At 39.9% G+C, this 72,089-nt stretch overlaps 1 protein-coding gene across 3 annotated transcripts; it reads left to right on the top strand.

The window, feature by feature from the left end:
* Positions 1-56,441: 56,441 nt before the first annotated feature.
* On the top strand, positions 56,442-69,376 carry TDRD15 (tudor domain containing 15). 3 transcript variants are annotated; one of them, XM_081942296.1, is made up of 4 exons: positions 56,442-56,807; positions 58,196-58,245; positions 59,915-64,437; positions 67,658-69,376. In XM_081942296.1, exon 3 carries the CDS (start codon positions 59,995-59,997, stop codon positions 64,411-64,413), a length of 4,419 nt encoding a protein of 1,472 aa, XP_081798422.1. In that variant the 5' UTR covers positions 56,442-56,807; positions 58,196-58,245; positions 59,915-59,994; the 3' UTR covers positions 64,414-64,437; positions 67,658-69,376. The 3 variants fall into 3 exon arrangements, with proteins under 3 accessions (XP_081798422.1, XP_081798421.1, XP_081798423.1); XM_081942295.1 differs by having other exon boundaries at positions 58,196-64,437; XM_081942297.1 differs by lacking the exon at positions 67,658-69,376 and having other exon boundaries at positions 58,196-60,240; positions 63,575-63,741.
* The last annotated feature ends 2,713 nt before the right edge of the window (positions 69,377-72,089 follow it).

The following is a 72,089-nucleotide window of genomic DNA, read 5'->3' as shown; positions in this document are numbered from 1 at the left end:
ATAGGTGGGTTCCTCCCAGTTCAGCCTGGATCGGGTGAACTAGTAGTAGCGGTGGTGGGAGCCTCCGCCCACTGCCTGGACGCTTCTGCACGTGCACAGAAGTATTGCGAGCGCGCCTGAACTGGTAGTAAAAAAAATTGGCAACCCACCACTGGTGCAGATCACTGAGTCTATAACTTTGTTCAGAATTGTACCAAACCATTGGAACTGGGATGGGGGTTCAACATTAGCACCTTGCCTTGTGGGAACAAAAGTGAGGTATTGGGGGAACAAGTAAAGTAAACTGCCCCACCATTAACATGGTTCCAACATTTTACCGGCTCAAAATGGTTCACCTGAAATTGAAGATCTTAATAAAATCGAGCATATCATATAATCAAAACAATTTCTAACCTAGCATAATAGGCAACGCCAAAGCAAAATCTAAGCCTACATTAACTACAAGAAGACATTGTATTGTATCATTTTAGTGCTGGGGAGAGTTAGTTTGACATCCACCCTAAACTTTGGAAACTTACAGCATGATTTTGGTCTGTTTGTTCATAGGCCAACATACTTCACTTGCATGGCTGCTGTGGGGAAAAATGGGAGAAAAATTGCTGCCTTGACTTCCTGGGTGAATAGTGAGACATAAATTTAATCAATAAACAAGCAATAAAATGACTCCGAGAAAGTTACCGGTGCTCAAAATTTTTGATCATTGCACATTATCAACATGATCAACATTCAGGCATTGAGTGTGCATGCGTGCGCACAGTGCACGCGCACATGTTGGACGCCTGACCCTGTCGCAGCATACCGGTTCCCACTACCGATCTGAACTACTAATGGCACAAGCAAATTGGCAGTAGATAAGAGTCACAGGAATCTTAGGTGGGTTGGACTTAGATCTCTTGTGGGTGTGAAGAGACTCATGACTCTCGGGCTCAGCTGGTGATCTCCTACATCTATCCTACATCATATCCTATCCTGTCCTACATCATGTGGTCTTCCCCATTAAGCCCACAATCTTCAGCTCACTCAAAGATTAAGTGTTATTTTCTTTGCTAGATTCGAAAATACAGACTGGCCAACAATTCTAATGCAGGTTAGAGAAGTTATCCAGCATATTTTCCTATCAGTTTTTCGATACTACTTATTATGTTAATGATGCTACCACCATCTTGCCTTTTTAAAAATTTCCCCATACAGATTCTTCTGCTTTACGTGCCAGTTAAATATGTTTACTACATGGAGAACGTTCTGTAAAATATAAAAAGGACAATTATAGGTAACACAAATATAAATAACACAAATTATTTTTATTAAAGATTTGCCTGCTAGTAGCACTTACCTACTATCAGAAAAGAGAAAATGATTCATGTAAAATGTGCGCAGGGCTAAATGCCTACTAAGTTTTCTGTCTGGATACTAACTATGGATTGTCAACGTAATCTCCTACGCAATAATTATCTTTAAAGCAGTCTTAATATAGATCATTCCTTCAATAAAAGAACAGTAAATTAAACTATTGTAATCATATCTTGAGATTGCACGTCTTTATATCTGATGGAATCTTTAGGCTATAATAATGACTAATAAAATTAAAATGACATGGCTGCTACCTTGTGCTATCCAGCAAAGATAGCAGGTCATGCTATCAGCACTTCATATTTTTGCCCATCTTTTCTGCCCAGTCCTTGAACTTACACTGATACTAATCTTAAGAAATGTTTTTCTGAAGATTTGAGTTTAGTTTGTCCATATTTAACTTTTCTGCTGAAAAATAATTAATGTTATCAGTAAATTAGAATAGATAATTGAGGTTCAACTTCGTTAATTTGAGCCAAAAAGCCCAACAGTAAACTATGAAGTATTTGAGTGGCATTACATTCTGTCTCTCCCTCTCCCTCTTTCTCCCTCCCTCCTTCATTCTCTGTCAGCGTTTCATATATCATCCAGAATTAAATCAGAGTCCAAGGCATAGCTTTCCTCAAAGTTCCAATTTAATAAGAGAGACATGTTGGTACATCTGTAGAAACCTGAATCTGAAAGTTTCCGGGGTTTCCCACCCAGTTGAAAGTTCATGTTCTTTCTCCCACACCCACAAGTCCATCACACGGCCCAATCTTTCAGTGCCACGCTGGCAATTCCACCCATCCACTTCCGGTCAGGTGCAGAGGTTCAGAGACAAAGAATGACCTGGGGCTTCTAGAAAGGAATGTTTATTTTGACAACAACATTCTACTCCTTACTATTCCCCCTCCCAATTCCCCACTAATGAAACAGCATAGTAAAATAAGAGAGAGTGTGGCAGGCCAAAGATCCTGAAAGGAATATGACTGGAGGCCTGACACTCTCCCACTTCCTCTCCCCCTCCCTCTCCCTCTCTCTTATGCACACACATATAGATCAGAACTGGAATCCATGAAAAATATGACCTGACTCTGCTTCAGACAAAACTATACTGCAGGATGAAAAGGCAGGGAACATTAGTGCAAGAATTCTTTAATGATGTGACAAAGTTTTAAAGAGTTAGCTCTAGCTTGGCCTTAACATTTTAAACAATGCATCCGAGGATACAATTACTGTAGAAGGATCCCACTTTCCATCTCACAACTAGTTGCTAAGTCCTCATTAACAAGGCTTCTTCCAAAGGACTTACTGAGTCCTTTCAAGTACATATGACCTCCATCTAGAAAAATGCCCGTTTATCACTCACAACCATTTTGTATCAGATAATGAAAAGATACTTCCCATAAAATTAAAATCCTGCTCCTTTAGAGATATATAAGAAGCAAAGAATAGAAAGGACAAAGTCAAACAATTTAAATAACATTTACGTGCAAACAAATAATGAAAAAACAAAACCTTGGGTGAAGTTATAATCAGCCTCATAAACTGCAGCCTTTCATGAACTTATAATATGAATGTCAAGCAAAAAAGAAAAGAAAAAGAAAAAAAAGAATAAATTTCTGAGTCAGCAAAGATATTTCTATCTTGTATCTGAAAGGCATAGGATCCCAATTATTGTTCAGTTGATTTTATTTTAGCGTATTTATCCAAGAGAAAAGTGAGACCAAAAGAGACTCTGAACTGAAGACCATCTCCTTCCTCTTTAATCAAAAAAGAATAAGTAGTCAGTTCAGTTTTCATGTGGCAAGGAATTCTAATTTGACCCCCTTATTTTAAAGTTTACATTAAAACAGTGGAACAAATTTCTTCATAAAAATGTATAGGATTATAATCTCACCACACCTGGCTCTGAAGAGATAAAGTATTTATCTATTTTCAAAGTAAATTTTGAACCACTACCTTAAGCTGTGGTGGGCTGTTGGGGGTTCGCATGAGTTTGTGTGATCCTCTAGCTAGGAATCTGTCAAGTTTGGCGAACCCCCAAATGCCACCCCTGGCTGGCCATGCCCACCCCTCCCCTCCCACCCCTCCCAGGAGTCTCCACATGGCCCGTTCATCATGGCAGGTAAGTGGAGGGCCCAAATGGAGACTCGGGGAGGGGGTAAACAGGCCTACCAGAGGTTCCGGAAGTTGGGAAACTGGCCTGTTCAGTTGGGAAATTGGCCTTGGGAAACTGGCCTGTTTGGAGGGCCTGTTCGGAGGGCCTCTGGGGGAAGCAGTTTTCACCCTCCCAGAGGGCCGAGGAAAACCTCAAGAGCCTGGGGAGGGTGAAACCCCTCCCCTCGCTGTGGTGCAGGACTAGGCCATGCCCACCCTGGCCATGCCCATCCAGCAACGGGGCAGCGAATCCTTTGCGGCAATTTTTGAAGCCCACCCCAACAATAGCATAAAGACACTGTGATGTACAAGAATATTAAACTATAACTATTTGATATATGAGTGACAAATACTTACTGTATATTTTCTAAAATAAACTACATATTTGGTATGCTTTAAAAATAATTTACTTGCATTGTACTATTAGTAAAATCATTTACTAATTTTGCACGATAGTGACAGTTTTAGGTTGTCCTTTATGAACCAGAATATATATAAATGTAGATTAACTTTGGTCTCTCTGCCCAACCCATCTCAAGCGTTTTTATTTAGAAAAAAATAGGCGTTTATGTATGTTTGCCTAAGTTATATATAAAAACAAAATAAATTCAGGATAAATAAAATAAAATAATAAATTAATAGATGTCTTTTTATGGAATTATGTATAATTGCATATTTGATATTGTTGAAATCTATATAAATAAAAATGTAATGTTTGTTTGTTCAAAATCTCAAATCTCTGAAAGTTCTTCACCAATTGCTTTGAAATTTTGACACAACGTTGCATTTGACTACGCACATGTTTTTATATATGTATATTATATATATGTCACTCCTGTGACAGGTAAAACATGTTTTTTTGTAAAAACATGCTTTTTTGAAAACCAGCGCCATCTGCTGGACGTAAAAGCAACACACGCTATACCATAGCGTTCATTTCTTGAGTATAGTATATTCGGAACAGTTCGGACTCTCTCCAGCTTCGTCCCGACGGTCCCTTTATATGTGTGGCTGGGCTGCGGCTGCACCCTTTCCCCTTTCCGCCCCTCTGATGACAACCTTTGCCATTTCCACTAAGGGGAGTCGAAGCCTTTTGGCCTCTACCTCCCCTCTCTCTCCTCCCCTCCCACCAGGCCTTTGCTGTCTGCGGCAGGGCGGTGCCTGCCCCATCCCTCAGCCGCCGCCTCCCACCCTTAAACTGGCCTCCCCCCGCCCAGCCCAGTGGAGCTCAGTGGAGCTCCAGAGGAGGTGGAGGCGGAGCATCTCCTCAGCCCGGCTGGCTGCGCGCGCTCTCCACCCCCTCACAGGAGCTAGCTATGGCCTCATCAAGGCGGCGGTGTCAGCCTGAGGCGCAGCGGGGCTGGGGCGGCCTCTGGGTGCCCCGTGAGGCGGCGACTGCAGCGGCGATGGCATCTCTGGATGGGGCCACAGCCAGTGGGGGCTACGTCATCAGGGGTGGCTCCTTCCTCCTCCTTCTCAGGGGACGCCGGCCACCTCCTCTCGCCGCCACTGCTGAGGGAAGCTGGGTTGGGGGCGGCAGCCTCCTCCTCCTCCTCTCCTCCTCAGCTCAGTCAGGCTGGGACCTGAGGGAGCATCCTCCGTGGTGGCTCTTACAGGGGCCACCGTGGCTCATTTCCATGCAGGGGCCGCCTCTGCCGGGGGACTTGCACTTTCTCTTTTCTTTCTTTTCCATTTAACCAGACTCGGCCACAGCAATGCATGGCCAGGTACAGCTAGTTAAGAATAAATAACATTAAATAGTATAAGCACTAGGTATTTTTTTTTTAAAAAAACTACTGATAGATATTGAAAAAGATGCCATATAAAACGAGTATATTTTATATTGAGAATTATGATATGTTGAATTTAAATGTTATCTATTAAGATGAAAAAACATGCTGTAATATCTTTTAAAGATGTGTATTATTCATTAATTGATTTATTATAATTAATGAAAAAAATCTAGGTTTGATGTTCAAATCTTAAGGGTAATTAAAAATATCCTATTTGTGAAGGAATAAAATTTCATTTGACAGGCTGTATAGATTTCAAGTTAGGAATACATGGTTAATATTCACAACTAGATCATTTAAATCAAACCCATAATTGTGGCTTGTTAGAATTCATCATTCTTCTTCAAGTTGTTCACCTAGTATTTATCTTCTTGTAAATTTGAACATACAGCACTTTTCCCATGAATTATTCAAATGGTTAAAGATTGAAAAGATAAATGAAAATGAATGAGAAAGCAGTAGTACCTGAGACCTTGTTCAAAAGTTTCCTTTATATAGCTGAAGAAGTATTGCTGGTTATTTAATCAGGGCAAAGATTTTGTAATCAGTCTCTATAATGGAGTGATTAGAATGTCCTCTAAATAAGAGTATTTATCTATGAAGCATTAGATAAATGTATTTTGTATTTTAATATGTTCATTGTAGCAAACATTAAAATACAAAGCCTGACCATTTATTTACTACGCCATTCAATATTATCTCTCCTGATTTATCACTGTTCTCCAGATTCATAAAGAAAGGAAAATCTTTTGCCATCACTTACTTTCTGTTTATTTCAAAGAAAGTGCTTTCCAATTGCAAATCAAAGTTCTACCTGTGAAGGAACGAATAACATTCACCTGGTCTGCATTTTTAAACAATTTGACCATATTCACACTTTCCAATCAAATTGACAAATTGAAAGAGTTATTCTTCCAAATGCATCCTGCTTAACATTTTACAATACAGTAATTTCCCGTGAAGAAAAAATATATATACAGTATTTTTTGGAGTATAAGACACACCTTTTTCCCTCCAAAAACAGGGTGAAAATCTGGGTGCGTCTTATACACTGAATACAGCATTTTTGGCCTCCCAAAATCCCACCCCCTTTGCAAAAATGGCCTTGGATATCCTTTACGAGGCTTCCAGAGTGCTCCTGAGGCCGAGGAGGGCAAAAATGAGCGAAAAACAGCACGGTTTTTGCTCATTTTTGCTCCCCCCAGCCCCCAGGAGCACTCTACAAGCCTCCTAAAGGCTATGCATGCCTTTTTTTTTTTTGACAAAAAACGAGCTCATTTTTGCTAATAATGGGCCATTTTTGGAAGGTCTATAGAGTGCAAAAACTTTTTTTTTTAATTTTCCTCTTCAAAATCTTGGTGTGTATTATACTCCGGTGTGTCTTACACTCCAAAAAATACAGTATATTTGCATTCAGGAATGTATTTTGGAGAACATAGTGAAGAAATATACATCTTTTTTAAAAAAAAATGAAGAGGCAAGCAGAGGTTATGTTTGAACATTGAGTTAATGCCTTCTAGAACTAAGCTGAGTCATCTGTCCTTATCCTTGAGCTATGATGCCTTCCCCAAACAAACATTAAAACTATGTGATTATTGCAGGTGGAGGACACAGAGAAAGTTTATTTTTTCCCTGTCTTTTAAAAAAATATTGTGACAATGCTTTTCTATATATCCAGTGGTGTCCAACTCTAGTGCCCATCTCTGTTTCCTAGCCGAGAGTGCCAGCTTTGTCCAAAGATGCTTCCATAGCCATGTGGTCAGCATAACTATATGTCGAGGACCACAGAATGCTGTTACATTCCCACCGAAGTGGTACCTATTTATCTATTATGAGCCCTGGTAGTGCAGTGGTTAGAATGCAGTACTGCAGGCTACTTCTGCTGCCTGCCTGCTGCCTGCAATTTGACAGTTCGAATCTCACCAGGCTTACGGTTAACTCAACCTTCCATCCTTCTGAGGTAGGTAAAATGAGGACCCAGATTGTTGGGGGGAAATATGCTGCTTCTGTAAACCACTTAGAGAGGCTATAAAGCACTGTAAAATGGTATATAAGTCTATGTGCTATTGCTATTCACATTACTATGCTTTCGAACTGCTAGGTTGGCAGGAGCTGGGGTAAGTAACAGGAACTCACCCTGTTGTGCAGCTCTTGGATCTTGAACCCAGACTGTCAGCTGACAAGCTCAGCATCTTTAACCACTGAGCTATTCTGTCTTTGTAGGAATGTCCTACAAATGATCCTTGAGGCCAATTGTCTTATTAATCATTAATTCCAAATACCACACCACTTTTGGAAACTAAGGGCAGAGTTGTAAAGTAAGTTGTGCTAGTTATCATTTCAGAGGACAGGAAATAATCCCTTTTATAAAGAAGAGAAGAAGCTGTGACAAGACCATAATAATCAATGGAATCTAAATGGTTTGAAGTCACATACATAGGGGCAATTTCTGATTACTTAAAATACCAGCCTGACTTTGTTTACCATTGCTCCAACAAACAAAATGTTTTGGCATTTTTAAAAACCAAATGGAAGAGTTTATTTAATGGACAGCTTCAACCACAGCAGGATCACTGTTGCACAAGAAAACACAAGTTTAGTATTTACCCCAAACTGGATCTCCCACTGGCTGTGCTCCCTCCAATATGTTAAGTTCCTTTTTGAGCCAGGGCAGAGCGGGGTCCAAACTTAATAAATCCTCAATTCACCTCATGTATCATTGTGACATAAATGAACAACTCATAGTGTCAGAAATGGGGTTGAATTCCCTGTGAAGAAAGGATGGCATGAGCAAACAAGAAAAAAAAAACCCCACCCTATTGGCTGTACATTTAGCAGAATCTGTTTGCATTGATATTTCTATGCATTTTTATATAAATGCTTCCTAATGTATGTATTTGTACAAAAGCCATTTTTAATGGGCATATTATTTCAAGCAACCTTTCTTTAGGAAGACAATTTTTTGGATATGTTTTTCTAGTATTCATATCCTTAGATGTAAAGTATTTCTAGTATTCATATCCACGATGTAAAAAAGATGTGGAGACTCTAGAAAGAGTGCAGAGAAGAGCAACAAAGATGATTAGGGGACTGGAGACTAAAACATATGAAGAACGGTTGCAGGAACTGGGTATGTTTAGCTTAAGAGAAAGAAGGACTAGGGGAGACATGATAGCATTGTTCCAATATCTCAGAGGTTGCCACAAAGAAGAGGGAGTCAAACTATTCTCCAAAGCACCTGAGGGTAGAACAAGAAGCAATGGGTGAAAACTAATCAAGGAGAGAAGCAACTTAGAACTGAGGAGAAATTTCCTGACAGTGAGAACAATTAATCAGTGGAACAGCTTGCCTCCAGAAGTTGTGAATGCCCCAACACTGGAAGTCTTTAAGAAGATGTTGGATAGCTATTTGTCTGAAACGGTATAGGGTTTCCTGCCTAGGCAGGGGGTTGGACTAGAAGACCTCCAAGGTCCCTTCCAACTCTACTATTGTATTGTATTGTATCTTAGGTGAATAATTCCCTAATATGGATATATTTGAAGTGCATTGCTTTAATTGTGGGCATGTTGTAGGCTCTGTATATTTGACATAGTAAACAATTGCTGTAGTGATAAAAAAAGAAAAAAACCCATGGAATTCAACTTCTTGTTGGATCCTAATTATTGTTAGGAATTATATTTCTGTGTGAAGAGCTGGTGGGAACAGATGAATCAAAAACAAGGAGAAAGACTCCTGAAAAATATTCTAATTGACAGCTACGGTACATGGTTTGTTGAAGATATAAGCAATATAAATATGCTGGTTCAGTTTTGTTTGCTGTTCTTTTCAATAATATTTATTTGTTCGCATCCTGCCTTTATTATTTTTACAAATAACTCAAGGCTGTGAACATATCCAACACACCTTCCTCCTCCTATTTTTCTCACATCAACAATCCTATGAGGTACGATGGGTTGAGAAAAAGTGACTTGATCTAAGGTCACCCAGCTGTCTTTCATGGCTAAGGCAGGACTGGAACTCACAGTCCCTTGATTTCTAGCTTGGTGCCAAAAGCTGCGTTTTCACCCCGCTGAAGCCTTGCTGCCTGAATGGGAAGCCGTCCTCGCTGTCCCTTTCATTGCTTTCCCATTCAGGCAGCTGCGTTTTCACCCCGCTGAAGCCTTGCTGCCTGAATGGGAAGCCGTCCTCGCTGTCCCTTTCGTTGCTTTCCCATTCAGGCAGCTGCGATTTCACCCCGCTGAAGCCTTGCTGCCTGAATGGGAAGCCGTCCTCGCTGTCCCTTTCGTTGCTTTCCCATTCAGGCAGCTGCGATTTCACCCCGCTGAAGCCTTGCTGCCTGAATGGGAAGCCGTCCTCGCTGTCCCTTTCGTTGCTTTCCTATTCAGGCAGCTGCGTTTTCACCCCGCTGAAGCCTTGCTGCCTGAATGGGAAGCCGTCCTCGCTGTCCCTTTCGTTGCTTTCCCATTCAGGCAGCTGCGTTTTCACCTCGCTGAAGCCTTGCTGCCTGAATGGGAAAGCAAGAAAGGGGCTGCGTTTTCACCTCGCTGAAGCCTTGCTGCCTGAATGGGAAAGCAAGAAAGGGGCTGCGTTTTCACCTCGCTGAAGCCTTGCTGCTGAATGGGAAAGCAAGAAAGGGGCTGCGTTTTCACCTCGCTGAAGCCTTGCTGCCTGAATGGGAAGCCGTCCTCGCTGTCCCTTTCGTTGCTTTCCCATTCAGGCAGCTGCGTTTTCACCCCGCTGAAGCCTTGCTGCCTGAATGGGAAGCCGTCCTCGCTGTCCCTTTCATTGCTTTCCCATTCAGGCAGCTGCGATTTCACCCCGCTGAAGCCTTGCTGCCTGAATGGGAAGCCGTCCTCGCTGTCCCTTTCGTTGCTTTCCTATTCAGGCAGCTGCGTTTTCACCCCGCTGAAGCCTTGCTGCCTGAATGGGAAGCCGTCCACGCTGTCCCTTTTGTTGCTTTCCCATTCAGGCAGCTGCGTTTTCACCTCGCTGAAGCCTTGCTGCCTGAATGGGAAAGCAAGAAAGGGGCTGCGTTTTCACCTCGCTGAAGCCTTGCTGCTGAATGGGAAAGCAAGAAAGGGGCTGCGTTTTCACCCCGCTGAAGCCTTGCTGCTGAATGGGAAAGCAAGAAAGGGGCTGCGTTTTCACCTCGCTGAAGCCTTGCTGCCTGAATGGGAAAGCAAGAAAGGGGCAGCGAGGACGGCTTCCCATTCAGGCAGCAAGGCTTCAGCGCGGTGAAAGTGCAGCCCCTTTCGTTGCTTTCCCATTCAGGCGGCTGCTCTGTCACCCCGCTCAAGCCTTGCCGCTGGGCCCCGCGGAGCTGCTTTTCCTCAAGCGCAGCCGCCTGAATGGGAAAGCAACGAAAGGGGCAGCGAGGTCGTTCTCCAGTCGCTTTCATGGCTTCGTCATCCGGGAGCGTCAACAACATTTCTGCCTCCGCAGCTCCCGGGCGCGGCTGACGGATGTATGTAATATTATAATATTATAATACCGACTGAAACTCAACCCTTCCAAGACGGAGTGGCTGTGGCTTCCGGCGCCCCGGTTCAACCAGGCGTTTCCATCTCTGGCCATTGGGGGCGTGCAACTAGCCCCTATGGAACAGGTGCGCAATTTGGGCGTCCTCCTGGATGCCCGGCTGTCCATGGATGACCATGTAACAGCCGTGGCAAGGGGGGCGTTCCATCAGGTTCGCCTGATGCGCCAATTGCGCCCCTTATTGGACCGGGATGCCCTACGCACAGTCACCCATGCGCTGGTGACGTCTCGCCTGGACTACTGCAATGCTCTCTACATGGGGCTTCCTTTGAGATGCACTCGGAGACTACAGTTGGTCCAGAACGCGGCCGCGCGGGTGATCATGGGGAGGACTAGATTCTCCCCTGTAACACCTCTCCTGCGCGAGCTGCACTGGCTTCCTGTGGTCTTCCGAGTGCGTTTCAAGGTCTTGATTATGATCTTTAAAGCGCTCCATGGCACAGGGCCTAGTTACATGCAGGATCGCATCCTGCCCCACACATCCCTACGACCAATCCGCTCTCACAGAGAGGGACTTCTCCGGGTGCCGACCGCCAAACAGTGTCGGGGGGCGACACCCAGGAGCAGAGCCTTCTCTGTGATGGGCCCAGCCCTGTGGAATGACCTCCCCCGGGACATCAGGATGACTTCCGATCTCCGCTCCTTCCGTGTACAACTGAAAACCCACCTCTTCCAACTATCTGGCCTGGCTCAACCGTAATTTCCTCGTACTCCTCCTGACTGTCTGTTTTTTAACATTTTGAATTGGATTGTACATGGGGTATTGTAATTAGGGTATTTTAATGGTTTTTAACTGTCTATGTATTGTATCTGTTAACCTCCTCCGAACATGTGTGTCTTTGTACTTATGTTTGTCGTGGATTTATGTAAATGTTATATGTTTTTTACTCCATTGTACGCCGCCCCGAGTCCTTTTCGGAAAGGGAGCGGCTAATAAATTTAAATTATTATTATTATTATTATATATATATATAGTATATAATATTATATACTATTATTTCATGAAGAGAGGTGAGGCTCTGCCTCCCCTGCCTCCCCTGCCTCCCCTGCCTCCCCTGCCTCCCCTGCCTCCCCTGACCGCACGTCCCTGGTAAAACGCCATTTTCAAGAAAAAGAAACCGATGGATGAGCGATTTCTCCAGTGAAAAAAACAATACGATTGTCTATAGATATTCAGCCATCATTCATTATAATGGCCCCCATTTCCTGTAAATAACAAAGAAAGCAACCAGTGGAAGCCATTTTAAATTTCCAATTAGAAATTTATCTTGGGCCAAGCCTTCTTGGAAAACTAAATAGATTAGTTGTTTGATTTTTCCAATTCAAAAGAATTTTTCACCACTGTCAACATAAAAGGACCGCTTTTAAAATGGGCAGATCTAGAAAAAATATCTTGTCAATCAGTGTACTTCAACAACCAGTATTAAGAGTGCATTTATGGACACTCTGTTGTATGTTTTTCTTTCTTCCTTTTGCCTGGAAATATTTCAAAATTGACTATATCATTAAAATAAGATAAGGGAAATCCAGGGCTCAGTCATCATCCCCCCGTCCTCGCTGTCTTCGCTGTCCCTTTCGTTGCTTTCCCATTCAGGCAGCTGCGTTTTCACCCCGCTGAAGCCTTGCTGCCTGAATGGGAAGCCGTCCTCGCTGTCCCTTTCGTTGCTTTCCCATTCAGGCAGCTGCGTTTTCACCTCGCTGAAGCCTTGCTGCCTGAATGGGAAGCCGTCCTCGCTGTCCCTTTCGTTGCTTTCCTATTCAGGCAGCTGTGTTTTCACCTCGCTGAAGCCTTGCTGCCTGAATGGGAAGCCGTCCTCGCTGTCCCTTTCGTTGCTTTCCTATTCAGGCAGCTGCGTTTTCACCCCGCTGAAGCCTTGCTGCCTGAATGGGAAGCCGTCCTCGCTGTCCCTTTCGTTGCTTTCCCATTCAGGCAGCTGCGTTTTCACCTTGCTGAAGCCTTGCTGCCTGAATGGGAAAGCAAGAAAGGGGCTGCGTTTTCACCTCGCTGAAGCCTTGCTGCTGAATGGAAAAGCAAGAAAGGGGCTGCGTTTTCACCCCGCTGAAGCCTTGCTGCTGAATGGGAAAGCAAGAAAGGGGCTGCGTTTTCACCTCGCTGAAGCCTTGCTGCCTGAATGGGAAAGCAAGAAAGGGGCAGCGAGGACGGCTTCCCATTCAGGCAGCAAGGCTTCAGCGCAGTGAAAGTGCAGCCCCTTTCGTTGCTTTCCCATTCAGGCGGCTGCTCTGTCACCCCGCTCAAGCCTTGCCGCTGGGCCCCGCGGAGCTGCTTTTCCTCAAGCGCAGCCGCCTGAATGGGAAAGCAACGAAAGGGGCAGCGAGGTCGTTCTCCAGTCGCTTTCATGGCTTCGTCATCCGGGAGCGCCAACAACATTTCTGCCTCCGCAGCTCCCGGGCGTGGCTGACGGATGTATGTAATATTATAATATTATATATATATATAGTATATAATATTATATACTATTATTTCATGAAGAGAGGTGAGGCTCTGCCTCCCCTGCCTCCCCTGACCGCACGTCCCTGGTAAAACACCATTTTCAAGAAAACGAAACCGATGAATGAGCGATTTCTCCAGTGAAAAAAACAATACGATTGTCTATAGATATTCAGCCATCATTCATTATAATGGCCCCCATTTCCCGTAAATAACAAAGAAAGCAACCAGTGGAAGCCATTTTAAATTTCCAATTAGAAATTTATCTTGGGCCAAGCCTTCTTGGAAAACTAAATAGATTAGTTGTTTGATTTTTCCAATTCAAAAGAATTTTTCGCCACTGTCAACATAAAAGGACCGCTTTTAAAATGGGCAGATCTAGAAAAAATATCTTGTCAATCAGTGTACTTCAACAACCAGTATTAAGAGTGCATTTATGGACACTCTGTTGTATGTTTTTCTTTCTTCCTTTTGCCTGGAAATATTTCAAAATTGACTATATCATTAAAATAAGATAAGGGAAATCCAGGGCTCAGTCATCATCCCCCCTCCTCCTTTTACTGAACATCTGGAAATAGCTGCTGGATAACTTTTATGTTAGGTCAATGTGAGATATCCATATGCAGATGATACCCGGTTGTATAACTTGGAGTGCTGTGTGGGGGTACTTGGAGGCTGGCAAATTAAACAAGATGCAGTTAATTCAGAATACAACTACTCCTATCATACAAAGCAGACCACAACCTACTTCTTGGCAAGCTAGAAAAAAGTGGGATACATAGCATCACCACCAGATGGATTCATAATTGGCTGACAAATCATACTCAACAAGTAGTCCTTAATGGGTCTACCTCTACATGGAGGGAAGTAAGCCCCACAATGTTCCATCTTAGGCTCAGTACTCTTCAATATCTTCATTAATGACTTCATTAATGACTTAGAAGGGGAACTTACCAAATTTGTGAATGATACTAAACTGGCAGGAATAGCTAACACACTAGATCAGTAATGGCAAATCTTTTCACCACTGAGTGCCTAAACCAGAACGCACATGCCTGTGCTTATGTGCCGGAGCGCCAAAAAGCCGAAGACCAGCTGGCTGGTGCATATGCAGGTTCCACCCATCTAGCCTTTAGGTTTTCAGTGCAGACATGCGCCAGCCATCTAGTCTTCGTGTGCACCAGACTGCTGGAAACTCAAAGACCAGGTGGCTGGCGTGCGCATGCCCACAGAGAGGGCTCTGTGTGCCACTTCTGCCATGCGTGCTATAGGTTTGCCATCATGGCCTTAGATGGACAAGATCCTAGATTCACCATCTCCTTTGTCTTACTAGTATTTAGATGTAAGTTGTTTCTTGAGCACCATGCGGATACCTTCTGGACTTCTTCCCTGTATGCTGATTCGTCCCCTCCAGTTATAAGACCCAGCACTGTTGTGTCATCTGCAAACTTTATTATGATGTTGGATGGATCAGAGGATATGCAGTCATATGTATACAGCGAGTACATGTATGGGCTGAGCACACAGCTCTGAGGGGAGCCTGTGCTGAGCTTCAGCGTGGAAGATGTAAAGGACCCAACCCTTACTGTTTGTGGATGATCCATCAGAAAGTCTTTGATCCATTCACAAGTGAGGGGAGGGAAATTCAGGTCAGTGAACTTTTCAATGAGAATTCCTGGTAAGATGGTGTTAAAGGCCGAGCTATAGTCTATAAAAAGCATTCTGACATAATTCCCAGATTTCTCAAGGTGGCTCAGTGCAATATGTAGAGCAGTGGTGATGGTGTCCCCTGTCGACCTGTTGCTTCTGTAAGCAAACTGGTGTTGATCAAAATTTGGTGGAAGACAGGACCCGAGGTGTTGTAGGACCAGTCTCTCAAAGCACTTCATCACTATAGACGTCAGTGCAATGGGTCTATAGTCATTCAAACTTTTTATGGCTGCTTTCTTTGGAACTGGGATAATTGTGGTTGCTTTCAAGCATGATGGGACTCTAGCCTGTTGCAGGGAGAGGTTAAAAATCCTTGTCAGTACCCCTGTTAATTAGTCAGCATAGGTTTTTACCACTTTCCCCAACACCCAGTCTGGACCTGCAGCTTTGTTGGGATTTACAGCCTTCAGCTCAGCTCTCACTTGATGTTCATCCAGGGTGAGTGGCTGGAGGTCAGAGGGCCTTTGGGCTAGAGCCACAGAGACTGATCTTTTGACCTCAAAGTGGGTGAAGAAGCTATTTAGCTCCTCTACCAGCAGGGCATTAGCATTGGTTTTTTTTTCCGCATTGCCCTTATAGTTGGTTAGGTGTTGTAGCCCCTGCCACACCTGTCTTGAGTTATTATCTTCCAGATAATTCTCTACCTTTGGTTTGTATTTCTGTTTAGCCCCCTTAATGCTCTTCTCAAGTTTGCCCTGGCTTCATTGTATTTGTCTTCGTTTCCTGCCTTGAAGGTGGAGTTTCGGGCTCTCAGAAGTGATTGTGCCTCTGCTGACATCCAGGGTTTACGATTACTATAAACTCTGATGCGCTTATTCACTGTTACATTGTCTGTGCATGTTTTAATGTATGAGAGTACAGTGTCAGTGAATTCTTGCAGCTCTAAATGTTCAAATATACTCTACTCGGTAGTCACAAAGCAGTCCTGCAATTGGCAGAGTGCTCCCTCTGGCCAGATTTTGACAGTTTTCAAGACTGGTCATATCCCTTTCCTAAGGGGGATATACTTTGGGCACAGTAGTAGAGAGATGTGGTCAGACGTACTCAGATGGGAGAGGGGGATTGCTCTATATGCCTGTCTTAAGTTTGAGTACATATGGTCTAGAGTATTCTTACCTCTGGTGGTACACTGCACATACTGCACAAACTTAGGGAAAACAGACTTTAGACTGGCTTGATTAAAATCCCCAGCCATGATAAAAGCGCCCTCAGGGTAAGTTTGCTGTTGCCTCTCGATGGTGTCATGTAACTTAGAGAGCGCTGCGCTAACATTTGCATCAGGTGGAATATAGTGATAACTATAACAGAAATCTCTCTAGGTAAATAAAATGGCCGACAAATGACAGTTAAGAATTCCACATCTGCAGAACAGTGAGAATAAGCTCTACTATTAGTACACCAGTTATTATGTGTGTAAATACAAAGTCCTCCACCTTTGCTTTTACCAGAGTTGCTGTTTCTGTCAAAGCGGTGTGTGGTGCGGTTAGTTAGCTCCACTGACGCATCTGGTACAAGTGGATGAAGCCAGGTCTCTGTGTAGTAGTCATGAATGAGCTTATTCGTTGCCACCCATAGCTCTAGTTCACCAGTTTTGTGGACAAAGGATCTAGAGTTGGTTAGATAAATGCTTGGTAATACTGGTCTGTGAGGCTGCTTCCGTAACCGAACTAGCAAACCAGCTCTGCTCCCCACTTCTGCTTTCGCTCTCTTCGCCGCCTCCTAGGCCCAACAATGATCCATGGAGAGCCTGGCAGTCTTACTATGTCACTCAGAATATTATGAGATTGCTGGAAGTCGCTGGTAATATCTTATCAACTAGACGATCCAATCTTTAATAACTCCCTGCGGGTATAGACTAGTTTTTGCCTAACTCTACTGTGGCACCAGGAGCTCAAAGCCGCAGCGTCTAAGCGCGCCGCCATCTTGGGGGGAAATTGTCCGTTTATTTCCAATATAACGTGTTGGTTATTATTTATAAAGCTCTGTATAGTTTTGGAGCCCAGTTACCTTCAGTATGACTTATTCAGGGTTGAATCTGTCTATCCACCATATAAAAACAGAGAATGCCTCTTGATAGTTCCCACATATTGGGAGATCTAATGAAAGGGAAATTCTCCACAGAGGCTTGTCTCCTCTAACAGGAATTTTTTAAACTTTTCCTGACTGTGAAAACTGTTTAAAACAAAAATTCTCAAAATTTTGTCCAATCCAGAGGCAAAGGTCAAATGACAGAAAAGTGACTGTGTTTGAGTGAAAATTTTTACTGTCTCATGGAACCCTACCAAAATTCTCACAGAAACCTAGGGCTCTATGGAACCAATTTGAAAAACCTTAGCCTATCGTAGGGACCCTCAAACTATGGCCTGGGGGCTGGATATGGCCCACTGAAGCCATTAACCATGAGTGACCACAAGGCTGCCCACCCCCATTGCCCCACCTACCCTCCAGCCCCCACCCACCTTCTGGAGGCCGAGGAGGTCAACAATGGGCCCATTTTTGGAGAGGGAAAGGGAAAGAGAGGGGGGGAAGGAGGCACCCCTCCCCCCCAAGGCAGCCGCATCCCTTCACTAACTTGCTTTCCACCCCCAGGAGCATGACAAATTAAAGTTTAATTTGTGTGTATTGTTTAATGGACTGCTAAATTGATCACCCGGTCGCATGACCACCTAGCCACAACCACCCAGGCAGTCCATCCCTCCAATAGTCTGAGGGACCGTGAATTGGTGCCCTGTTTAAAAAGTTTGGGGACCCCTGGCCTATGGAATGTTTTACGCCCAGAATCAAGAAAGACCCTTTCCACTGTGGTAATCCAGCGTTTTATAAAATCCCGATTATTCCAAAAATAATTTTGGGATTATGCTGTGTATAGAATGTGAATAAATAGTGATAGTTGCACAGTATTATTTATAGTAATTGTATATTGCAGTTATCACTGTATTATTTTAACCTGCCAATTCATTGTTAGTGTTTTTGCTGTAAAATCTTAGAGCTGACGGTGATTGAGGTAGCATAAAGTCCCATAAATAAATAAGGAGCTCTTTCATCCAACTGAGGTTACAAATTAGAATGTTACAGTGTGTTGTTCATGCAACTCTATTTTTAAAGCTGAATTATTGGACACAAATAATTAGTTTGGATTTCTACTTTTTAAAAATATGCCATTTAACCTTTCCCAATATATTTTATTCAAGCTATTGTCTTCACCCAGAGATTAAAAGTTATCCCATGCAAATTGCTTTAACTCTTCTAGGTGTCTAATTTGTCAGTTTACTCTGAAAATGCCCACCCCCTGGACTTTGTGCTTCTTCCTGCAAAAGCAAAGTGAAGATGGATTTGTTGTACCTTTAAATGTTTGGTTGATCATACCTCTATAAATCACTATGTCTTGAGAAGATCTTATATTCATAATATTTTGAATTCCTTCGCCTTTCCCCCTTCTGAAAACTTATTGAATGAGAAGTGGAGACAATTATAAGGGATTTCAGTTTAATAAGCTGGATGCAGAATTCTAGGAAGGCCTCTGTGCACACTGTGTTGTCCTAAAAATTCTGTGAAGGAAACCAAAACAAATTTATTTTAGTTGAACATTAATTCTGCAGACATGTTTGCACACTGAACAATCTCTGCTGTTATCCTTAACTATTTGTTTTCCTGAAGATATATATTTCTGAAACTCTTATCATTTAAGAAAGCTCTGTGAGAGCAAATAAATGGAATGAAATGAAACCACTGCAGAGCTGCCATTGTTTTGAATGCAAGTAAAACTTGGCTATAATTTTCCCCCCTGAATATTCTCTTCTGATTTGTGTGAATTCCCAAAACATTCTGGAAGCGAAACGCCACTATGATGGCTTATTACCCCAAATTGACAGCAATAATATATAATGACAAAATTTACTTTACATTTCACAATGTAGCCTGGATGTACCAGTTCTCATCGCTTAATCACATTTTTAAAAAGCCATATACTCAGCTATTTATCTATATACTATTAAAGCTCTCATTATCACAACCTTTAACTGGGAGAAATAGTGCATCGTAGGGCAACCATTTTTGAGCCAAGGTACCTCAAATGGACTAATGTATGGCACGTGTCCCAAATCCAGGACCCGTGACTCCTGAGGGAATGAAATTCAGGAAAGTTGTGTCTGTCAATGTTATTGATGGCTGCTGGGATGCTGCCACAGTCATGTGATCTTCATTTTCAGAAGATCTCAAAATCCCTTGCTCCCACACCCACTCAGTAGCAGTCACTTACCTGCCTCCTGGGAAGGGAAAGGAGGGAGGGAACTAAGGAAGATTTCTGATGCTCCCTGCCCACTTCCCACAAAGAAACTCAATGGGGAAGCTGGCAGGAAATGTGAAGTCACTCCCACTGCTTTTCTGCCCACCTGCGGTCATTCTGTTTCTCTGTTTAGTTAAGGAAATATCTCTGAAACAATGACTCAACTGGCAGGGGTGGTATAGTAAATACTAAAGCTATATTCAAGTGACATTTGGTTATTTTAAAATATTTAATATCTTTAAAACTTCTAAATAGTCCCACCATTGTTACAGGAAGCTTTCTTAAATAAGTACGTCTTTTCTTAAAGGGGTGTTAGGATAGCAGGAATCTTGCATAGGTGTTTTCATGGCTTCCTACCAGGAGTCAAAGTGTTTTTGAGCATTCGGCCTAATATTAAATTGTAAGGTATGATTTTAGTGACAAATAAATTGTCAAAAGGGAATGGTTCCTGGAATTGTTATTAGAGAATCTAATACCAGATTAGAAAGTTCTCATTCAATATATAGTATAGATGGACTAGCAGCAAATCCATCAGTAAAGCATCATTTATTCTGGCCTAACAGAATGTCCGTCTACGGGTCTATCAAATTGTCATGAGACTTTTTTCTAAAAGATAATTCACTGCTATAAGATAAGAGCTGCTCACTTATTCCTTGGCCTGTATCTCAGTAATTGATAGTTCAATCTACTTTCCTTTTGGCACTGTGTGGGGGTAATATTGCTTATATATTCTCACGTGGACTATGACTGCCTGGAACAATGGTTCCCAATGTGGGGCCCAGGCCCCATAGGGGGGCAATTTGATTTTTAATGAGGGCAATTTGAACCTTCTTTAAACCAAGTTAATGGCCTTTTAGGCTTCCTCTGTGTGAGTAGAGTTCACTTTTTGAGTAAAGTAAGAATTATATGTCATAAGAGGAGGGGGCATCAGGATTTTAGAGATGCTTAGGTGGGGCATGGCCAAAAAAAGGTGGGGAACCACTTGCCTAGAATGATGAAACAATATCCTGATTGTCTATTCTAACATAAATACTTCCCATAATTACCAGATACTTCCCTCTACTTATGCTAAGGAGTTTAACACCATATACATTTGCCCACATAGCAGAATAATATTGCGATCTCTGAGCCTTGGGAAGGAGAAGTTTAATCATATGACTCTACTTCTCTCCAGTCATGTATTGCCCTGATCCTCAGGTGTGATGGAGAAAAGGGTTAACCTGCATTTACCTCAAAGCACACCTCACAAATCATATTTAACTAGCAGTATGTCAGCTCAGGCAGGGTCAATGTGATTTGTGAAAGACAGCCACACCCAATTTCACTTCACATGACTTGGCTTTAAAATTGAAGAGGGGGAATGTTTATGTACTCTTTTTCTGACATTCCCACCTCAACATGCATGTTCTGATAAAGATAGCTGGGACCACCCGAATAAGCAAACCCATATTCTAAAAACAAGGATGAGCTGGAGGCTGTAGGTAACTTTGGCCATCCCAATTAATTGGACCCCAAGTGCCCATATTTTTATACAACCAAGTTTTGAATCATGATACTCATGAGAGGAAAGCTTGGTGGCCTCCTGCGTGGTTCACCAGCCCACAATTTATGATTCTGGAACATGTGCCTGAATTATGTATAGAATATAAGTTAACTGAATGGTGCAGATGGTATTTTTCTTTTAGGAAAGGATTTCAGGAGCTTACAGGCTTCTAGGACAACCAGCTGTAAATGGAATGCCACTGCATATCAAACCTACAGCTGAAGTGACCGTTATGAAAACATCTTGTTTGAATTTGATTGGACATAGGGGCCCAGTGATGGGAGGCAACTAAGGGAGGAAAAAGTTAGACTTAGGGATTTTGGCATGTGATTCTCAGTAAACCACACCTTTCACAATAAATGGAGCTAAGGGTTGTTCTTACTTAGAGCTTCAAGCTGAGGCAGGTCTATATTTTGTTATTTGATCCCATTCTTATTAAGAAGGCTTACGACAGCCACACAAAAGAACTATTTCACCTGCTGAATGGCAGTGAAGTAGCATGGGCCAGAGGGTTACAATTTTTATAGTCTTGTCTATCAGTGTACTTTATGGGCACCCTTATATCTTCACTAAGGGCAGGACATAGGATTTTTGGCCCAGGATAAGATATAGCTGAGCAGACAGCTTTTTTTCTCTCCTTTAGTGAAACTCTTGTTAGAAATGCATTGCTGTGCATTGCTTGTTTATCATCACAGAGCAAAACACTTTATCATAAAAACAAAGCTCAAAGATATGATTTTTAAAAAAGGATGGAAAAAGATTTGATTGTTAGAGAGTTCAAAAAGAATTAACTGGAACTGTAATACAATTCTTCCTTTCCAGTGTTAACAGGTACAACCCCCCTTCCTCAACTGCCAACAGCAAAAATGTGGATGCACAGCTATCTCTCCTTCTCAAGTGTTTTAGTAAAATTGTGAAAACAAATGTAATAAGGAAATGAAGGTGGTACAGTAGCTACACCTTTAATAAACAACTGAACTCTGATCATTGCTCTTGGTGAATGCATTAAGTAACTTTCTTAGATTAATTGAAAAAAGTCATTGACTATAGATGATCATCAGCCTCACTAAAGGCACAAATGACCATGATCAAATCATCCTACTTCAGAAACATTATGTAAACCCTTAGCTCTCTAGAAAAAGCTCTAATGCTCAGAAATGTGGAAGGAAAGAGGACAACTAGCAGCAAGGCAGATGGTGATGAGTGCACTGATGGAAGACTTGAAAGACCAAGTTAGTATCAGATTGTCATGGAGAAAAATCTGTCTGTGAGGTTGCTAAGAGTTTTGACGGTGCATAATCAGAATCAATAGATGACGATGGACAACAGGTTTATACACACACACACGAATTACACATAAAAGCTCCATATGGTATTTTGAATTCACTTAAACCATCTTTCATTTCATGCCATAAAAATTAATAGACGCACATGAGAACATAACCGAATGCCTCTTTTTTAGCCATAATCATACAATTTCTGTTTTACTTCTTTATACTGTATAAAATCAGTGCTTGGTAATTGCATGTCATTCTTGTTTGCTTTGCTTTGTTGATCTTGGACATGACAATGGCATTGCAAAAGAAACATTTTCTACTTTCCCACAGAAACAGAATGTATTATTAGTTTTTCAGGGCCATATTTAAATTGAATCTTGATCAAAAACATGATTTTATTAAATGTCAAGGAGAAAAGAATGATGCGATTCTGGGGTGGTTAAATACTCAAACATACAAAGTAAGGATATTTCTGGTATTAATTTACCTTATGATTACACATGACTAAGCTGTGGTAAATGCAGAGGGATTTCTCAGAAAATGAAGGGCATTGGCTCTCTTGATTTCAGAGGAGGGATCAGGCATGCAGCTGACTTTATGGGCTTCAGTTGTTCCAGCTGGAAAGATTTGGGGTTAGCTCCCCACCCCCCACCCCAGTCTGTGTAATTCCACATTAAATTCCTCAATATCTGTGAGGTCAAAAGTGAAGTATTTCTAAATGGAATAGGTCATTAAATCTATGTTTGGACACATTTATTACACAATCCTCCAGTTCCTTTCCATAGCTCTTTGTGAGTCTACCGATCAAGGGAAGGACCCAGTCAGGGCTGAAATTAGAAATGGCATTAAGCACTTGAAAGATGTGGGACACAGGCTACCCATGACACAAATCTATCCCCTCCTCTCATATTATAAAAAAATAAATCACCATCATAATCATCATCCTCTAAATCTACCCAACTATTTCCTATCCAAATAACTCTAAATTCATAAAATTGGTTTGGACAATAACTGGACAAAGCAACAATCCCGAAACACAGCATAGACAGATGAATGAGCTACTTTAATTTTTGAATTCCTACTCAGACCAAAATCCTTCAATTTAATTATCCCATTCATCCATTATTTTCCATACATTAAAATTAAGTACTTCATTTTCACACTGGGGAGTTTCAGAATCTTGGACAAGGGTAGAAATAAGGGCTAGCTAATGGGAAACAGAAGATGATTGGGAACAACAAGGAAAAACTTTGGTTTTAGGTATATGTTGGAAGGCTACACTATTTTTATTCATTCCTTAGTCTGCAGTCATAATGGAGATGGAAGGTAGTGGGGATTGTTTTGGATTTTTTTGTTTTTAAATACATTGTTAACATTACTTAAATGATTCCCATTTAAATATATATGAATCCTAGATATGACTGTTAACTTGAGTCCTAAAAACTTTCTACATGTGTCGTTTCAACCTATTTCTCAATGTTTGAAGAGTTTCATAAGTACTCATACCTTCCAAAATCAGTCATGTTTCTATTAAAATTTACAAATTACCTAATGTCATTTAAGAATTAAGCAACATATTAATTCATGTGGCAAAAAATAACCCCTATTATCTATTATGTAGGAAATGACTGAAATTAGGTTGCTCATTAGCTACAGAGGATTCATTAATTTGCCACATTTTTTATTTAGCAAAATTATCTGACTTCTTCCACAGCCCTGTAAACTACACTGCAAAGCACCGCTAGCAGTAAAGTTCCTCTATCTATAGTTCAAGATCTCAAGGCCTCAAATGTGAGTCAATGATAACGCTCTCTGATAGACCAATAGCATGATTAAGTCCTTTTATACATGAATTGTACAATTGTGATAGTATTTGAATCCCATTTTAACTATATGTTCAATACATAGTTGCCACTTTTTATAGAAAAGTCTAATTACAGTTAAGTCAATAAATGAGATAAGTAGACATCCCACAATTGTTTTTGCAATCAGTTAACAGAATCAATTTCATCTATATTTACTTGTTCAGCAAAGTCATGGTGATTTTGTAATAAAAAGGTGATTGATGCTTCCTGTGTGTGTTAAACATTTGTGGAAAAATGGGACAACATGAGGTCCCTTTCTATCTAGATCGTACCAAGTTCAATGAGACAGTCTCATTTAAGCATGAAGAGGCTTGCAGATGTATAATACACAGCTATTCCTCGATTTACAACCATTCATTTAGTGACTTTTCAAAGTTACAATGGCACTGCAAAAAGTGACTTACTTTGTTTTTCACACTTACAACCATTGCGGCATCCCTGTGGCCACATGATCAAAATTCAGATGCTTGCCCAAGGAGATCATGCTTATGACACTTGCAGTGTCCTGGGGTCATCTGATTACATTTTCCGACCTACTGACAAGCAATGGGGAAATCAGATTCACTTAACAGCTGTGTTACTCACTTAACAACTGCAGTAATTCACTTACTGCCACTTACTGCGGCAAGAAAGGTTGCAAAATGGGGCAAAACTCATTTAATAACTGCTCTGTATGGAGAACTAAGCAGGCAGGAACTGAGGCAAGGCAGGTTGCACAGTAACAAATAACCTTTATTTTAACAGCTAATAATGTTAATTTTAAGACAAATCCCGAACCAGCAACAACAACATCGGCCGTCTGATAGCTCTTTATATAGTAGCTGTCAGACAGTTGAACCAATCAGAAGGCTGCATTATCCCACTGAAAGGCTGCTTGAGTCTTAACCAGTTCGGGGAATTCTGCAGCTGGCAATGCTTTTGACAGTGTCGTAAGTCCAAGGACTTACTGTCTCACTTAGCAACAAATTTTAGACTCAATTATGCTATAGGTCAGTGATGGTGAACCTTTTTTGGCTCGCGTGCCACAAGTGGGGGGAGGGCATTGGGGTCATGTGCGGGCGTGCCGCACCCATAAGGCAACGCGCAACCCCCCAGTGCGCATGCGCGCACAATGCGTGACACCCCCCCTTTTTACATGCTTTTTTCGCCCTCCCCAGGCTCCAGAGGCTTTATAGGAACCTGGGGAGGGTAAAAAGACCCTCCCCCGCCCCCCGGAGGCCCTCCAGAGGCTTCAGGGACCGTCCGGAGGCTTCCCTGAAGCCTTCGGAATGCTTAAAACCACCCTCCGAGCAAACCGGAAGTGACTTCTGGTTTGCTCGGAGGGTCGTTTTAAGTGCTCTGAAGGCGTCAGGGAAGCCTCCGGACGGTCCCTGAAGCCTTCGGAACGCTTAAAACGACCCTCTGAGCAACCCGGAAGTCACTTCCGGTTTGCTCGGAGGTTGGTTTTAAGCGCTCCGAAGGCATCAGGAAAGCCTCCGGACGGTACTTGAAGCCTCCGGAGGGCCTCCGGGGGGGGGTGGGGGAGGCTCTTTTCGCCCTCCCCAGGCTCCTATAAAGCCTCTGGAGCCTGGGGAGGGCGAAAAATGGCTTTTAAAAAGGTGAACTCAGCTGGCCAGCGCGCGCATGTGCGCTGGCCAGCTGACAGGGCAGCGCCTCGCGTGCCCTGACAAATGGCTCCGTGTGCCACTTGTGGCACGCGTGCCATAGGTTCGCCATCACGGCTATAGGTCAAGGACTATCTGTAGTGCAATCCTATGCAAATTCTGTATGTGTAGGTTGAACTCAGGTTGAAAAGCACAACATTCTGATGAGGTACAGTGCAGAATTGCAGCATGGCCTCTTTTCAAAAGATAGCTATGTAATGGTGTCAAAATAAAAGAAGACTGAAACGTTGATGGAAAGGACAAGATTGAGCTGTATATGCCTAATCCAAACACCATTTGTTTTTGGCAGGCAATCTGATTCAATTATGAGTTTAAATTGTTAGTTGAGGTTCCAGACTCATGGTATACATTTGCATAGCATTCAAATATTACATAATAGCATATAGTCAGTGTGATAAATTCATTAATAATTTTGAATCAATTTATATCATGTGGATTTTCTTACTTATTTGTGTGATCTGAGCTTTCTTGATGTCGCCCCGTCTCCCCCCGTTGGCAGTGCTCCCGCCCCTCCCGTGTCTTGTGCATCTACTGGGATGTCTTCTGGTTTTTCTAGGAGTAGTTTATTTTTTTCCATAAAGGCCTGCGCCTCTATGGGTGTATTAATTCTGACTCTTGTCTCCTCCCAGAATATTAACATACCTTCAGGCAGCAACCAACGAAACCACACCCCCTTCTGGTATAATTTATTCGCTAATTGCGAATAGAATTTTCTTTTCTCCCTCATTTTCTTGAGGATCTGTTTCAGTATGGTTATCTCCTTATCTTTGTATATCAGGGCTTGTCCCCTTTGTGTATTCAGAATTTCATCTCTTGTGCTTTTCCTAAGAAATTTAATATGCACCTCCCTGGGGACATTGTGTGTTCTGGCATATGCAGAGTTCACTCTATAAGCCAGGTCTATTTCCCACCCCATCTGTTGTTTTTCTTTCTGGATATAGGCTTCTTAAAGCTTTAAAGAATTTTGTGAGAAGACAGAAAGAAAGAAAATGAAAAGTAAGTTCTTATTTGAAGGCATTAAAATCAAGATTGTTAGAAATAAAAGAAAGGAATATAAAGTTGATTTACGTGATCAATGTTAAAATATATGTGTTGTTATATCTGGGAATCCTTAATGGACTTTCTCTGACATCAGGACTGAAATAATGAGGCTTTAAGGATTTGTTTATATATAAGAGATAGGTTACGGAAAGAAGAAATTGTTTGTTGTATTTTAAGAGACAGTGATAAGTGACTAAAATTGTTTATAGTTGTGATGAAGCTGGAAGTTCTCTCTCTCTCTCTCTCTCTCTCTCTCTCTCTCTCTCTCTCTCTCTCTCTCTCTCTCTCTTATTTATATATATATATATATATATATATATATATATATATATATATATATATATATATATATATATATATATATATTCACTATATTCTTATTTTTGATTCTTTTCTTTCTCTATTTTTTCTTTTCTGCACCTTTTATTTTTCTTTTTATTCTTTTATTATACTTTATGTTAATTTTATTGTTATAATTGTAATTTTTAATAACATCACTGTAGGAAAAAATCTAAATCTTCACTATAATCTAATGGAATGTTGCTGAAATCGTATCTTGTTGGTCTGATTATTTGTTCTCTTTAAATTAGGTTTAATTTTGCAAGGGAGTTATGAGTCAGATAGGAGTGTTGGAGAAAGCTTCTGAGAATTCCATGGACAACAATGAAAACAAACAAATGGATCATCAAAGATCAACCCAGAGTTCTCACTCAAGGCAGAAATGATCAGGCTCTAATCATTCTACTTCAGACACATTATGTGAAGACCTCACTTCTGGAGAAGATTGTAAAGTTGGGGAAAGTGGAAGGAAAGAGAAGAGAATCAGTAGCAGCAAGGTCGAAAGACTCAATTGCAGTGGTAATGAGTACACTGTTGGAAGACCTGAAAGCAGGTTAGGGATAGATCATCATGAAGAAAATTCATGTATGTAGTTGCTAAGAGGTGACACCAATTTAATCAATCAATTATGAGTCAGCTTTGATTTTGTTTTTGCTGACCGTTTCTTCATCTTTGCTTGTAGAGTAGTATATAGCAGTGATGGCTGACCTTTCTGTTGTCACATGCCAAAAGCATGTGTGCGAGGGTGCACGCCCATAATGCAATGTGTGGGTGACCCCACCTGCATGAACCTACCCCCCACGCATTCACCCCACCTTTGGCTTCCAGGTTGGTGCAGGAGGCTTTCCAGGCCCAAAACGGGGGGGGGGGGGGCGCTGTGCAAGGCCCCAAAGTGCAATGCAACTGTCTCCCCGTGCATATGCCCTGCCCTCATGCATGCGCTCGCATGTCCCCTGTATGCACCCTGGCCCCTACGCATGCATGACAAAGCCCCAAAGACCAGCTGGCTCATGGGAGGTACGCACACATGCGCGGTGGAGCTGGGCTGGGGCGATGGCTGGCATGCCCGTAAAGAGGCTGTGCCATAGGTTCGCCATCATAGGTATATAGTTTAATTTTTCTTCTTGTAATATTTAGTGCCACATAAAGGATGATTTTATGATTCTCTACTTTGTCGAGGGAGTAATTTCCTTTCAGACCATGTCATATCTTGAATCCACAGTATTTCTCTACGACTTAAGGTATTTCCTTAAGTATACACAGGTCTCATTTCACCTAATTGCAGAGCTTAAGAAACTCCCCTTTAAATTATTAATTGTCACAAAAGAAAAAGACTGAAAGCCATTGTTAATAAACCGCTGAGACTCTCAGTGGTAAGAAAGCTGTCAGATCTTGTTTTGAATGACTTCATTTTATAATAGCTATCAAACTCAAATTTGTTTGTATGCACATTTCAGCAATACTGGCAAATAGGTAAGGCTATCATTCTTTAGTGTATCAGGATGCTAACTAGGCTGCAGATAATAAATTTGTACGTAAAGCCTTTCTTGTTTAGAGAGAGTTTTGCTATGAGTAACTGCGAAACGGTCTTTGTTCCATTCCTACCTTAATAGCTCACTGCCACGTGGCAAAGACATTTACTACCCTGAGCAAAGGTTGCAGCCAACAAGTATGCTTGGAGCAAAGTTCTGGGGTTCTGAATCTTATAATAAACTAAGGTAAAGCATTTCTTGCTGCTTTGCAAGAAATCGACAGACTTCAGATAAAGCAGCTTCTTTATAACTTTCTTGATAAAGAAGCGGAAAAACAGGCAGATGCCGGTTTCAATCTCACTGTGGTTTAACACTGATACCCCTTTTAAAGTCACATCCACAATGCTGATAAATAACGACAGAGTCAGCACTGCTAAATCTTCCTGGTGTCTCAGGATTGCCTACAGGCAGATGGATTTCTATCCAAAATGATGTTTTTTATGCTTGAGAACACCTTTTTTTTTCCTGCTTCAGATATTTATAATAGCCTGATGCCAACTCCTTGACACTTCTACCACTGATAGCACATTTTTCTGACTGGGGTGAGAAATGTCTCTTGATTTTCATAGTGTTCAATGATTCATCCCTGAATGAAAACTGCTTAAAAAAAAACTTCTAGGTTTCATAAAACCAGAGGTGGTATTCAGGCGGTTCTGTCCGATTCAGGGGAACCTGTAGCAGCGGCTGCAGGAGGCTCCGCCCCACCCCCTGATGTAATGCACGACCTTCTGCGCATGCACAGAAGGTGTTGTGTGAAAGCAAAGCAAGCATGTGCACGTATGCACTCATATTTGTGAACCGGTAGGGAAGGTAAGTGGATCCCACAACTGCATAAAACCTAAATAGAGTTTACTTCATAAAAATGTTCTGTTAGTTAAAAAGCCCAATTAGAAATGATTTAGATTTTAAAAACAATTGTTTGTTATAACAATCTGTTTTAGAAAAGAGGCAACTCCCTGACATAATGAAAGCTTTACATATAAAAGGTTACAGATTTGTCCTGCTCTCAGAAATCGTGAACTGCTGTTGCCGATCAGAATATATGATCGATTCTACACTTTCATGTTGAAAGCTCTGAAGTGCTTCAGTGGTGAAAGGATTGGCCATGACATCATCGTAGCTCAGGGGATGCCCAGATGGGGCTCTTTTCATGTCCCCGTTAATGAGCCCACGATAGTGGTACCTATTTATTTACTCACAGTTGTAGGCTTTTGAACTGTTAGGTTGGCAGAAGCTGGAGCAAATAACAGGACTCACCCCACCATGCAACACCATTCGGGTCTCGAACACTGGCTTGCAAATTGCCAACCCAGCATTCTAACCCTGTGAGCCACCACACTTCTACATACCGTATTTTTCAGAGAATAAGACGCACCGGAGTATAAGACGCACCAAGATTTTGAAGAGGAAAATTAAAAAAAAAAGGTTTTTGCACTCTGCAGACCTTTAAAAAATGGCTTGGTTTTTTTGCAAAAATGGGCCCATTTTTTTGTAAAAAAGAGAGGCATGCATAGCCTTTAGGAGGCTTATAGAGTGCTCCTGGGGGCTGGGGGCCCCCCAAAACGAGCAAAAGACACCCTGTTTTTCTCTCATTTTTGCCTTCCCCAGCCCCAGGATCACTCTGGAAGCCTCCTAAAGGCTATGCACGACCATTTTTTGCAAAGGGGGTGGGGTTTCAGAAGGCCAAAAATGCTGTATTCAGTGTATAAGACGCACCCAGATTTTCACCCTCTTTTTTGAGGGAAAAAGGTGCATCGTATACTCCAAAAAATACGGTATATGATGGATAGCTAAATGAAATTACCTAAGACAATTTCTATGCCTTTAGGAGTCACCACTTTACTAAACAATTATATTTACTTTTTCAATGATTGCTTTAAAATAGGCATTAACTCTAGTTTTGAAAAGTATCAGATCAGATGTAATTATTTGATGTAAGATTCATTGACCTTTAACCTACATTCTGACTTGTTTTCTGATGTCTACTGCAAGTTAACACACACACACACAGAGGCATGCATGTACTCTATTTCCTTGAAAATGACTGATTCACTCTTTGATTATAAAGTACTGAGTTGTTTGTCACAATCATTAGTTTAATTACTCTTGAAATTTAACCTTAGGCCTTGGAAATAAATGAATCTATATATTTGGGGCTTATTTTCATCTGCATAATCCACAACATACATTAACCCACAAAAAGGTGTTCGCCCATCATTTTGTATTTATTTGATAAGTCTGAACCATCAAGGGGAGATGATACAAATGGAAAAAAAAACTGTGAACAATTATAATATATAAGAAAGCAATAATGCAAATTAAATTAATCTAAAACTAAGACAGGCCAAACATCAGGGAAATCAGCTAAAGTGATATTGCACTTTAGTTTAATTTATGGGCTAAAAATACATTGAACAACATTAACTTGCCTTACTTAGAGCAAGTATCATACACCTCTGTATCTTGCATTACCCCTTTATCAAACCATATAAGAGTGGCTTGGGTAAACATGTTTGTGTCTGCTCAGCAATTAGATAATCACTCCAAGCATACTGACCAGTATAAAATGTCAACCTGACAAGGTCATGTTAAAAAAACAAACAAATATCTAATGTCCTCATCACCCAATAATCTTTTAAACATTTTAGTTCTATCAGGTACTCTTCCAGCACCTAATCAAGTTTTATAATTAAAGTCTACATTTATGTTTGCAGGGGGAAACTTAACACTTAATAAAGAGAAAAGATTACAATTAATAGAGGGTATATCCAGCTAGAATCCCAAAAACTTAACTGAATTAATAAGCAACACATTGTTAGTTAAAATCCTATTTATTTAATTGGTGAAGAGAAATTTCATATTTTTGTTGCTTCGGTTAATGGGATTCGCTCACCGAATTTAGCTATGCCTCTTTTACAAAGTCAGTAAACCTGTCCTTGTGTCAAACTGCGCTATAGCCAACATATAATGAAGAAGGAAGCTGGCTCACAGGAGAAACAAAAATTACTTTGGCTTCACTTTTGATAAATTATGATGCAAGACTTTGGAAATGTGGAATGTGTCTTGTAGTTCATGACACTGGAAAATTCCATTATCCTGCCAAATGATCTTTCCATCTTTGGGGCTAACACCATCTTATGACCATTGAGATAGATCTGTCTGTCTGTCTTGCGTATATATAGGTTGTAATCATGTACGCCTGCCTGCCTGCCTGCCTGCCTGCCTGCCTGCCTGCCTGCCTGCCTGCCTGCCTGCCTGCCTGCCTGCCTGCCTGCCTGCCTGCCTGCCTGCCTGCCTGCCTGCCTGCCTGCCTGCCTGCCTATCTATCTATCTATCTATCTATCTATCTATCTATCTATCTATCTATCTATCTATCTATCTATCTATCTATCTATTATCTGTCTGTCTGTCTGTCTGTCTGTCTGTAATCATGTACATCTAATCATGCTCATGCATACATGGAAGTATCCTCAATGAAATATATGCATAATTGCACATTTATGCATATATTCCATTGCATTTATGAATTGAATTTATGCATAAATTGCACTGTTTAAAATTATTATTTTTCAAATGAAGTTATTCTGTGTTTATTACAGTAGATATCCCAAAGAAGGCATCAATAAAGAGGGAATATAGATTTTCATTATTGGTGATGTACAAAACTTGAGGGTATATTAAATTATGAGATTTGGTTTTGCCTGCTATGTTATAACTCTAAGCTGTGCATAGCCATATTATAGGGGAGATAGATGACATAAAACTTTAAGAACTAATAAATAAATAAATAAATAAATAAATAAATAAATAAATAAATAAATAAATAAATAAATAAATAAATAAATAAATAAATAAATAAATAAATAAATAAATAAATAAATAAATAAATAAATAAATAAATAAATAAATAAATAAATAAATAAATAAATAAATAAATAAATAAATAAATATCGATTTGGAACTTTGGTAATATGGACAAGGACAAGAATTGGGAGAATTATGCTGAGAGTGCTACTACTCTAGTCATTGAGGACTAGATTCAAGAAATATGTACAGTTAGCAATTTTTGAAAAGGCTGTTTTACTTGCCAATCAAAAATTACATTTTTTGTTATGTACCTGATCATAGTGCCTCAAAATGTGTGTTTCAGAAACTAGTTAAGCTATTGAGAAATTTGTATTTCCATGTTTCCCTATTAAATGATGAAGAATTTGTACAACAAATGTGGATTTGATTTGAATTCTGAAACACCAAGAACTTGCATTTTTCAAAGGGAGGCATAAAACATATATCCACAGTTGTATACATCATACAAGTAAAGATAATAAGAGAAATAATTTTAAAAATTGAGAGATGAATTGAAAATTTTATGGACACAGAAGGTTAGATGCCCAGTTATGATTTTATTCTAAGAAATGCAGAAAAAGAAATATAAAGTTACCATAACATCACAGCAGACATTTATGCTAACATATTTGCAACAGAGATACTAAAAAAAATGATGAAAGAAGCTGTAAGATCTTGACTAATCACTTAAAAGAAAGATAGGAGAATTGTTCCAATTATTAGTAGTGAGAGATGAAATATATAAAACTTCAATGGATATAAATTGTCAATATTTATATAGCAGATCAGAGAATCAGAGAATGAAGATATAAAGGACTGTTTAAATAAAGTCAACCTACCACATTTGGATGATACACAAAACCCACTCTTATTTGCTCCTCTACCTGAGGTAGAGATTAAACATATAATTTTTAAAATGGTAAATAGCAAAACAGCAGGATTGGATGGATTCCCTATTGAGTGATATAAAACATTTCAAAATCTTTTGGTGCCAAAACTTTGTCCATTATATGATGAGATATTTGATAAGGGAATCTTATCAAAGAATTTAATCAGCTTATATTACAGTAACACTAAAATGAGGTAAATATCATACTCAATGTGCTAATTATCATCCAATCTCATTGATTAATGATGATGAAGCACAGTAAAAGCAGTGTCAGCAAATAGAGTACAGCAAGTGATACTGTTTATCATTAAGAATGATCAAGCAGGTTTATAAGAAGTAGGCCAGCAATAGACAACATTAGATTACTTGAATAGTTAAAGATAAATTTGTAATTGAACTTAGAGTACATGGAATTTGGCAACTGGGTAACATAAATGGATTCTCTGTGCCTTTACTATGCCCAAAAGACTGATATTGTAGCAATGGAAAGATAAATCTATGGCCCCTTTCATTCAATGGTTTGAAGACTTGATTGCCTAGTTGCGTGATGGTGCTCATTCCCAAACTTCTAGTTTGCCCGTTGGGGGTGTTTTTCGCCCTCTCCAGCCTCCGGAGGCTTGTCTGGGGAGGGCAAAAATGCCCCCCACCCCCCAGAAGCTGGAAACAGATCATTTCCAAACTTCCAGTTGGGCCGTTGGGGCGTTGGGGCCGTTTTTTGCCCTCCCCAGCCTCCGGAGGCTTTCTCAACTGGAAGTTCAGAAATTATCCATTTCCAGCTTCCAGAGGACCTCTGGGGGGCCAGGGGGGAGGTCATTTTCACCCTCCCCAGGCTTCAGGAAATCCTCCGGAGTCTGGAGGGTCATGCACGCATGCGTGGGGGGGGGGTCTCATGCGCAGGTGGGCAGGGGAATTGAATTGGCGTGGGCACGCACACTTTTGGCACGCCATAAGAAAAAAGGTTCGCCATCACTGCCCTAGTCACTTGTCTGTCACCTATTGCCTATTGACCCCGACTTTGTCTGGACAAGAATATGTGACACATTTGTACAAAATACCGTAGTTAAATAAGGTTATAGACATGCAGTGGAAATATATAAGTACTTGAACAATACTTGCATTAGATATGCATATGTGGAATGGTACATCTTTACTGTTAAAATGATATTTCATATTTTCTTTGTTTTATTCTTTCACTTTTTTTTTACAAAGCACTTTCAGGTTTGATTAATATTTGTATCCTAAATATTTTTTTTGCATTGTCATTGCTATGTTTGTCCAGTATGTTTTCACATACTGGACAAACACCAACGATATATCATTTTATTTTTAAAAAAACCCACCTTCTATGTGTTTGTTTTTCTTTTCTTTGGCAATGTACTGTATGTATTTTTACCACCATTATTTGGGGGATTTTTTTCTTGTTTTGTCATTTTAAAAGCAATGAAAATAAATAAATGATACTGCTTTTCTGGCATAGATTTCAAAATAGCAATAGCACTTAGACTTATATACCGCTTCACAGTGCTTCACAGCTCTTTCTAAGCAATTTACAGAGTCATCAAATTGCCCCAAATAATCTGGGTTCTCATTTTACCTACCTCAGAAGGATGGAAGGTTGAGTCAACCTTGAGCCTGGGTAAATCGAACTGCCGAACTGCTGGCAGCTGGCAGTCAGCAGAAGTAGCCTTGCAGTACAACATTCTAACCACTATGTCACCATGGCTCTTTACTATTAAAAATATCTTACTAGAAGAGACAATATATGTAATATATTTCAGTGATTTATATTAATTTAATTCTTGGGTGAAGGATGGTCGCTTTCTTTTCCTTTAGGTAATATTCAATAATTAATTAATTTATTTATTTTACTGTCATGAAATAGTTCCTTGAAGGACAAAAAAATCCTCCATATTGTGTAGGGGTGCTTCTGTTTGTTTTGTAAGACTGTCTGGGCAAGTCTTTAGCCACAAAGGGAATTCTGGATGCTGAATTTGAAGCGGCAGTGTAATCAATTACATACAGATACTGTTTTACAGAGAGATTAAAAATATTGTTAACAAGTTGTAACAGGATTCTAGATAACAACATTCTAGGAAAGCCCTGTTCTGTTTTTCCCAACAGTCATGACTAGGGGACTGCTGTTTAAAGAAATGTGAATAGCTCTTTTGCTACACTTATCTAACCTTCAGTGTTTATGTAGCAATGGCCGGAAAAGAAATTAAAAGCAAAGCAGTCGGTTGTGGGATGTCAGACACCTTGAAAGTGGAATAGAATATTCCATTATGTTCAGCTTTCAAGAAAACACACTCCAGAAGACAGACAATTTTATTCCAGAACTGGAACTTACGTAATGGTCACTCTGACTTTGGAAGATTATCTATAGCCCTATTTGAGTGATAAATGTTTATCTTTCTTTACATGCAAAATGGTGCAGGGCATAGTCCCTATTATATCTGCTGGCTTCATTTATGGCTTCATATGTTCATATGTTTTCTATATATCCAGTCTTAGAATTTAATTCTGAAACAGGTCAGCATCCTGCAGTAAACAAAACTGTCCTCATTTAATTAAATGGGTTTTAACACTTTTTTTTTTTTTTTTACCAAAAAAGCTATGTGAAAACTTCTGTTTCACATTGTATAACAATATGGGTAAAACTGATTGGCAATCAAAAATCAATGTTAAAATTTTGAAGAACTACGGTATTTTTTGGAATATAAGATGCACCGGAGTATAAGATGCACTGGAGCATAAGACGCACCAAGATTTTGAAGAGGTAGGTAGGGAGAGAGAGAGAGAGAGAGAGAGAGAGAGAGAGAGAGAGAGGGAGGGAGGGAGGGAGGGAGGGAGGGAGGGAGGGAGAGAGAGAGAGAGAGAGAGAGAGAGAGAAATACAGTAGGTAGTAGGGAGAGAGCGAGAGAAATACAGTAGGTAGTAGGGAGAGAGTGAGAGAATACTATTGTATTATTGTAAGGTAGGTAGGTAGGTATAGAGGGATAGAGAGAGAGAGAAATACAGTAAGTAGGTAGGTAGGGAGAGAGAGTAGGTAGGTAGTAGATAGAGGGAGAGAGAGAGAGTAGGGAGGTAGGTAGATGTTTCCAGGTATATTTATCCATGTGCTGGAGAAGGAAATCCCTGACAACCTGCAGCACCTAAGTCTTCGTTTCTGCTGGCACAGCACTTGATCAATGTAATTCTCATCAATCACTCTAATTAAAGAGCTTTCGGAAAGGGGAGTTTTGCACTCTGTAAACCTCCCCAAAACAGCCAGTTTTTCATGAAAACGGGCCTGGTTTTTTTTTTCAAATAAATGCATGAATAGCCTTGGGGGGGGGGGACTTTCAGAGTGCTCTGGGAGGAGGAGCAAAAAACGACCTGTTTTTTGCAAAAATGGGCCTGTTTTTTGTCAAAAGAAATTGCATGCATAGTCTTATGGAGGCTTATAGAGTGCTACTAGGGGCTGGGGGGCAAAAAACGGTCCATTCTTTGCTCATTTCTGCCCTCCCCAGCCCCCAGGAGTTTTCTGAAAGCCTCCATAAGGCTAGGCACAGCCATTTTGGTGAAGGGGACAGGATATCAACATGCTACATGGACAGGTTCTAATTTCTTTTAATCCAATAGAAGAAAATAGTTCTCCAATAAATGCCAATATAACTGGAGCACAAGATACTGAAAACCTTTCCATGATGCCACTCCATGGATATTTATTTGGTAGTAAATTCAATTATAAATTATAATGAAGTTAGTGGACTTATGTCCAGAGAGGTCTACATAGCAATGCCATTTTCAAAAATGCATCATGTCTGTCAGATGTCAGGCATGAAGAATCAGGACCACACATTAAGTTCTAGTTAAGATGATCTATTGGCCATGTCTGTACACAAAAATCATCAACTAATAAAAGGTAAAGGCTTACCCTATCCAGTTGTATCTGACCCTGGGGTATATGTCAGTGATGGGTTGCAAATATTTTTACTACCAGTTTGTGTGCTCCCGTGTATGCGCAACGCTTCTGCACATGCACAGAAGCATCCGGGCAGGTGGGCGGGGCCTCCCGCCATCACTACTATAGGTTCGGCTGAACTAGGCCGAACCGGGAGCAACCCGTGGGTAGGTGTGCTCATCTCCATTTCCTAGCTAAGAGAGCCAGTGTTGTCCAAAGACATTTCTCTGGTCATGTGGCCAGTATGACTGTATGCCGAGGTGACGGAATGCTATTATCTTCCCACTGAAGTGGTACCTATTTATCTGTTTGCATTTGCTTGATTTCTAACTGCTAGGTAGGCAGGAGCTGGGACAAGAACAGGAGCTCACCCCATCACACAGTGCTTGAGTCTCGAACTGCCAATCTTTTCACCGACGATCTTAATTGCTCTCCCATTGCGCCCCAGTCAACAAATGGTCAGCACAAAACTGACCCTAAATAAGAGCCAACGGAATTCAAGAAGGATTGAACTTAAACCACTTGTGGGAACTTAATGACTCCAGGCTGATTCCTCTCCTGACTCTGCCCTTAGGCTGAAAATGTCCTCCTCCTACAAATGACTTTTAAAATAAGAGAAGCATCTATCAGGTTGAAAGGAGCTCAACCAATTTTGGAGGCCGGTGTGAGTGTGTTTATGTCTCAGTATGAATGTCTTTATGAATCCAAGTAAAAGAAGAAATCCAGAGTATATTTTTCTCTATACATAACATTCAGTTGCTAGGTACGTATCAGGGTTACAATTATAGTACACTATTAAATATTTATAGAGTCTTTTTATGTATGGCTGCATGTAAACCTAAGGAAAAGCTGCTGAGGAAGAATGACTTTGATGGACCTGATCATCCAACTTCCCAGTCAGACTTGCATTTCTGCTACATATGTACCTGAATATTTGTAATAAAAGTTCATGATTCACTAAAAAAATTGAAAAATCATGTAGACAGAGCATGATCTCTATGTTTATTTGCACTGTGCTTTCTCATGTTTAATGCCTTGACCAATAGCAAATGTCAAAAAAAGAGGCAGCTCCGGGTCACCACTTCTGTTTGTAAACAAAGGGTAAATGTCAAATGTTTAACAAGCCAAACATAATGGTTAACACACTGTTCTACATTATTAGATTAAAGAAAAGAAAAACACCCACCAATCCAACTGACAATCTGAAACATAAAAGACTGTTTTTAGACTGAACACATTTTTATTTATAGGTTGTCTTTATTAGCCATTTGGATATTTCTGCACAAAATAAATCCTTTTGCTTCAGGGCAATCCAAAATGCAAAACAGGTATTCGAAAAGTTATTCAGCAACTTGTTTCTAATTCTGCAATATTTTGGATGGAAGATTATAACACAAACATAGCTCATGAGTTACATCTTTCTATGACAGAAAGCCAGAGGCTGGGGTGGGGGAACCCAAACTAAACCTCTGAAGATCATACTGTAGCTCCGGAGCCTCTTCAAATGTCACTGTGGGAAGAAATATCCATCTGGTTCAGTTCCAAGCTGGGAGAAAGAAACTGGAAACATGGAGGCTGATTGGAAAGATGGTTTGTTGATGAAGCAGAACCACGTGGGTGTGTGGTTCTGATGCAACTGATCAAAATGGAGTTGAAAGTGGGTGGCTTTTATTCCTTCTTTTGGGCTTTGCACTTGAGCTTCCTGTTCCTGTGCAAAAATATATATTCTATTGGTTGTTGTCAGATTCCTATGGTGTCATGTAGGGGTTATGAAGGGGTCATCACTGGCTCTATAGGCAAAAGAGGAAATGCAAATCCTAAGTGTTTGTCTGAGCTAAACTGGTCAGCCTCTGGCTTATTGTTTATCTGAGCTCCCAGGTGACATTTCGCCTTCTCTGGGATGGTGCAATGAAGGGGCTTGTGTTCTGAAAGGGTGTTGGGCAATTCCTATTGTGGCTTAAAGGCTTTCATCCTGTTTTGATTCTTGAGTGAGGGGGCTTGCTTCTAATCCTACCATTCTGCCTTTGTCCAGACTTTGCTACAGGGAGTTTCAAAATAACGTGTCTTGAATGGATTTTTGCTGTAGTATTTGCTTTGCCTATGAATAGATTTATCTAGTTCTCAATAAGCTCTTTATCTCTTAAGTGCTGACATTTGCTGTGGGCTATTAAGGAGAACGGGGGCTGCTTTCTGCCTCTAAAACACGCCTCTCCATTTCTCTCTATGGGGAAATATAATATTCTGCCTTTTTAAAAAAAAAATTCCTAAAATATTTTATTCTTCTAAGAGGGGTAGGCGCTGACTTTCTACATTACTATCGCAATTGTAATATGTAGCATAGCAGAAAAATAGTTAAATACAGAAAGAATAAGTGTGTTAAACACATTTACTTTACATTTCCAATTAAAGCACAGGCCTTGCCCCCTTCCCAAGTGACATGTTCTGTTTAGCAACAGAGAAAGTGGGCAGAATGACTGAGTTCAGAGAATATTGCATCATTTCCCAATAATTTAACTATCAAAATTATTTACTATCACTCCTTTTTCCATGAAACCCAGCAAGATTACATAGCCTACCTATTCCACAGTTTGTTGCCAACATGTCTGACTTATTAAATTGGAACTTTAAGGATAGTTCTGCCTTGGACTCTGCATGCTATTTGGAATGCTGACACCTAGGTGCTCAATAATGATGAAAATATTTCATTTTTACAGCATTCTCTACAGATGTAGAATTTGGACAATGAGAATATGGAATTAACTCAGGGATCTTTGGGTCAACAACTGTGTGGATTGGAACAATCCTTGTTTACTTGGTTATACCAGTTCCCCCCTGAAAATTCCAGAGGAAACATAATAATCATGGGATAAGTGGAAAAGGCTTCCTATTCACTGGTAACAGAAAGGCAGACAAAAGCAATGAATACACAGTTCCTGGAACAGAAAGTCTCTCTCAACCATCTATCCTGGAAATGTTTTAACTTGATCATAGGTCATCTAAAATTGAGGTATCCAACTTACTGATCAAATAGCACTATTAAGAATTAAATAAAAGTTTAAAGTGGAGGGGAGACTCAATGAACCTAGATTATGAAATAAATCTAGTTATAATAGTGAGATATTAAAAAAAAGAGAGAGAAAAATGTATCTTTGACCTGATAAAGCAGACCTCTTTAAACGTTTCCAATATTCAGTCAGAAAAAGCTTTAGCTGGATCACTATGGACTGGTCATTTTAGCTGGACTAGTCATTTTCTTTCAGCCCAACCAAACCCAAAGGGTTACGATGGGAATAATTCATGGGAAGTTCATTTACAGAGAATTGGTGACTATGCAATGCCCAAATGGGGAAAAAAGTACTTTTTTCTCTGTGTAGCACTTCAATAATCTTTCCATGGTAGATTGTTACAGCTGTATTATAAATAGGTATGTAGCACCTCAGAAAAACTGCCTTATCAAAAGTCACCAATAAGCTACTGGCTGAGATGAAATTTGAACTCAGGACCTTTTAGCTGATGCTACTCCATTTACTATTACCAAACAACAGCCAAATGGCTACTTAAAATTTCTAGGAGCAAAAGTTCAACTGCTTAGATAGATTTTCTCAAACAGTTCATTTCATTTACTCTATTTGCACGGATTTGGAGGCTGCCTGTCTCTTGGTGTCTGATAGCCTACTGTTAAAAAATAGGAAAAATACAAAAAAGAAAGGGGGGAAAAACAGTGGGGTGATAACAGTTTTGGGTAAAGGCAATAAACAAAATTAAAATGATTGCTGCTGCTCTGTGAACCTTCGATTAACTCCTAGGGTTAACAAACTTAATTTCTCTGGAGGTAACCTCCATAAGAAAAAAATTGGCGACAGAAGTATAGTTGTCATCTTGTACCAGTTATCTGGACATATCTCTAACAATCTTTGGACCATTGTATTTACTCCTATACTTAACAGGGTTGCACCCAGGTAAACCAGGGAGTGACCCGAATAATCTACATGTCATTTTCCACTTTTAATGTCAATACTTTTTAATTATATCTTAATGTCAGTACTTTTTAACATATTGTAAAAACGATATGTGCATTGCTGGTCTTTGACCGTAATAAAGATTTACTTACTTACTACTGGAGGTAACCTCAGATATTAAATGAAAAATGCAGGTCCTGACTTTATAAAGAACATGCCATGAAGTTACGCAGCTGGAACACCCTTCTCTTAGTTTTATTTTACAGCAATCAGTCTCTATACTGTGCAACACAAAAACATTGTTTTCATAACTTGATGTAGTAAGAACAGGGTCTCATATAAGGAGGGGAAACAACAATAAAATGTGGGCCAACCCCAATAATGATACTGAGACCCATAAATTCTATAAAGCAGGAAAACAGATGAGGATTGACTCCTATCCCCCACCACGAGATGCCAAAAAAGTAGCAGATTTACAGCTTTTGTATTTTATATTTTATAAAATACACTAAACATGAATTCTAACAGAAATATCCATTTGAAGCATGTTCAAGCCCTAAGTATCTTTGTCAACATTTTTTTTTCTAAACATGTGCCTGCCATCTAGTGGCTTAAGTTCACAAAACAAACCCCTAGAGAAAAATGGTTACGATAAAAACTAAGTTCTGTCCTTTGTGAAATGCATGATTATTTCTTCTTCTTCTTCTTCTTCTTCTTCTTCTTCTTCTTCTTCTTCTTCTTCTTCTTCTTCTTCTTCTTCTTCTTCTTCTTCTTCTTCTTCTTCTCCTTCTCCTTCTCCTTCTCCTCCTCCTCCTCCTCCTCCTCCTCCTCCTCCTCCTCCTCCTCCTCCTCCTTCTAAAACTTAACAATTCAACCCCTAACCAACAATCTAACAACTGTTAAGGTAACATCTGATTAGATTCTCAGTAAGGTGGCTTTTTGCAAAGTCCGAATATTCAGGTTTGATAAGTTCTAAATTTCCATGTTTCTAGGTAACCTTTTGGATATTGCTTCAAGGGCTCCTATTACTATTGGTGCAACCATCGATTTATTCCTCCACAATCACTCAACTTCAATTTGCAGATTGCATTATTTCATTATTTTTTCTAGTTGTTTCTCTTCAATTCATGCATCACCCGGTATTGCAACATCAAGGAATCAGACTTTTTTATTTTCCACAATAGTGATGTCAGGCATGTTGTGGGCCAGATGTCTGTCTGCTTGGATTCAAAATCCCCCACAAGATCCCAGTAATTTTTGTTGCATTCAAACCCAAACTTCTGGGAAACCTTCCCTTGACAACTTGATCATGATGTTGTAGACAATCAGTTTGTGAGATTTTGCTGCAGCCACCTATAAGGTGATATTATTATTATTAAACATGAAACTCTGTCAACTGAACATTTTAAAATGTATCACAAATATCATTGACTGGCACTGATGGTTGATACGGGTTGCTTCCAGCATCCTAGGTATCGACCAAGTATCTTCTTAAAATGTATGATGTTCCGAGTAGCACAGTTTTTTTGCCGTTCTGCTGGTGTTATTGCAGGAAGCTGCAATTTGTTGATGTATTTTGTACAATTCTTGAAAGATGGGAGCTCTCCCTCCTGCCCGTTTCAAAGATAAAATTTCATACAAACATGCCTGGTCTTGTAATGCATGAAAAAACATGCTGGTTTATACATGGGCGGTGAATAGCTTTTTGCAGACTTTTCGCTAGGGTGGATGTTTTGTTGCCAGTTAACATTTGCATTCTCTTCTCGCAGACCTCAAAAATGAACTCAGAGGGGTACAACATAATACAGCAGAGAATAAACAGAGAATTGTAGTACTTGAGGAAAGTGCAGCTGGGATGGAAGAAAGGGTTAAGGAGGTCCAAAAGGGAAATTTAGAACTGGAAAATTTTATAGCCAAAATAAAATTGGAAAGAATGTCTTTTTTTCTCAGGTTCCAGAACCTGCCAGAGACAGAAAATGAAGATCTTAAAGATATTATGAGCACAATCTTAGCAGAATACCTTAAGAGAAACAAAGAGCAGATCTGGGGGGATATGGACCTGGTCTATAAAATCAATTCAGCATATGCCAGAATTCATAATGTTCCAAGAGAGGTACACGTTAAATTTCTCAGGAGGGCCATGAGAGACGAGGTACTAGGGGCCCAAAGGGAGGGATCTTTAAAATACCAAGACAAAGAAATTACCATTCTAAAGCAAATTCCAAAAAATATCAGAGAAAAAAGGAGGAAGTACACTTCCTTATCAAAGAATTTATGTAATAGAGGAATTTGGTTCAGATGGTTATTGCCAGAAGGAATGTTGATTTTCTGGGAGGGAAGTCGAGTTAGAATTAAGACAGTGGATGAGGCAGATGCCTTTATTAAAAAACATCTTTCCCTCCCAGAGGACAAAGATAGCAGAGGTGGGGAAAGAAGCAGCAGTGTACAAGATATGGAGAGGGAGGGCACAGCTCCACCCGGGAGCAGAGAGGAGGAAGCAATATCGAAAAGGCTCAGGTCACAAAAATAAAAACATCTGAAATATTATTGCAATTGTTGATATACTAGAAAGTGATAAAGAAAGAGATGATTGAACATGTTGTTGACATAAAGTAAGAATTCTGTTTATGCTATCCTTTACATGTTATTTTTAAAATTGTAAAAGTGTGAGATTGGGGGGGGGGATTTCTACTGCCAACATGGAAGCTACTAAAATTTTCTATGTATGTTGCAATTATTAATCAGCCTGGTGCCTTGTGGAGACATACTTCGGTTTATACAAAAGACTGACACATAGACTTCAAAGAAACACATTTCTCTCTGGCTGTCCTTCAGCAGAAGGGAGTCCATTGTAGATAACATTTTGACATTCCTTTCCTGGCTGTAATGAAGGGGAGGCGTTCATCTCTATCTCTGGCTTGTAACTAAGTTTTATAATCACGTGTAGAGTGTTGCTATGTATGAAATCATAATTTTCCCTTTGCTATTCCTTTGTTTGCTTTCTGTAACCACCCACTTTTGTAACCAATAAAAGGGGCACGTAGGCAAAAGTCTGTGTGCTTCCATCCCGAGAAAACTTTCTCAGAATTGGTTTGTTCATGGAAAACCCTCCGGTGAATCTTACATATGTACCCTATTACCTTTTTCCCATAAATGTTTTTAAAACCAATAAAACTTTTTACAAAAAACAAAACAAAACACTTGCATTCTCTTCTGATCCCTACAGTCACTTTGACTAATAGGATTGTTGCAGTCTATATTGTTAGTTTGCCCTGAGATGCAGCAGCAGATTTCTTGACAAAAGGGTGTCTGGATAGGATGCTCCTCTCTGTCTCCTTTCATCTGACAAGTTGCACCATTTTCCTGGTTTGAGCCAACTTAAAAGGCAAATTCATAGGAAGATATAATCCTTTTGATGATCCTTCTTTTTTGGAGGGGGAAAGGGTTGGTTTTGAATTAGTGTGAACTCCTGGAAACTACCTGAGCAAGAGCCTGCAGTTTTCTTGGGAAGGTTTTTCAGAAATGGTTTGCCATTGCCTTCTTCCTAGGACTGAAAGAGCATGTCTAGCCCAAGGTCACCCTTGTGCCCCAGATGGGACTAGGACCTTCAGTCCCTGAATGTCTAGTCTGATGCCTCAACAGCTACACCAAACTGGCTCTCTCATATGCTCCACATAGGTAATTATCCTATAATCCTGATTCAAATCAATGCCTATTAAGGCAGTCTATCAATTATTCTAGTAAAAAGTTGTTGTAACCTATTCGTATCTGAGCAGAAACTGCATGCTACATGGTGCTCGTAGCCAAAGGAATATCTGAAGAAACAATCAGCCCAATATCAAGTTTTGCAATATCACTCCTACTTTACAGAAGTACATGCAAAAGACTGCTATTCTTCTTATAATAGAGTAATTTTCTGGAAGTCCAAATAGTTAGGACTATAGGGCAGTAATTTTTGCATGCAACATTCATGCACCAAACAAAATATTTTTATTTGGTATATAGTAAGAATATTCTTCTGAAACAAGTTAAATGCAACTGACCCTAGCCTTATATAATCTGTAGGTGTCAAGCAATTGACATAGGCATCTATAGTTCATACATTTGTGTTCAATTTCACCCAGTGAGGCCATCTGAACTGTAAGATCTCTCTGGCAAGGGAGCTTACATATATCCTTCTACCTGCCAGAAATACTCTCACAGATCAATCAAAGCAGATATCACCACCTTAAATTGGAAATAGAAGGCATAAAGCTCTAAACGTTATATATCTTGCCTTAGGTATGGAAGTAGATTAATGGCAGGTTAAAAAAAAAACCTCAGCTATTTTCTATTGTACCTTACATCAGTTCTTTTATCCAACCAATATGCTTACAGCCAGTTGGTAGGAAATATTCCCTCCTCTTCATATGATTTTCCTCCCAAAAGGATGACACTGCTTTAATGCAGATTCTGTCTCTAGGAAATGATTTTCAAAATGTCCCAAGATAGGCTTAGGAACCATGTTTGAAAATATTACCCATTGGCCAGTTTTTGTAAATAAGGAGTTAATTGAAAAGAGTAATTGTTACTGTCAAACAGTATAAACAACTGTGCTGCCCCACTCATTCACACTCACATGTCAGTGGGGTTGATGGAGGGCTTTATTTGTCTTCCCCCACGTTAGCTCATGGGTTGTAGAAACTCAGAATCTCAGGAAACATGAGGCTTCCGGTTCCGGCTGTGGATTGCGACGGGCATGCTTCACTCGCCCCCCGCGCTTGGTAGGCTCACCCTTAATCGGGGGGGGGCACAGGGAGCCTCGTAGGGGCCCCTGCTGAGGGGGCGGCTAGCGGGGGGTCTCCTGCATCGGCGGCGGCCACGGGGGGCTCCCTGCATTGCCCTGGGCCTCATAATTTCCCTCAAATCTTCATCATCAGCCTCAATTACATTTTGAAATCTAAGGAAAAAAGACATTCTTTCAAACTCCATTTTTATCTGATGGTTCTCAAGTTCTTGATTTCCTCTCTGGACTCCCCTCACCTCCCCCCTCATCTCGGCCGTCCCCTCCTCCAAAACTTCCAGTCTTTGCGCATTTTGAGCCGTTCGGTTTTGATTTTCTCTGAGCTGTTCGTTCATTTCTTTTAGTTGGTTCTTCAATTCCTCCTGCCCCTTTAAGATCTTTTGTAGCATCTGTTCAGTTAGATCGTCCTCCGGGGGCTTGGGTTGTAACAGAGATGTTACTGTCTGTTGCCCGCTGGGGCTGGATGTTGAAGATGTAGGGGCAGAGCCCGCAGAGCCTGGTTTCCCAGGTGGTGGTCTTTTCGGTGCCATTTTAATAAATAAGGCTCAGAGATGTCTGTGTCAATACAATAAAAAGGCAGCTGTAAAGGTGAGTAGCCAAGAGAGATCGCGAGGCAGGCAGTCCAGGCAAATAGAGACCTTTTCTATAGTTCAAATCCAAATAGTAAAATCCATTGTTCCAAGTCCAAGGTATTGTATATCAAGAAATATCTCTGAGTGTCACGGAGACAAAGACAAAATGCCAGCAGTTTCTGTGGGTGGAGTCAAATTTCAAAGCACAAGAAGACAACGGAAGTGTGCCATCTTGCCTTGCCAGCACCGGGATCAGAAGGCAACAAACCAAAAGTTTTTAAAGTTTTCACAAAAGTCAAATCATCACCTCATTTTCACAATTGCAGCAAAGTATTCATCTGCTGTTTGCTATGAGTGTGATTTCATTCCAAAGCTCTCTCCACACCTCCTCCGGGGGTAGAGAGCAATTTAAAGCCGCTTTTCCAAGGGGGGGGGAATCCCCCTCCCTCCAGTCACACTTCCCAGGAGCAGATTGAACGTTTTAAAAAGCTGGCAATCCTTTTTTTTTCAGTCTGAAAAGGGAACGGGGGGGATTTCCACCTCACCACATTGCAGCTGCAGCCTTCAAATCGTCGAATACGTCCAGCTGCCTCGACGCGAAAGCAGGGGCCCCTACGAGGCTCCCTGTGCCCCCCCCGATTAAGGGGGAGCCCACCAAGAGCGCACGGGGCAAGCGAAGCACGCCCACCGCGATCCACAGCCGGAACCAGAAGTCCCATAATCCTACTCTTTTTTATTCCCCCCTCCCAACTACTACACTAATGAAACACATAGGAAATTATAAGAAAGTGTGGCAGGCCAAAGATTCTTAAAGGAACCTCTGCAGGCCTGACACCTGGTACAGCCCATCAAGAGGGACGGGGCCTTTTCCCAAGCAATCTGGCAGACCTCCGTTTTTCTGCCCTGCATGATCTGAGATCTACTATGGCAGGCAGTTCCTCTCCATCCTCTTCACTGGTCTGCAAGCTGTCCCCAGCTGAAGCCTGTTCTGCTGGCAGTTCAGGGTCAGTAATTTCCAATGTGCCAGGAATGATCTCATTTTCCCTCGAGCCAGCCTCTGAGAAAGATTCAGAGGAGTCGTCCAAAGGAGTCATCATAACAATCAAAACATCCTACAGTGGCTACAGCCACCATGCTGTCCCAAGGCTTAGGAAAACATGCAAGTTTTCAATTGCTTTCTAAATGTTTGAGATGTGTGTGGAGGAAATAAAGATTTTGAGGGGATGCTGTTCCAGAGAACAGGCACAATAGTTTGTCTTCTGCCTTCATTATTATAACAGAAAAAAAATCATTGAAACTTTTCTTAACCCATATTTTGTCCATATTTTTCCCAATTTTGTGAAAGCAGCTTTGGAATCCATTTACAAATATAGTTTAGCAATCAGTTTGCCCCCCCCCCCATGGGCTTCTTAACTCTTTTGTTTGCTCACCTATCCTCCTTTTCTCTTGCTTCTTCCAAACAGTCAAGATGTAATACCATATAAAAATAATTAGGTGACATTTTCATTTCCCCCAGTAGTGGGATTCAAATAATTTAACAACCGGTTCTCTGCCCTAATGATTTCTTGCAAAAACCAGTTCATTAAACTGCTCAGAAAGTTAACAACTGGTTCTCCCAAAGTGGTGCGAACTGGCTGAATCCCACCACTGATTTCCCCCCTTTCCACATTTACCACCTAAGTACAATAATGTCAGGACTGTCATCTTGCTGCAGCAGCCATGGTTTGCCAGATGCCAGTCTACTGTACCCAATGGGGAGGGGGAGCTGCGGGGAGGCAAGGAGTTGAGATAAGGGGGAATCAAAACTACTCACTGTGCCATCCCATGAGAGTTACCGGCTGGTCCAAGGTCATACCATGTAATGCAACACTCTCCAGCCTGCTATTGTGACCTAGGCTTCCTGATAAAGCATAAAGCACACACTTAGTCCCAAAAAACTTCTTTTTATTTAAATGGCTGTGAATTATGTTCATTCACAGCCCATAATGATTCACAAACAGTCTGTGAAGAGTCCAACAGAAGTCTGCCACAGGCGTTCAGGGTAAGGCTGATAAGCATCCACCTTTATCTTCCTTGAAACGCTGCCAAAGACCTAATTACCAATTAGTTTTGCAAGGCCAAACAGAGAAGAGAATCAGTTTCTCACAAGTTGGACCGGCCAGAATGAACAAAGTTGCTTCCTGCAAAGGTTCATGTCCTTTGCTCCTCTTTTATGTCTTATGGGAAGGGACAATCATCTCCAAGCCTTACTCCCGAGTCATCCTTTTTGTCTTAATTGTTCTTGCCTTCTGGAAGCTCTGCGCATGCAGACAGTGGGAACAGACTCACACTGTTCTTCTGCCTCGCTGATGTCAGACTCCGGAGGCAGCACATAAGTACCAAATGGCCCTGGCCCCCTCTCTGCCTCCAACACAGAGCCCTCATCCGAGCCTTCCCCAGACTACAGGACTGGTCCATGTTCCTCCCCAACCTCCTCACTGTCCGATTCTGCTGCCAGCTCTGCAGGCTGCCGGCAAACCACACCACCTACCAAACCAAAGACCTGTTACCAAAACAATTTGTTTGAATGTAATTGGACAAGGGGAGATATCCAGAGGGAATGGTGGGGAAATGAGAAGAGTTAACCAGATGCATTTGGCACCAAAAGTTAGGTTCAGCTTTGCTACACTGGAACTACTTGGCTTTAGTAAAGTGTACTTTCACTAGCAATTGAGTCAATAGCCTTTTCTCTTCTAACTGACCAGGTTGGGACAGCTGACCAATAAACTTCCAGAGAGATAGTCTTATTAGCCAGTTGCAGCAAAAAATGACAGTCTTAGCACCTGGATCCCAAGCAAATTTATGACATAAACCTTCTTCATCAACAAAATGAAATAACTCTTCCCAGTTTTATATTTTGCTGGATGAAGTGGCAATAAAATTTTAAAAAATAAATCCTGGCACAATAGAGTGCAAAATAGGTACAGTGACTATTTTCAGTAAGAATAGTTTGCAGCCAATGTCTCTCTGTCACTGATGAAGCTTCTTCTTCTTTTGATATATTGTTGATCCTCTGGTTGCTTTTTTATATGTGGAAAGGCTGTGACCTGTTACAGAAAACATCTGTTCCAACTAAGTTCTATTGATTTTCTCCAGAGTTTATTGCCAACAGAGCACTTTAAAATTGTAGGTTTGATCAAGAGGCTCTTGACCAAACTTCCAAGATGTTAAAGCTTGGATCACCTGAATTTCATTTCTGTTGCAACTGCATATACACTTACTTTCACTATATTTGATGGGACTTACATCTATTCCCCAGATAAGGCAAGGTGATAACTCAGTAATAGAGCATATGCTTTGCATAAGAAAGTTTCTAGTTAAAATCCAGAATCCCAGCAGTATTGCATCTACTATTGCCAGTACTGGACTAGACGGACAATTGATCTGACTTGGAGCAAAGCAGTTTTCTATATCAGTCATGGTACTGCTTTACAATCAAAATCTCTCAGAGTATCAGATATAATATGAAGAATGGTTGCAGGAACTGGGTATGTCTAGCTTAAGAGAAAGAAGGACTAGGGGAGACATGATAGCAGTTTTCCAATATCTCAGGGGTTGCCACAAAGAAGAGGGAATCAAACTATTCTCCAAGGCACCTGAGGGTAGAACAAGAAGCAATGGGTGGAAACTAATCAAGGAGAGAAGCAACTTAGAACTGAGGAGAAATTTCCTGACAGTTAGAACAATTAATCAGTGGAACAGCTTGCCTCCAGAAGTTGTGAATGCCCCAACACTGGAAGTCTTTAAGAAGATGTTGGATAGCCATCTGTCTGAAACGGTATAGGGTTTCCTGCCTAGGCAGGGGGTTGGACTAGAAGGCCTCCAAGGTCCCTTCCAACTCTACTATTGTATTATTGTATTATAAACAGAAAAAAAAATCTGGATGACCATTAGGTAGCAGCAAAGACAAAAGAAAGCTCTTTGCAGCTCACATCTGGTAGCCTTACTTTATGTATACTTAGCTTACTCAATTAAGAATGTTTTGCTAAGGATTGCATTTATGTGAGAATGTGCAGCTCTGTAATTTGCTCTCACAATAGCGAGCCATTGCTTTAACCTGTAGTTATTAGCATGCTTGTGTGAAATCGGCTCTTAATAACATGCATTGTTAATCTGTGGACAGCGAAATGTGTAGGCAGAATTCAGAGTGTTATTTAAACTCTAAATTGGCAGAAGACAGGGCTCAAAGAGATTTCTCAAGATTGCTTTTCATACTTCTAAAAACTCTCATATATTTTTGTTTGAGGGCTTAATACTTTTTCAAGGATATCACGCAGGATATAATAGAATTTATAATAAATGGCTTATCACTACAGTATGTCAATACAACCTCTCCCACTGAAAACATTCAACAAGCATGAAGCATGCAGGTTAAATCCAAACACCAGTTTCTGTGAAGTACTCCAAGGTTAATGTAAATTTTAATAAAGTTAGGTAAATTTCTCTAATTTTCTTGCTCACATTTTAAGAAAAAAAAGGTATTTATTTTTAGACAGGGCAGCAGAAAGCTCTTTGATCTTTATGGTTTCTGAAAAGTTTTGGGATGTGTGTTTTTTAATTTTGTACGCCGCCCTGAGTCCTTTGGGAGAAGGGCGGCATATAAATCCAATAAAACAAACAAACAAACAAACAAAAGTTGTTCTCCAATACTTTACTAACTAAGAAATTGGTTGATAACAAAATGGAAACAAAAGGCAACTTCTAAAAATGAGGGAATGGATAATGAAAAGACTAAAATGATACAACAAAAGGACCCAATCCCTTCTTAGTACCTGGAGGGTTTTTAAAATCCCAATCATTTGGTTTCAATTGAAATGTATTCCATAAAGTAAGGAAAATAAACAAAATGGTAATGAATAGACAAGAAGGGCACCATTGTATCCAGATAAATCTCTCCTTTCTTCACTAATTTTTTTCTTTCTTTCAGAAAGTAGATCTGGGGGAGATCAGAGAAGATCCTGAAACGTAGGGAAGCAAAGATGGGGGTAGTAAATCTCTAAAAAAGGAGAATGTTTGGTTTTATAGTTTTAAAATGGTTATTCTCTAAATTCAGAATTGGGTAAGAAAACTATATAAATATTTTAAATAATGAATGAGGGAATTAATTCTAAAGTCAACTTGCTCTTCAGTCCTTGGTCTAGGGGAGAGGTCTCTGCAGAAATTTCTGGGAGAGAGATGAAGGAAGATCATTCTGAAACTAATAGGAAAGAGAGACAGAAACAACTGCAGAAAATAAATATTCCTTATCTTTTTATCCCCAAATTACAGCTCTATGGGTCTAGCTAGAACTCTCGATTAGAATTTTAGGCTTTATTTTAATATGTGTATAATTACATGCTGTAAGGTTTCAGAAATTTTAATATAGTATCCATCATTACTGTCTCCAGATATATGCTTGCTACCAATGCTCTGTGGGATTGTGCAGTTTTTGTGTGCGTGTCATGTGGAGCATTTCCAGACAAAAGAGAGTTGGTGACTCATTGCATGTGCTGTTCAGCAATCTTACATCTCTTTTGTACCATTCTGTGGGGGTTTAAGCTGCTATCCATGGTTATGGGTGCTAAATACTTCATTGAATCCACCTATAATTGTTGGCATTTAACTCCCTAAAATTAAAAAAGGGAGCCTTACATTTCCCCTTTTCTTATTTTGAGTAAAAATGATTTTTTAAATTATATTTTGATGCTATCATTTTTTTTTTCTTAAAAGGAGTCAGATTACTGCGGAGTGCTGGGGTGGAGGTTGCAGCTTTGTGCTGTCACCTGGGGTGGCTGACCACGGTATGGGGCTTGAGGCAGCACTCCCCAATGGTGGGAACACTGGAGCTGAAGTAGAGATCTGGGCTGGGGGCACCCAGTTGAAACTGCTGAAGGCTGCTTTAGTCCTAGAACTACCACCAAGGAGTGCCTCTGTACATGGTATCCAACAAAGGCAGAGATGGGGAAGGGGGAAGATAGGTGGAGTTGAAGCACCCTTGTGAACTTAAATGTGGGTGGGCTGCCAAGTGTCAAATTTTGATCGCGTGACTAAGGGGTTCTGCAATGGCAGTTACTTACAGGTGTAAGAACCATTCATTCAGCACCATTAACTTTGGATGGTTGCTAAACGAATGGCCGTTAAGTGAGGATTGCCTACAGACTCTACAATTTAAATTATGCCTCAAGAACTTGCAAACATTTTTGGAGCATTTCAGCAGACGCATGGAGGGAGATGATCACTAACAGTAAATGAGCAAATGAATCTTTGTTATAACCAAAGGAGAGGGATAAAAGGTGCAGCAGAAAACAGCTAAAAAGTCTTAAATAAAACTAGAATAACACAGGCAATTTTAATAGATGAAATTAAAATATTGCAATTATGGGAGACCTTTCACCAATTAATGCCTAATTTTCATAATTTCTGCACCAATGCTTTGCTACAATCTGAGTTATAAATGGTTTACAATCCAAGAAAAGCAAATTACATTTTGTCGCATCATCCTGGGTACTGATGTAAAAGAGGTGGGATATTACAAATATATCTATAGATGATACAATAAAATAGCACACGCTGCATTATTTCAACATCTCAAGTTCCATGTGGACAAAACATGTTTCTCAAATGGGATTTTAGAGTAAAATCCCAGTAAGAACGCAGAAGGCAAAATAGTATGCTTTGTTTACAACTGTTAACTGTGAATATTTGGATTTTCAAAAGCTTTTGACAGTATTCCCCATTAAAGGCTCTGAGTAAACTTAGCAGTTATGGAATAAGATAATCTGTCTTTTTATGAATGTCTAAATGGTTTCAAAAAGTTAAATGTAGGCATAAATGGGCAATTTTCTCAATAGAAATTATTAATAAATGGAATTTCTAAAGGATCTGTTTTCAGGATAGGGCTTTTAAAACTTCTTATAATTTATTTTCTCTTGGGATAACCACTATGTTGACCAAATTTTCAGACAGTATAAACTCTGCAGGCGGATAAAAAAACCAAAGCTACTCAAGAATTGCAGAAGGATATCTTTAAACTGGATGGACGGTCAACCAGTTGATAATTCAACTTAATGTAAAGTGGTGCACATTGAGGTAAAACATCCTAACTTCACATATACAATATGCTAATGAAATCTAAGCTCTCTGAAGAAGACTTTAAAGGTTGTAATGGGCAGCCCAATGAACATGTGGACTAAGTATACAGCAGCATTTGGAAAGGAAAGGAAAATAAAATAAAAATGCCAACATTGTAATGTCCTCATACAAATCTATAGTATGTCTGCATTTGGAATACCTTACTTTCAAAGACCAAAAAATATAGCAGTAGCAAAAGCACATTATAATGCACTATAAAAATCAATATAATGAAGGGAAGTTGGAAAACATGATAGAAAATGGAATGGAATGGAACGGAACAGAACAGAACACTTTATTGGCCAAGTGTGATTAGATACACAAGGAATTTGTCTCCACTGCATTTGTTTTTATCTGCAATCCTAACTATCTGTTGAAATTTGTGCCTTTCAAATTTGTACCTGTCCTGTTTGTACTGCTGTACTAAACCAGACAGTTATAGAAGTACAAATGACAGACTCAATAATTTCTCTGTAGAACTGTATCAGCAGTTCCTGGGGCATTCTGAACTTTCTGAGTTGACGCAGAAAATAGTTGAAATTATTCACATAAGTGTTGTGGCCCAGCGGACTCTGACAGCTCAGACCATTGTGGGACTGCTCTGGAGGATGAGGAAGACTCTGGAGGATGTTTGGAGTCAGAGCAGGAACTAGAGAGGCCTGTTGGCCACCAGGTGGCATCTGAGTCAGGGAGCAGTGAAGAGGAATAGAGGGAGGTTGTCCCTGATGTGCGTATGCATAGAGCTGAGAGGAGAAAGGAACAGCTGTGGAGAAGACATCATAGAAGGAAGTAGGGACAGCTGGCTAAGGTTGTGGCCCCTCCCAAAGAGTTTATAGGTGGAGCGACGGGAGGGGAATCTTTGTAGGAAACAAGAGTCTATTTTACTAGCCGTTGAGAAAGCACCCTGTAAGTCTAATCTTGGTTTCTTGAAGATAGCGTTCTAGGCTCCTAGCCAAGAGGTGGTTTTATCTCTGTAATTAGTCGTAGCAGACAGCCAAGCCTGTGTCTACATATTCATTGGAATCAGGGGACAGAACAATAACCTTCTAAAGTAAAACCTTCTAATAACCATAACTGTCAAGAAGAATGCCAACGTTGTAATGCCCTTATGCAAATTTATGGTATTTCTGCATCTGGAATACTCGGTTGAGTTCTAGTTACGACATTTGAAAAAGTATATCATAGAGTTGGTAAAATGTAGAAGAGTGTGATCAAAATGGTGAGGCTCAATCATCTTCCCTCTTAAAATGTTTGGAACCGTAGCTTAAAAAAAAAGACTGAGATGGAGACATGATGAAGGTCATGTAGCATGAAGTGAGTCTAACTTTAAATAGCTTTCTGCATCACCATCTGCTTAAGAAATATTACCCAGGTTGCACTGAGTTTATATAGGTAGTCCTCGACTTAAAACAATTCATCTAGTGACCATTCAAAGTTACAACGGCACTGAAAAAAGGAGTTATGACTGTTTTTCACACTTACAGCATCCCCTTGATCACATGATCAAAATTTGGATGCTTGGCAACTGACTCATATTTATGACAGTTGCAGTGTCCTGGGGTCATGTGATCACCTTTTGCAACCTTCTGATAAGCAAAGTCAATGGCGAACCCAGGTTCACTTAACAACCATGTTACTAACTTAACAACTGCAACAGTTCACTTAACAACTATGGCAAGAAGTCATATAATGAGGCAAAATTCACTTAACAAATGTTTCTTTTAGCAACAGTAGTTTTGGGCTCAATTGTGCTGGTAAGTCAAGGACTACCTGTATTTGATTTTTATTTTGACATGCATGTTTTTGTTCCTGTTTAAAACTCATCTGTTACTAGTTACAAGACTTAGTAACTCTGAAACTTTTTTTTTTTTTAGAAATACAATGGGACACTCTATTTATGTTATTATACTCTTACAGTAAATGTGGGGATTCTTCCTAACATGCAATCTAATGCTTCTCTAACACACATGGTTTTAAAAAATTTTGAGATTATTTCAAGGCTGCTGGGCTTCGTATCCAGGGGCTAAATTATAACAGTACATATGGACTGAAGTACAGATATTTTTGGCTATCAACCGTCACTGAAATATTAACAATGTGCGCCCCCTTCGCTAAGAGATAATACGTAAGGAAATGTTTGAGCAGAATGAAAGCAAAAATCTGACCAGGGATAATGAATTCTTTACTTTTTCCAAAGTAAAAGCAAATAATAATAATTAATAATAAATACACAAAACAACAACAATAATAGGAACAGAGCCAGAAGGGACCCTGGAGGTCTTCTAGTCCTATCCCCTGCTCAAGCAGGAGAGCTTGTACCATTCCAGAGAAATGTTGGTCCAGTCAGTTCTTAAAATCCTCCAGTGATGTAGCAACTGACAACTTCTGAAGGCAAAGCGGTTCCACCGGTGAATTGTTAGGAAGTTAATTATTCCAAGTTGCTTCTCTCCTTCATTAGTTTCCACCCATTGCTTCTTGCTTTTGCCTCCTGGTGCTTCACAATAAGTTGGAACAGCCCTCCCCTCCTCACTTCTTTGGGGCAGCTACGTCCACCCCGATGCTGTGACGCGGCCAAAAAAAAAAAGGGACATTTGATCGAAGTGAAATTAAAAGTTGAAAAAAAACCACGCTCTCCCTCTCGCTCCGCGCCCCAGCCACGCCCGCCACGCCTTGTCCCGCCTTCATAAAACCGCCAATCAGAGGGCAGCGCCCCCCCTCCTTTCCACTTCTTGCGCCGCCGCATCAGCAAAGGCGCTTTCGGTCAGAGGGGGGTGTTCACTCAGGTTCACATCCCTCGGCGTTGCGGGGGGTGCAACCGGCTGAAGGAAGGCCGGCGTCGCTGAGAGCCACTTTGGTCACTACCGATTGCGGGCGAAGAATCCTTTCGTCGCCTGAATTCTCTTTATAAATAACCCCCACCCCCCTAGAAGGAACAGCCTCGACGCACGCACCTCGTTGGGCCTTTTTGCTGTTCCACGGGGTTGAGCAAAAGTATCTCTTTATTCCTGCAAGTTCGATAGCCTTTAAAAAGAGAAAGAAAGACCTTTAGCAGGCTTAAGAGCCACTTTTAAGCAGGAGTTCGTCGATACTGCCCTAAGCGGGAAACCGCCTTTAGATAATACTTGGAAGGCAAAAGAGGTCTGTACATTCGCTGTCTTTTCAAATGAGGCGTGTGTGTGTGTGTGTGTTTTGCGTCCGTGCGTGTTTAAGCTTGTTTTCCCGTGCTGGCGTTTTGCTAATTGTTTCCCTGCATGGCAAATCCAGGATGTGAAATTTAACGAGCTAATACTGAGGTGATGGCCATTGGTACTGAGGTGTGGCTCCCTGGTTGTTGGTATCTGCTTCCTCTCTTAGCCTTTAATTTGCAATTTTTATTATTCCCCCCCCCCCAATAATAAAGGGTTTTTTATGGGGGGGAGGGTTGTAAGTAAACTGGTTTATTACATGCTGCCCTGAGTTGCTGCTTTTGGTGAGGTAAGATGGGTCATATAAATTTGATGAATAAGTAAGTCGAAAGAGAAACTTTTAAAACACTTTGTAGTGGGGACATTTTGAATGAGAATATGTTGAAAGTCCAATACAGGTAGTCCTCGACTTACGGACGGTTCATTTAGTGATCGAAGTTCGGCACTGAAAAAAGTGACTTATGACCGTTTGTCACACTTAAAAGACTGTTGTAGCGTTCCCAGGGTCACATGAGTTCAGGTGCTTGACAACTGACTCACATTTTTATGATGGCTGCAGTGCCCTGGAATCTCTTGTGACCTTCTCACAAGCAAAGTCAATGGGGAAGCCAGACTCACTTAACAACTGTGTTACTAATTTAACAATTGCAGTTATTCATTTAACAAATGTGGCAAGAAAAGTAAAAAAATGAGGCAACTCACTTAAAAAATTTCTCACTTAACATAAATTGTGGACTCAATTGTGGTTGTAAGTTGAGCACTATCTGTATTAAATTAATATTTAATGCATGGAGACTGCATTCACAAAGATTTGTCCAGCCAAGTAAAATTGTGAAGATAGTTTGTTGCTAGCTGAACTGGCATATCACAATCTGGCCTATTTTATTACATTTAACTTATGTGCTGTGTGGACTTGTTCTACAAATTATGGCTTAAAGGTAACAATAGCTGCATTGGTTAATTATCAGACTGCACCTGGTTTATAAAAGTACTTTCCATGTGAATGCACTCTGTCGTATTCTTTCTGCTTTTCCAACTTCATCCAATTAAGGAGAACCTATATTGGTAATTTTGGAGTAAAACCATGAGAGAAGGGAAGGGGATGCCTAAGCATACAGCTTATTCATATTTTATTAAATCATTCAAATTATTAATATTTTAAAATCTGTCAGTCTGCATATTTTGGTGTATAACAGAACTCTTTAGCTGATAAAAGAAGTGATTGTAACATCTCTATTACATATGATTGTGCCAACATAATCAAAAAACTTTATATAAACAAGTTACGTTAAAATGAAAATTAAACATTTAATAATGTTAAATTTTATACTGGTTTTTCAGGTGGGATGGATTCATCTTCATCAACAAAACTTCTAGCTATTGATGTGAAGGTAACTAATGTATACTACCATCGAAAAGAAGTCCTTGTAAAATTTCAAGGCCAGTTTAACACAGAATGTGAGCTTGATTATCATATATTGCAAAAAGAAATTCAGCAAGTACCAAAAGTGAAAGCTTCTGTTGCAGTTGGTGAATTCTGTTTAGTCAAAGATTCAGAGTGTGGAGACTGGTACAGAGGAAAAGTAATTAAAAAAAGGCATGATACCTATGATGTACATTTTATGGACAATGGAAGAATACAGGCAGTGCATGAAGCTCACCTTGCATCTTCTATTGCTGAATTGTTTCAGCTTCCTCCAAAGATGGTTTATGGGATTTTTGCAAATGTCCTTCCTATTGAAGAAAAGTGGACTCCCCAAGCTTTTAATTACTTTTCATCTTTGATAGGTTTGCAGATTAAAGGTCATATCCAAGCCACTCTGCCAAACCAAATGTTTCTTCTTCATGTGCCCAAAATTGCTACTGATGTGGTTGAATTCAGAATAGGAAAACTTGTTAATGTGGATACTTTCTGTCTTATTGTTGAAATGTTAACTGTATTTTCACACGAGTCGCTTTGTAAACAAATGCCGGATTTACCACAACAGAAATGTACAAGGCCAGGTACACTATTTTGTGATGCTGGAATTCAACCAAATATTCCACCAGTTCTAAGAAATCTTCAACCAATTTTATCTGTTGGTGCTGTAGAAAAAGTAAAAATATCAGTAGCAGTTAGCCCCAGTAAGTTTTATTGCCAATTACTTCAACAACAGAAACAGCTGGATACGTTGACAAGAGACATGTTTTCCTATTATGAATCTATTAGCAGAGTAAAACTTCCATCTTGTGACAATTTTGGAGCCCTTTGCGCAGCTAGACAAAAAAACGGTCAGTGGCAGAGAGGAGTAATACAACAGCTACTTTCTGACAAAGTGAAGATTTGGTTTATGGATTTTGGCAACTATGAAGCTGTGTCTTCTGAATATATTTTGAAGCTTCCCCCAGAATTTATTTCAGTACCTATGTTTTCATTTCCTTGTGCTCTATCATGTCTTAGTGATCAAGAAGAAACAGAAAGAAATGCTCAGCTAGAAGAATTTAAAGAAATTCTATTAACACAACAGTCTACTTTGGTTCAAATAGATCGGTTCAATAGTAAAGAGCACATATATTATGTTACTTTACGCAAATGCGCATTGACACTGACAAGTGAAAATCTATCTAGGGAAAATGATGTGGATCCAAAATACAACACGGATGTCTCTTGTACAAGCGGGAATGTACAAAATTCTAGGGCGAACTTGGCAGAGAAGATTTACAGCACTACTCAACAATCAAGTTATTCTTCAAATCAAAAGGATACTAATTTACTGTGTTCCCCTTTAACAGTTCCTTACAAAAGAGCAGAAATGAAAATAAATTCAGTTTGTGTTGCTTTTGCAGTTTATGTTTTGAATCCATCAAATTTCTGGGTGCAAACGAATGATTTCTCAGATGAGTTTGAAGCTTTAATGAAGAAAGTTGCAGATGTGTATGATGGAGTTGAAGTCAATGATAAAATTCTAGAAAACCCAGAACCCGGAAGACTCTGTTGTGCACGATATAGCAAGGATAAGTATTTTTATAGGGCTGTCATTAGACAAATTGTAGACAATAATGTTGATGTTTATTTTTTAGATTTTGGGAACACTGACACAGTGCCACTGTTTGATGTGAAGATTTTGCTTCCAGAGCTTCAAGAATTACCGGCATTAGCCATGTGCTGTACACTTGCTAATGCATTTCCAATTGAAGATATATGGATTAAAAAAGAAACGGATTTCTTTAAAACAATTGTGGTTGACAAACCAATCACACTGCATGTTATTGCCAAACAAAAGGAGAATTACATTGTCAATGTGCAGTGCATGGATGGCTCCAAGCAGACTGATGTTCTCGGGCTTATGATTGAGGCTGGATGTGCAGAATTTTGGGAAGTAAAACAAGATCCGTTTCAAAAAACAGTAAGGGGCTTTCAACGAAACTGCTCAAAAAAAAATAAAAATAGAGAAATACTAAGTAAAACATCTAGTCAGAAAAATAAAGTAGTGATACCTCACACTTCTGATGAGAATAAAAAGCTGAATACTCATGTTGTGACAAAAGGGAATGCTAGCATTTTCCCACAATGGAAAAACATACTTTCCAATAAAGATGAGCAAATGTTTGAGAAAACAGATGGAGGCGAATACTATAAAGAGTACAAATTTAAACCAGGTTGTGTGCTTGATGTTGTATGTTGTCATATTATTTCACCAGGCAGTTTTTTATGCCAGATACAAAATAAGCTACCTGAGCTAAATAATATGATGGAACAAATTCAGAATTTTTACAACACTCAAAAAAGACCTTATGAAAGTGGAAAGCTTGCCTGTGTTGTGAAATATTCCACAGATGGAAAATGGTACAGAGCTGTTGTACTGAAACGTGTATCCCAAACTGAAACTGATGTGATATTTGTAGACTATGGTAACAGGGAAAGAGTTTTGTTGAAAGATCTTCAAGCTATTCATCCAGACTTCCTAATTTTGGAATGTCAAGCATTCAGATGTTGTCTTAACAGTGTCAGTGAATCCTTAATATTTGACCCCTATATTTGGACTGCTGAGATATGCAGCGAATTTAAAAGATTTGTTTCATCTTCCAATGAACAACTGATTTGTTCAATTTGTGCCCTGGTTTTTAAGACTCCCAACTACTTATATTACATTGTTGATTTGAAGAGTCCATTTACTAGTTTAAGGCAATTTCTTTTTGAAAGTGACCATGCACAAATTTACTCCTTTGAATGTGCGCAATCTCTTGTAACTCCATTTTCTCTATGTAGCTTTTATTATTCATCTTTTAATATGGAAGTTGGAAATGAAGAGAAAGTACATCTATCCTATATATATAGCCCTACAAAATTCTACTGCCAGTTAAGTAGAAATGCTAATGAGATGGACAAGATACATAAAAAGATTTCAGAAATTAGCCCCAAAACAAACCCTGCAATCCAAATGAATACTCACAGTTTATGTATAGCAAAATATTTTGAGGATGGAGTCTTCTATAGAGCTTTAGTATCTCCTATGGAAACATCAAATTTCTACACAGTATATTTTGTGGACTTTGGAAATAAACAATTGGTAGCCAAAGAGGAACTGGTTCCTATTCCAAACAGTGCTTCAGAATTAATGTTCACACCCATGCAAGCTATTAAATGTTATTTATCAGGTCTAAAGGATGTTGAAATTCCATCTAAAATAAAAGCATGGTTTGAAAAACAATATTTGGAAAAAGAGTTGAAGGCTGTAGTAGTATCTAAAGAATCTGATGGGCAGTTCGGTATGGAGTTGTATGATGGAGAACTACAAATAAGTGGAAAGATTAAAGATTTACTAAAGCAAAAAAGTGATCTGAACCCAAAGGATAAAAAGAAAGCTTTTAAAAAACGTGTTGGGAATAAACATAGGCCTTGTAAAATAGAGTTGGATAGAGAGAGAAAAAAAGTTAAAAGTAGAGAAATTGGACAGCAAACAAAAGCAGACAATGATAAGTTACCTTCTAAATATAGGAACAAAACAGTAATTGATCAACAGAAACAGGATAGTGGACCTGCAAGGTTTCCATTGACTTTGGATTTTTCAGATTTCGTGTTGAAAAAAGTTTTGAGATACAGATATGAAAGTACTCACAAAAAACCCAATACTGATACCATTGATCAACTTAATGAACAGTCAAAGAAAATTAAAAATAAAAGGACTGGATTATATACGCTAAAATTAAACACGTTGGGACAAGAAAGAAGCAGCAAGACTAAGCAAAAGTACACTGATCTTCCCCAACTTGACATTCTTCTAAATTCTGAAGCCTGGGGTTATATGTCTTATATAGCTAATCTCTCAAGTTTCTATGTTCATCGTTCAGAGGATGAAAATAAAATTGTACAACTTGCTGGGGAACTGAATCGAGAAACTCTGGTTAAGGAATCAGAAATAGAGGTTGAACTTGAGAAAGACGATGTTGTTTTAGCAAAATGTGAAGGTGATTGTTGCATATATAGAGCTTTAATTAGAAAAGTCCTAGCCAACAAGTTTTTTGAAGTAGAGTTTATTGATTATGGTAACGTGGCAACTGTGAATTCAAAAAACATCTACAAAATTGGAAAGCGTTTACTCAATTTACCAAGACTCAGCATACATTGCTTCCTTAGTAAAGCAAAGTGCTTGTTTTCAAATAAAAACTGGAGTACTGATATGGATGCTTACTTTATCGGTGAGGTGAATAATCAGCCAGTCATGATTAAGTTTCTACAACAGTATGACCAACAGTGGGAGGTTGACATAATGTGTCATGGAATATCTATCTCTGATAAATTAATAGAGAGAGAAACCCTTTTAGGTTTAGAGAACATACTTTCACTAAACTATGACCAGAACATGAAACAACTCCCAACAATAGATTCAGAAACTGTTAGTAATAATCCAGGTGAAAAATCAGAAAGTCAAACATTGTGTGAAAGCATTAAAATCAAACCTACTAAGATTGGCTACCAAAATATAAAGCCTGGACAGATAGAAGTAGCTGAAGTTGGTCATATTTCAAGTAATGGGAACTTCTATGTGAAGTTAGCTAAGGATGCACAAATAGTGCTCAATTTGAATGCACTAGTTGCTCAAGAAGTAGAGAAAAAATGCTTTATTGCTATGAAAGAAATTAAAGAAGGATTAGAATGTTTGGTAAGATCAAACAAACCCTTGGGATGGTATCGATCTGAAGTTATTAAAAAATATGTGAAGGAAGAACGTATGCTGGTCCTTTTTGTGGATTTAGGAGAGTATGAAATGGTGTCACTGCATGATACACATGTGCTGAGTGAAAAAATACGGTGTATTCCCAGGAATGCTGTGCTTTGTAGATGGATTTGGATTGGAAATCTAAGTGATTTGTATTTTGAGGGAATGATGGAGAAGGTTAAATATTGTGAGATAAAGATTAAATTTTTCAAATACTTAGAATCTGAGCTTATTTGGGAAGTAGATCTTTTTATAGATGGGATTTTATTTTTGGAATATTGGAATCAAATATCTAAACAAACAAAATTAGAGGGACATAACTTATTAGGGACAGTGAATGTCAGCAAATCACTTGATATCTCAGTCAGGTCAAGTTCAATTTCATGGGCACAATTTCAGAAGAATAGTCACTATCCTGGATTTGTCACATCAGTCACTGATCCTTCAAACTTCTGTATTCAGTTAGGAGATTCATTTAAAACTCTGATAGCCTTGTTCAAAATGCTCTCTAATCTTCCAGAACGCCTCCCAACTATGCCACAAGAATGTATGATTCCTGGTGCCAGCTGCTTAATAAAAAATGGACCTAATGAAAGCTGGAACAGAGTTGAAGTTTCTGAAGTGCTCAAAGGCTCTAGTACATTAATGCTTACTTTTATTGATGATGAGGGGTTATCAGCTCCCCTTCCCATCTCCGATGTCTCTAAGCTGAAGATTATCCCAGAAAAGCTAGCTAGATTACCACGATTAACCTATCCTTGCTCATTGTTTGGAGTGACACCTGCTGATGGGAAACATTGGAGCGATGAAGCCAAACTTATAATTCAAGAATTTCTTGGTAGACAAGGTCTCACATTCCAATTCAAACAGCCTCGTTGTGGACTGAAGCTAGAAGTAGATGTTGTTTTTGAGCAAAACAATGCAGCAGATGTATTGGTTGCTTCTGGTTGTGCTTTGTATTCTAAAACTGCATCTTTTGGATCAGCTAGCTGTGATGACCTTCAGCTACCAAATTCACGTATTATTTATGATCCACTCTCCATTCAGAAGATCTCTGAACCACAGATTGCCATAAATAGAGACAAGAAAGGTCCACAGAATTCAGATGTGCAATTGAAATGTGTTGATTTAAAAAAAATAGAGATGAAGAGCTCCAAAAAACTACACGGTAAAAAAAAAGACTCTCGGATGACTTTCTTCAATAAAAGAAATTATAGATGTCTGCACAACCACAATAAGAAATTATTTAAACAATGTTGTGACAGAGAACAACTCAACCAAACATATTCTACAACCGTATCAAAGGCTTCTGACAAGTTGATTTTGGACTCCCAAGAATGCTCAGATCCAGATCCATGAAGAAATTGAACACGTACTTACAAGGTCAGTTTCAAATGACACTTAACTGTATAAAATTATCTTATCCTTTGCTTTAATCTATAACAGAAACAATAGTTTGGGCTTAGAAATATGATTTAAAAATGGTGTTAAGATTCCTACAGGTTGTCCTCAACTTACAACCACAATTGAGCCCAAATTTACGTTGCTAATTGAGACATTTGTTAAGTGAATTTTGCTCCATTTGATGGCTTTTGCCACAGTTGCTAAGCAAATCACTGCAGCTGTTAAGTTAGTAACACAGTTGTTAAGTGGATCCAGCTTCCCCGTTGACTTTGCTTGCCAGAAGGTTTCAAAAGGAGATTTACATGACCCTAGGACACCATAGCCATCATAAATATGAATCGGTTGCCAAGTATCTGAATTTTGATTACAGGATGCTAAAATTGTTCTGTGGAAAATGGTAATAAATTCATTTTTTAAATGTCTGTGTAACTTTGGACGGTCATTAAATGAATTGTAAGTTGATGACTACCTGTATTTGATATGGTGGCTATTGGAAACTGTTGAATAACATCTGGTATATTTGGATTTGGTACCACCAGAATACTGATGACAGTACCTCTTTTAATTCTTTTCCACTTAAATGCAAGGAAATTTTGCTTCATTTCTGAAGTCAGTAAGAGACTGAATGAGTGCAAACTTACAGGTGCGCAATTCAGATCAGACACTAATGTTCTTGGTTATTTGAAAGATAAATGAAAGAAAATGGAATTTAGTCAGAAGCTCATTTCATTAGTGTCCAAGAAGATTGGCATTGCTTGGACAATTGATTTATGTTCACTTGTAGAAAAGAGCTATTAAAAGGCTGGGGGGCATTTTTATTTGGGAATAATCATCTTTTCATGTAGATGAAGACACACATTTATAATCCACATACATATATATATATTCCATATACATTTACAAATATATTTCTCATTCTTCTATGTATATGAGTTTAGCCAGTCCTGTTACTGTCATGTTTTCTTTAGCCACAGTAAGCCTTTCCTATGCCAGGGCCCCCAACTGAATTTCAATTCCATTACTTCTTGAGTAACAAATGCTTGGGAAAAGCTGTACAGTCCACCAGTGACGGGCGCTGATGTTTATGACTGGTGAGGCTGGTGACGTCATCAAACCGCGTGGTTGCTCCGATCGCACGGGTGCAGCCCAAACGGAGAAGTTTCTTTACTCAGAAATGTCAGAAAGGGACAGGCAGGCTCCACAGCTCCACTGAAAAGACATTTCTGAGAAGAGAAACTTCTCCTTTCTCCTCCTTTCCCCCCCCCTTCTAGCACTGACGTTGTTACCTAGGCATTTTTTGCATCTGGCGAGCCCACGATCCTTGCAAGGGGAATGGGAAAATGTGTGCAGGCGGCTCCTCAGCAGCGCACAGCCTCAGATTAGCGCAGCCGTGATTCCCTTCCCCTGCACACGTGGTTCCATTCCTCTCCTTCCTAAATCAACATGAAGGGGACCGCGGCTGCGCTGACTGAGGCTGGAGCTGAGGAGCCGCCTGCGCACATGGTCCCATTCCCCTTGCAAGGATCGTGGGCTCGCCAGATGCAAAAAAATGCCCAGGTAACATCATCAGTGCTAGAAGGGAATGGGCAGGGAGAAGGAGGAGAAAGGAGAAGTTTCTCTTCTCAGAAATGTCAGAAAGGGACAAACAGGCTGCCGCAGCTCCACTGAAAAGACATTTCTGAGAAGAGAAACTTCTCCTCCTCCCCCCCTTCTAGCACTGACGTTGTTACCTAGGCATTTTTTGCATCTGGCGAGCCCACGATCCTTGCAAAGGGAATGGGAAAATGTGTGCAGGCGGCTCCTCAGCAGTGCAAAGCCTCAGATTAGCGCAGCCGTGATTCCCTTCCCCTGCACACGTGGTTCCATTCCTCTCCTTCCTAAAACAACATGAAGGGGACCGCGGCTGCGCTGATTGAGGCTGGAGCTCAGGAGCCTCCTGCACACATGGTCCCATTTCCCTTGCAAGGATCCCGGGCTCGCCCGATGCAAAAAATGGCGAGATCGGCATACTTGGGGCTGCTGCTGAGATGTCCAGGGAGGCTAAAACAAGCTGCGCGCCTCTCCCAGCCACTTTCGCGGCTTCCCGGAGTATTTTTATTTTCATGATGAAAGCGGTGAGGCTCCGCCTCCCCTGCCTCCCCTGACTGCACGTCACTGCAGTCCACATAGAGTGAACATGACTCTGTAGAGCAGTGATTCCCAACATGGGGCCCACTCCCCACAGGGGGGCAATTTGATTTTTAATGGGGGCCAATTTGAACTTGTTTAAACCAAGTTAATGGCCTTTTAGGCTTCCTCCGCATGAGTAGAGTTCACATTTGGAGTAAAGTAAGAATTATATATCAACAGGGGGGTGGGGGTGGGGATCAGGATTTTAGAGATGCTTAGGTGGGGCATGGCCAAAAAAAGATTGGGAACCACTGCTGTAGAGTATATATGGCTATGTATTGTTCCTGTGACTTCGTAGCCTAATAGAAACTTTATGCAGTCATCTCATTGTAGAAGTATAGGCTGTTCTTCGGAAACCAGAACTAAAGAATTACAGGTCTGTGATAGCTAGAGAAATAGAGATAGAAATTATGGCTAGATAGACAGATAGATTTAAAAATATTAAAACATAATATAAAAATATGTGGACAATCTGGAAAGAGTGCAGAGAAGAGCAACAAAAATGATTAGGAGGCTGGAAGCTAAAATATGAAGAACAGTTACAGAAATCGGGTATATCTAGTATAATGAAAAGAAGAACTAAGGGAGACATGATAGCAGTGTTCCAATATTTGAGGGGTTTCTATAAAGACGAGGGGGTCAAATTATTTTCCAAAGCACTAAACGCAAGACAAGAAACAATGATTGGAAACTAACCAAGGAAAGAAGCAACCTAGAACTAAGGAGAAATTTCCTAATGGTGGGACCAATCAATCAATGGAGTAGCTTGCCTTCAGAAGTTGTGGTTGCTCCATTACCGAAGGCTTTCAAGAAGAGCCCGGACAACCATTTGTCGGATGTGGTATAGGATCTCCTGTTGGACTAGAAGACCTCTGAGTTCCCTTCCAACTGTATTATTCTATGGTCTATGAAAAAAAATTAGAAAGTTAAAAAAATTAAGTCTCTGTAAAAAGGCAGATCTTCACAGTAAACCTGAATAAATTATTATGTATATTTTCTTTCTAATATATCTGCTTGTGTTTTTTTTAAGGTTAAAATCAGAGTAGATGGATTATCACAGTTGACAACTAGTAATGGACAAAAGATCGACCTTCATTTGAAAAGCAATGCAGGAACAGTATGCAGAACGTGTTCTATTTATAAATTTATCATTTATAGAAATCCAGACCAGAGGCCCATAACTATTAAAAAGTGTAAAGGGTCCATTAGTATTCTGGTTTGGTTCCCTTCCTCCCCTGCCATATGCGTATATTTTTATGCCTTTGAAAAGTCTCTACCGAATATTGATTTAGCATTGGGATGATGACAGCATGGAAAAAGAAATACTTTGGAATAAGGTTTTCAGCAAAACTAATCTGTTACCTTACTGGACAAAGACCATCTTACAATTGGTGCTAGACTTTTATTATTATGCAAAACTTTGTGCTTATGTGTAATGATCATTTGGAATTTTGTTTAATTTCAGAAGTGATTAGGAACTATCAGGTTTTTTTAAAAAAATTAAATGTAATACAATGTATCACAAGAGACGGTGTGCTTTGGCCTTTGCGGGTGTTGAAAAAAATGCAGAAATATGAAAATCAAGAACACTTGTTCTGTATGTTACTAAGTTTGTGAGGTGTGAGGCATACAGTTGTATAGATTGTATAGCTGCCAAATGTTGATTTGTTTTTACTAGGAAAAAGTTTGAATTTAAACTAATATAATAGGAAAATAATCTCTTAATTTATTCTGACCATTTCAATCTAAGTACATTTCAGTAAAATGCAGATTTAGCTATGGACTTCCATACGTCCTAGCCATTCCAGTTTTCTTCTACAATGCTCTGTTTTGCTTACTACCACAAAAAGGCTCCATCTAAACTGCAGAATATATTAAGACAGATGTAAATCTCAAGGTATTTTATTAATTATAGGGAAGCTTAATGCTGAGTTGATTGCTACCAATTCTTGCCTGTTGGCAAGTACTATCATTTCATAAGTTAAAACCGTTTTCTTTTGTTACACTTAGTGACTTGTGAATTCTCTCATGGGAGAAAGAATGAGTGACAGGTATACAGAAATCATGTTTCAAAACCCAGTTAAATCTTATCTGTGCACTAGGATGTTTAGAAGTTGTATATATTTTTATTGCAGGTTGTACTGCATTAAACCTCATCAGTGAGGATTTTTCAATATTGTTGAGAGGTATTGTATTGGTATATAGGTATTGTAGGTATTGTTTATACCTACAGTATATTGGAAGAACACTCTCCTGATAGCCTGAATCTTTCTGTTAGTTTTTTTTTTTGTTTAATCCTACACATTTTAACAGTTCTAATAACTACATTTTGAAACACATATGTTGATTTAACTAAATTAGCACATTTGAGAAAGCCATGATTAACGTAAATGTCTTAAAAGGACTACCAAAGGAAAATCAAGCTTCCAGTTGGCCCCAGGGCTTGTTGGAAGTAACAGTGAAATATTTCTTCTTGTAACAGGCAAGAACAGCAGGAGTTATAATTTTTTAAATATCTATACGAAACCAAACAGGATGCCCCTGTAAAATTCAAATTAAATTCTAAAGGCTTTAGTGTTATATGTATAACTACTGATGAGTACTGGTGAGAAAACACATCTTGTGGTTATATGGTGTAAATATGAGCTTTCTTGCTGAGCGCCCTGAAAAAAAGAAAGATGTGTTTGGATATTTCATGATGTTCATAAAGTACAGTGTATTTTTCTTTAAATAAAAGAATATTCTTTGACTCCAGTGATAAAAAATTGTTATTAAGCAGCAATAAAGCGGTGGTACAAGTTTAACACAGCCACAATAAAGCTGTAGGAAAAGCTACATTTGTTTGATGTTTTCTCATACCAGATTCCAGCTAAGGGAAGCTTTTGCTGGAGGGGTGGAGGGGGGGGGGAAAGAGAATATCAAATGTAGATTTCTGAAATCAATATTTTGCTTTTATATGTGGAGTAAGGTGGGTTTCTTTTCAGGTGCCAGGCCCCATTGTGCAATTCTCCCCTCACTCAATTCACCTTATAGCCTAGGTTATTATTTTCCTCTTTTTAAAATTAAATGTTGAAGACTTGCAGATCCATGGCTTTGTGAGACATGTTACTGACCTTGATATTACGAAATGGAGATGGAAGGGTGTGTTAGAACATCCAATACAGGTAGTCCTTGACTTATGAGCCCAATTGATCCCATCATTTTCGTTGCTAAGTGAGACATTTGTTAAGTGAGTTTTCCCCATTTTACTACCTTTCTTGCCACAGTTGTTATGTGAATCAGTGCAATTTTTAAGTTAGTAACAGGATTTAAACTGAATCTGGCGTCCCCATTGGCTTTGCTTCTCAGAAGGTTGCAAAAGGGGATCACATGACCCCAGGTCATGGCAACCGTCATAAATATAAACCAGTTTCCAAGCATCTGAATTTTGGTCACGTAACCGTGGGGACATTACAGTGGTGATAAGTGTATAAAATGTTCATAAGACTTTTTTTCATCCCCGTTGTAACTTCAAACGGTCACTAAATGAATGTTATAAGTCGAGGCTTACCTGTATTCCTGAATGTAAAACAAGCTATGTTTTTCTTTATGTTGCTGTTCTTGATTTTTGTTCATGTATTCTCTTTTTTTTTTTTTTGAACACAATACCTATAGTTGGCCTTGGCTATTTTGCCATGGAGGCATTTTAAGTGTGTGTTTTGCCCATGTGTCTTGGGTCAATTGCATAGACTTTTAAAGGTACAATTTCAAACAATAAGTCATATTGTTTTTCTGTTTATTAAACTTAAAGGGATTTTGCAGAATAAAAATAAAAAAATACCAAATATTAACGAGTACACCAGAAGCAAGGAAAGCTAACATAGGGATTATATAGGAACAATAATAATTATTTCCAAGGAGCAGGCAAAAGTTTAACAGCAAGTCATATTAATAAGGAGTAGTAGGATCAATTGAAATGTGTGGCACAAATATTGTGAAAGCATTAAATTTAGTTTAACACCCTGAATAACACCATGTAAGTGTAGACACCCTCTGTCGGAACAGCATTTTAGGGAAAGTGCCCTCTGATGTTGCATAAAACCAAATGTGGAAAATAGCATAGAAAAACCTAGCTATAAGTAATGTTAGAATGTGTATTATCTTTATGGATAATAGATCTGTTCTGAGCCAGCCTTTGCAGAAGCAAGAAACAGACTCCTTGTCACGAAAACCCCCTCTTTATTTACCTCCTGTGAATTAATGGCATTCACCCATCGAAAAGTCCAAGCAAGAGTCCTGCAAGGAGTTAAATGCAGCAACAGACCTTATCAGTTTCTTGCGATAATTGCGGGAGCTCCCAGTCAAAAGGCTACAAATTAAGTTTTGGCAAGCAGTCTGATGCACAAAACACGATGAACAAAATCTTCAGAAATACTAACTGTTGTCTCCTATGACAACAGCTCCCCTTTCCTTCTATTTATTCCCCAGCTAGGGAGGGGACATTCAGCATCGACATGTACTTTGCTTCCCGAGTTGACTCCTTGTCCTCCGTTGTTCACCTCTCCTAACTGTTCTGCACATACATGCATCTGGAACAGACCCCAGCTGTTTTTCTTCCTCACTTATCTCAGCCTCTAAAAGCAACTGCCTCTCCTGTGGCTGGGAAATGTTGGACTGCCCTGGCTCTATCTCTGCGTCTGATGCAGAGCATCCATCAGAGCCTTCCCCAGGCTCCAGAACTGGCCCAAGTTCCTCCCCAACTTCCTAGTCGTATGAGTCTGCTGCCAGCTTTGCTGGCAGCTGGTGGACCACAACAAGATTTGGATAGAACATGGAGGATGGGGTCCATCTTTACAATCATAATAGCAATTTGTTCAGCTCCAAGAAAACAGTTTGGGGAACCTTTTTACTTCTTTCTGTAGTGGTGAAAGAAAAGAACTAGGCCAAGAATCTGAATTAGTTCCTCAGACAAGTAAAGTACAGAATAGTAAATTAAAAAGCTAATGGTTGGTAGAACCAGGGTGAAATCCTCCTGGTTCGGTTGAACCGGTGGTTCTGTGAACTGGTAGTAAAAAAAAAAGCTTCAGAGGATCGTGTGGCTCAGCTTGTTTGTATGTTACAAAAGGGTGATAGGGATTTGTTTTGTGCCCAATATATTGTATAAAACAACTACCAGCACTAAAGCTGTTTTAGATTACTAGAATGGCTGGAAGCTGCTGCTGCTGCTGCCCAAAAAAGCATATGCCTTTGTGTGACTCACTTAACTTCATTCACTGTAGGATAGTTCTATTACAGACGTTTCTTCCCAGCTTGCTTTACCAGAGATTGAGACTTTAAATGTGAAACCAGACAGTTGTAGCCCTAGAGGAACTAATTTGAACTGCCCAGTTCTGATACAACCTTTCTTCTACATGGCAAGTAATTTTTAACTCCTGCAATGTTTTCCACTCTTTATTATTGAGGACATTTAAGATACTAGATAC

The sequence above is a fragment of the Natrix helvetica genome (assembly GCF_964273705.1).
Source record: "Natrix helvetica genome assembly, chromosome: 2".
NCBI lineage: Eukaryota > Metazoa > Chordata > Lepidosauria > Squamata > Natricidae > Natrix > Natrix helvetica.
This window is presented reverse-complemented; position numbering and strand designations above follow the sequence as displayed.

What these genes read in the sequence shown, in the direction of transcription:
- TDRD15 (XM_081942295.1), top strand. Translation starts at nt 58,201, where the DNA reads ATGGATTCATCTTCATCAACAAAACTTCTAGCTATTGATGTGAAGGTA.